The 67,388-nt window shown below is 40.9% G+C and overlaps 1 protein-coding gene across 1 annotated transcript; it reads right to left on the bottom strand.

Annotated features, from left to right (window-relative positions):
• Positions 1 to 37,001: 37,001 nt before the first annotated feature.
• Positions 37,002 to 60,355, bottom strand: LOC124777137. Its single transcript, XM_047252431.1, has 3 exons — positions 60,239 to 60,355; positions 45,443 to 46,325; positions 37,002 to 38,739 (listed from the first exon to the last, which is right to left on the bottom strand). The coding sequence occupies exons 2-3, from the start codon at positions 46,304 to 46,306 to the stop codon at positions 38,344 to 38,346; spliced, it is 1,260 nt and encodes a 419-aa protein (XP_047108387.1). The 5' UTR covers positions 46,307 to 46,325; positions 60,239 to 60,355; the 3' UTR covers positions 37,002 to 38,343.
• Positions 60,356 to 67,388: the final 7,033 nt, after the last annotated feature.

The raw sequence follows: 67,388 nt of genomic DNA, 5'->3' as shown, positions 1-67,388 counted from the left end.
GGCTCAGACGATTCTGCGGAAATCTGGGGTGCAAATTTCTCGACCTCCGCTATCGGGTGGAGAAATGTAGGGCCCCCTGAATAGGTCAGGCGTGCACTACACGCAGGAAGCGGCTACAAGGCCACCGGAGTACGTGTGGAGTGCACATGTGGGTTTTTTGGTTAGAGAATTCCCCCCTTGGCCCGACAAGACGCCTTCTGAGACGCGGCAAGGTAGGAGTAGGCAAAATGCAGACCCGAACTATTTGAAACAGTTAACGCAGAACAGGGAATCAGCGATCATAAAGCGGTAACCGCATCGATGATTTCAGCCGTAAATAGAAATATTAAAAAAGGTAGGAAGATTTTTATGTTTAGCAAAAGTGACAAAAAGCAGATTTCAGAGTACCTCATGTCTCAACACAAAAGTTTTGTCTCAAGTACAGATACTGTTGAGGATCAGTGGACAAAGTTCAAAACCATTGTACAATATGCGTTAGATGAGTATGTTCCAAGCAAGATCGTAAGAGATGGAAAGAGCCACCGTGGTACAACAACCGAGTTAGAAAACTGCTGCGGAAGCAAAGGGAACTTCACAGAAAACATAAACATAGCCAAAGCCTTGCAGACAAACAAAAATTACGCGAAGCGAAATGTAGTGTGAGGATGGCTGTGCGAGAGGCGTTCAATGAATTCGAAAGTAAAGTTCTATGTACTGGCTTGGCAGAAAATCCTAAGACATTTTGGTCTTACGTCAAAGCGGTAGGTGGATCAAAACAAAATGCCCAGATGCTCTGTGACCAAAATGGTACTGAAACAGAGGATGACAGACTAAAGGCCGAAATACTAAATGTAATTTTCCAAAGCTGTTTCACAGATAAAGACTGCACTGCAGTTCCTTCTCTAGATTGTCGCACAGATGACAAAATGGTAGATATCGAAATAGACGACAGAGGGATAGAGAAACAATTAAAATCGCTCAAAAGAGGAAAGGCCGCTGCACATGATGGGATACCAGTTTGGTTTTACACAGAGTACACGAAGGAACTTGCCCCCCTTCTTGCAGCGGTGTGCAGTAGGTCTCTAGAAGAGCGTAGCGTTCCAAAGGATTGGAAAAAGGCACAGGTCATCCCCCTTTTCAAGAAGGGACGTCGAACATATGTGCAGAACTATAGACCTATATCTCTAACGTCTATCAGTTGTAGAATTTTGGAACACACATTATGTTCGAGTATAATGACTTTTCTGGGGACTAGAAATCTACTCTTGAGGAATCAGCATGGGTTTCGAAAAAGACGATCGTGTGAAACCCAGCTCGCGCTATTCGTCCACGAGACTCAGAGGGCCATAGACACGGGTTCCCAGGTAGACGCCGTGTTTCTTGACTTCCGCAAGGCGTTCGATGCAGTTCCCCACAGTCGTTTAATGAACAAAGTAAGAGCATATGGACTATCAGACCAATTTTGTGATTGGGTTGAAGAGTTCCTAGATAACAGAACGCAGCATGTCATTCTCAATGGAGAGAAGTCTTCCGAGGTAAGAGTGATTTCAGATGTGCCGCAGGGGAGTGTCATAGGACCGTTGCTATTCACAATATACATAAATTACCTTATGGATGACATCGGAAGTTCACTGAGGCTTTTTGCGGATGATGCTGTGGTATATCGAGAGGTTGTAACAATGGAAAATTGTACTGAATTGCAGGAGAATCTGCAGCGAATTGAAGCATGGTGCAGAGAATGGCAATTGAATCTCAATGTAGACAAGTGTAATGTGCTGCGAATACAGAGAAAGAAAGATCCCTTATCATTTAGCTACAATATAGCAGGTCAGCAACTGGAAGTAGTTAATTCCATAAATTATCTGGGAGTACGCATTAGGAGTGATTTAAAATGGAATGGTCATATAAAGTTGATCGTCGGTAAAGCAGATGCCAGACTGAGATTCATTGATAGAATCCTAAGGAAATGCAATCCGAAAACAAAGGAAGTAGGTTACATGGCTCTGAGCACTATGCGACTTAACTTCTGAGGTCATCAGTCGCCTAGAACTTAGAACTAATTAAACCTAACTAACCTAAGGACTTCACACACATCCATGCCCGAGGCAGGATTCGAACCTGCGACCGTAGCGGTCGCTCGGTTCCAGACTGTAGCGCCCAGAACCGCACGGCCACTCCGGCCGGCAAGTAGGTTACAGTACGCTTGTTCGTCCACTGCTTGAATTCATGCTCAGCAGTGTGGGATCCGTACCAGATAGGATTGATAGAAGAGATAGAGAAGATCCAACGGAGAGCAGCGCGCTTCGTTACAGGATCATTTAGTAATCGCGAAAGCGTTACGGAGATGATAGATAAACTTCAGTGGAAGACTCTGGAGGAGGGACGCTCAGTAGCTCGGTACGGGCTTTTGTGAAGTTTCGAGAACATACCTTCACCGAAGAGTCAAGCAGTATATTGCTCCCTCCTACGTATATCTCGCTAAGAGACCATGAGGATAAAATCAGAGAGATTAGAGCCCACACAGAGGCATACCGACACTCCTTCTTTCCACGAACAATACGAGACTGGAATAGAAGGGAGAACCGATAGAGCTACTCAATGTACCCTCCGTCACACACAGTCAGGTGGCTTGCGGAGTATGCATTTAGATGTAGATGTAGATGATGTAATCTAACTGAAATCTTCCACATCTCCCGGCCTTTTCAAAGTTTACCTTCTCCTCTTGTGTTTCTTGAACAGAGTATTCGCTATTACTTGCTGAAATTTACTACAGATCTCAACTAGTCTTTGTCATTCCATATCTCTAGCCCATATTCTCCTACAACCTTCTCTTCCACTCCTTCCCGTACGATCCTACGACTACATTCCAGTCCCCTATGACTATTAGGTTTTCATCGCCCTTTACGTATTGTTACCCCCTCAATATCTTCATATACCAGCTCTTCATCTTCATCTTGAGACGTTAGCATGTATACCTGAACCACAGTTTTCGGTGTCGGTTTGCTGTCGATTCTGAGAAGAGTAACGCTATCACTGGGCTGTTCACAGTAATACACTCTCTGCCCTACCTTCTTATTAATAACGAATCCTACTCCCGTTATACCATTTTCAGCTGCTGACCCTATACTTATCTGATCAGAAATCCTTGTCACCTGTCCATTTCACTTCACTGACCCTTAGGCTACTATATCTAGACTGAATCTTTGCATTTACCTTTTTCAGATTTTCTAGTTTCCCTACCACGTTCAAGCTTCTGACATTCCGCGCCCCGACTAATAGACCGTAATTCTTTCGCTGATAACTCAGTCTTTTTCTCGTAGTCACCTCCCACTTGGCAGTCCCCTCCTGGAGATCCTAATGGAGGACTATTCCGGAATCTTTGGCCAATGGGGAGATCATGACGTTAAGTGTCTTTACTGCAGTGCTTTTCATTGCCTTGTGCCTCCTCATGCCGTTGATCATTGCTGATTCTTCCGCCTTCAGTGGCACTTTCCCACACCTAGGACAAGAGAGTGCCCTGAACCTCGGTCCGTTCCTTCGCCCTCTTTGACAAGGCCTTTGGCAGAATGGGGCTGACTTCTTATGTCGGAAGCCTTCGGCCCAATGCTGATTATTAATAGCAGCTCTAGCAGTGGAGGCTTTCAATCATGTCACCGAGGATGTTTTGATTACTAATCGTAAACGCTATCCCTACACCTCGCGCAGTAGTTACTGTACGATACTTCGAATTGCCATCAGGCCCGGTACTGATTTAGGTTTATGGTAACCACCTTATATCTATTACGGCAAATGTCAGGATCAGTCCTTTGAATGGTCACAGACAACTTCCTACCCCATCCTTCCCACTCAGAGATTCTGCTTCGCATCTAATCTAGTTTTCGACGAGTTGTACTGTAATCCTCCTTCCTTTCTTTTAACCTCAATATGACTACTGAGGGGAAGTGCTCCACAGAGGATAATTGGTCGTCACGCTTGCCAGTTATCGGATACATTGTCATTGACAATAGTAGTAAACTGCAGAAACGTCCTTCGTCAATGTCTGTTTGTCTTCCTGAATGTAGTGGTTAATTTATCTCAAAGCTATCAAACTTGAAACGATACAACTTGACTTTCTCGGTGGCATTCATTACACATAGGATGCAAGTGTTTCGGACTGCCTCCATTGCTTTCACCCTTTTAGTAAACACAGATAGAACACAACGTCACAAATGTTAGACTTTACTCCGTTTCTGCAAACGACCCAACTCACAACGTCACAAATGAAAATATTCAAGTTGTCAAGGCACAAGCTACACTACAAAATAAAATAAGACCATAGTTACATACACTTAAAGCAACTAGCCATACAAAACCGCCACGGAACGTGTTAAAACATATTATTATATAATACGCAATGTTATATAATGTCCATTCGCAACTGACTGGAACAGAGTTTCATTATTTTTTCCTGTCATAGGCGGAAGTCGATGTTTGCAGAAATTCATCCAGCAATGTTTCTCACACTAATAATGTTATTTTAGTTACGAACCAGTCGTCACGTAAGATCACACTTGTTGTTGTTGTTGTCTTCAGTCCCGAGACTGGTTTGATGCAGCTCTCCATGCTACTCTATCCTGTGCAAGCTACTTCATCTCCCAGTACCTACTGCAACCTGCATCCTTTTGAATCTGCTTAGTGTATTCATCTCTTGGTCTCCCTCTACGATTTTTACCATCCACGCTGTCCGCAGCTCGTGGTCTCGCGGTAGCGTTCTCGCTTCCCGAGCAGCGAGTCCCGGATTCGATTCCCGCCGGGATGAGGGATTTTTTCTGCCTCTTGATGACTGGGTGTTGTGTGTTGTCCTTAGATTAGTTAGGTTTAAGTAGTTCTAAGTTCAAGGGGACTGATGACCATAGCTGTTAAGTCCCATAGTGCTCACAAGGGAACCTCCCCATCGCACCCCCCTCAGATTTAGTTATAAGTTGGCACAGTGGATAGGCCTTGAAAAACTGAACACATATCAATTGCGAAAACAGGAAGAAGTTGTGTGGAACTGTGAAAAAATAAGCAAAATATACAAACTGAGTAGTTCAATGGAAGATAGGCAACATTAAGGACGATTGGAACGATGGAGTGCCGTGGTCTCGTGGTAACGTGAGCAGCTGCGGAACGAAAGGTCCTAGGTTCAAATCTTCCATCGAGTGAAAAGTTTAATTTGTTATTTTCAGTTTATGTGACAAACTCTTATGTTTTCATCACTTTTTTGGAAGTGATTATCACATCCACAAGAAAACCTAAATCGGGCAAGGTAGAAGAATCTTTTTACCCATTCGCCAAGTGTACAAGTTAGGTGGGTCGACAACATATTCCTGTCATGTGACGCACATGCCGTCATCAGTGTCGTATAGAATATATCAGATGTGTTTTCCTGTGGAGGAATCGGTTGACCTATGACCTTGCGATCAAATGTTTTCTGTTCCCATTGGAGAGGCACTTCCTTTCGTCTACTAATCGCACGGTTTTGCGATGCGGTCGCAAAACACAGACACTAAACTTATTACAGTGAACAGAGATGTCAATGAACGTACGGACAGATAATAACTACACAAAAATAAAGAAAGTAAAATTTTCAGGCGAGGGAAGACTTGAACCAAGGAACCCTCGTTCTGCAGCTGCTCACGCTACCACGGGACCACGGCGCTCCTAAGCACATAGTGTCCATTATGATGCTTATGTGGCCCATGGACTACTCAGTTTGTATATTTTGCTTATTTTTTCACAGTTCCACACAACTTCTTCCTGTTTTCTCAATTGATCTGTGTTCAGTTTATCAAGGCCTATCCACTGTGCCAACTTATAACTAAATCTGAGGGGGGTGCGATGGGGAGGTTCCCTTGTCAGAGCCATTTGAACCATTTTTTACCATCCACGCTGCCCTCCAATACTAAATTGGTGATCCCTTGATGGCTTAGAACATGTCCTACCAACCGATCCCTTCTTCTAGTCAAGTTGTGCCACAAACTTCTCTTCTCCCCCAATCCTATTCAATAACTCCTCCTTAGTTATGTGATCTACCCATCTAATCTTCAGCATTCTTCTGTAGCACCACATTTCGAAAGCTCCTATTCTCTTCTTGTCCAAACTATTTACCGTCCATGTTTCACTTCCATACATGGCTACACTCCATACAAATACTTTCAGAAATGACTTCCTGACACTTAAATCTATACTCGATGTTAACAAATTTCTCTTCTTCAGAAACGCTTTCCTTGCCATTCCCAGTCTACATTTTATATCCTCTCTACTTCGACCATCATCAGTTATTTTGCTCCCCAAATAGCAAAACTCCTTTACTACTTTAAGTGTTTCATTTCGTAATCTAATTCCCTCAGCATCACCCGACTTAATTCGACTACATTCCATTATCCTCGTTTTGCTTTTGTTGATATTCATCTGATATCCTCCTTTCAAGACACTATCGATTCCGTTCAACTGCTCTTCCAAGTCCTTTGCTGTCTCTGACAGAATTACAATGTCATCGGCAAATCTCAAAGTTTTTATTTCTTCTCCAAGGATTTTAATAGCTACTCCTAATTTTTCTTTCGTTTCCTTTACTGCTTGCTCAATATACAGATTGAATAACAATCGGGAAGAGACTACAACCCTGTCTCACTCCGTTTCCAACCACTGCTTCCCTTTCATGTCCCTCGACTCTTATAACTGCCATCTGGTTTCTGTACAAAATGTAAATAGCCTTTCGCTCCCTGTATTTTACCCCTGCCACCTTCAGAATTTGAAAGAGAGTATTCCTTAACCTCATATATTTATTTACTATGTATTTCATCGTTTAGAGGTTAGTTACTTTCACATAGGGCGCTTCTAACACTGTTCTCTACCCTAGGGCAACAACACACCAAAAATACTTCGCCACAGTGAAAGAATAAAAATCTAAAACGGACGATAATGTAAAGTGTATCTTGGAAATCATGTGAACAGCCGTTTGATGATGAACTTGCCAGTTCGAAACCGGTAACGGTGCTATTTACCTAAATAAATAACAGTATTAATACTGTCTGTTTGCTTTCTTCTTCTTTGTAAGAATTAGCCTACATTAAGTAAACGACTAGACATTTTAGAACAACTAGAGATATATGTTACGAGACGCAGTAAACCTGACAAACTCCTCAATGAACAGAATGAATTTGCAACAGACGCATTCTTCAACATTTACGACGATATGTTCACCCGAGCGAATCGTGTTTACTACATACGTGCTTCAGCTGAGGATGGAGCCTTCCGGCGGTCGAGTATTGCACTGTCTAGTGCGGGCCGCAGCAGATGTCAATAACCTCTAAGGCGGAGGAGCGAGCCACCCACCTGCAGCAGAGCACTACACTCGTCGTTCTGCCCGTGTCGTCCCTGTCGTACCAATGGACAACGGCATAAACAGGCAATAGCCGGAAATACAGCACAATCGGGCGTCAGAAATACACTCTACAAGTGCTACTACTATTTTCATCTATAGCAATGTTTTCGCCTTGTTCTGAAATGTTATTTTACTGATTTAACGATTTGTTCTGTAATCTTAAATTTTATGTACATTTGACCTAATATTAATAGTAGATTTGTATATTTTAGGCTTTTGAAAAATTAAGATTATCTTATTGAGGACGCGCGCATCTAGCGCAAAGAGGGTGAACAAAATCTAACAAAATTTTTATATCTATATAAGACCTGTGTTTTACATTTTATAGCTAGTTTGACAACGCATGAACCTGTGTTCAGTTTATGCTGCCTTTAGGTGTGAACTATATGTATTTCGCATAGATTCAGTTAGATTACTAATAAGCGTCGTTAAATATTGCACTTATTTTTAGGTTTTAATATAATTTTTTTTTGAAGATAGTCATTGTATGGCCGAAACCGGTTATGACTGTGTCGTAAACATGTGATTGCGTCTATAAATAAACAAAAAAAAAAATTTACGTCAGTGAGTGTGTTAGGAGCGAAGTAAGAAAATATTCTTGTTCCTTAATGGTGCCGCGCGGGATTAGCCGAGCGGTCCAAGGCGCTCCAGTCATGGAATGTGCGGCTGATCCCGACGGAGGTTCGAGTCCTCCCTCGGGCATGTGTGTGTGTGTGTGTGTTTGTTCTTAGGATAATTTAGGTTAAGTAGTGTATAAGCTTAGGGACTGATGACCTTAGCAGTTGTCCCATAAGATTTCACACACATTTTTTTGCCTAAGGGCAGTATACTTTCGTGTGAATCTCTCGCATCAAGATCGTTGAGGAGTCTCAGCTGACATGAAACTGACCGACCAAAATTTAATTTGCTAAAATAAGATTGCAACATGAATTTCAGAATGACTTCAGTTTCAGGAACGTTAAGAGTACTGTAGCTGAAGTCACGGCTACAGGTAATTTAGCTAACCCTACCATGCACGAAGACAATTTAATAAGTATTAACACCAAAAGAATTTCAGACAAGTACATGCAAGGTAAGTATCGTAATTCAGAGGAAGAAAGGTCGAGCATTTTTATGATTAAATAAGAAGCAACAATTCTATTGCTTTAAAAGCAAATAAAGGTACCTCTGCCGTTATCGTTTTTGAACAGCAATTTGAACAAAAAACAACGGAGTTCTGTAGTATTAATGATACTGGAGGCTATAAAAGATCATTTCAAGAAGTTTTGTACTCATTTACAAAACATGATATCTGTAGATGCGTTATGTTTCTTGTTCGAGCCAATTGATAGATGAGCACTTAAAGTAATGAATCCGCAAATACTGACAGGAGGAGCACAGATAAAGTTTCACTAAGAAAACAGACCAAAGTGCCTTGTTAGTAATATCGGAGGGGTGAACCGGGAACTTAATAAATCGCTCGATAGTACGTTGAAGAAGGTATCTGTTTTCAAAAAGAGTTACACAATATTAAAAACATTACTGTTTTCGCTCATAGTATTAAAGATAGCAAATTTTCGTCAGAAGCTATTTTTCCGTTAATCGATGTGGTCCATTAACTTAGAAACGTGCCAATAGACGAGATAGTCTATATTATTGGATATAATCTACTTAAGCGTAACACCATGAGCATTAGGGTAGATTACACAGGTAATGGAAACGGTAGAGTTGTCATATTCAGGTACTTCAGTTTTAATACCAAGATTTAGCAACAAAAGGAGGTCTCTGTCGTGCATAATGGCTGTAAATGTTATGAATGATTTGGAAAATAACGATCTCCAGCTAACACCAAGAGATTAAGGAGAAAATGAGCTCCTACTGTGTAATAGTTAAGTCGACGTTAATCATATTGCAAGGTGGTAGTGTAGACAAATTAACGGAGGCTACTGAGAAGTTGAATGCACTTCACCCTAAAATCGAATTTACGTCAGAAAGAGAGAAAGAACAATACATTAATTTCTTAGATTTCTTAGGCGCAAATAAGGTAATAGTGTAGTTTCGTGGCCCACCCTCGGGCGACCTCTTCAGATGCTATCGATAATGAGGACTCTTATGTATATCCGCCGGAATATAAGTGGAGTATTTATGGTGTACGGTACACAGATTAGACAGTTGGACCAGTACAGTGACGAACTTGATACATGAAAACCGGTAGCAAAGACTAATGGATGTATAGCAAATGACGTTACTGACATGTATAAGAAATTAATTAAGAAGCGGACAAATAATGTAAAAGATGAACGCGAAAACCAAAAAGCAACCAGCCATCATCTATCTTATGTCTAGTGTATGTCCAGCTTACCTGCGCCAGTTGATTGTTTACTAATTTTCACTTGTCTCACAATCTACAGGGTGGTAATAACTAAACTTTTGCTACTTCGCCACTTAAGAGGACACCCAAGGTAAACGAGTCATCGAACGGCAGTATAACCTTGTGGTATTACTTTTATTACTTTCTATTTTTTATTTTTTATGTTTTTTAAGGAAATTTTCAGCATTTGAGTGTTAAGTTCGGAAACATTTCTAAGCATATGCAGAAGAGAAATAATGAATAAACCTTTCAAAGAAACACATTTTAATTTCCTCATGAGAGGGTAACATTTGTTAACTGCGCACTACGTTTATGTTCTAGATCAGAAAAGTTGATCGGTATGACGACCATCTGCATCCACGGCAGCCTGGAATCGCACTAGAGACCTGCGTCACTTCCACCTAAAACATCCCAGGTGTTATGTTGGACCACTGAATGTTCAGCTGCCGTGACACAGCTCGTGCAATGCTTGAACATCGCGTACTGCATCCAGCATCCTCACCCGTGGCAACAATAACTCCTTCGACAATTTTTGGCACTGCTGGTCGTCGGCCTCTCCCAGAAGCAATTCCCAAATCGCCATTTACTTCGAACTTCCGAATCGTGTTCTTCAATCCCGGTGCGGAAAGAGGACCTCTCAGTATTCTTTTAATGCGCCGATACTCACGAAGAGGAGTAGCATTATCGCCTTTGGTCTGATAAAACAAGTGTAAGTGAAAAGCCCTGGTGGGCTTGGCCGGACGCATGTTAGCTGTCTACAACTGTAATGCACAATGATGTGTGTGTTTGAACCCTGTGTCGCCGTACCAGTACCGGAGTCTAACGGCAAGTCAAGACACTAACACTGTTAACAACGCAAATTCTGCAACGCACGATCTGACCATCATTTCTATGAAGTTGGGTACCCATGTGGTAAATAGCTTTGCGTCTACACTGAGTCAAATAGTTAAAGTTTAATTATAACTGTCCTGTATTTCATATAAACCAGTTCATAATCTTTTCATAGATCTTACAAAAGCATATGATTCAGTATTGCAATCAGAACTGTACAGAATTGTTTTCGAACTTGGAATATCGAAGAAGTATGTTAGACTTATAGAAGCGAGTTTGGAAAACACAAAAGGTAGAGTACGTGCGGGGAAACTGAAGTCAGAAGAATTTGTAATAAAGAACGGACTTAAGCAGGGAGATGCCCTGTCTCCGCTACTTTTTAATTTAGTTCTAGATTATATTGTATGAATGGCGGTAGATAATTCAGAGGGTGTGGAGTTAAATGGAAATATTAAGATATCAGGGTATGCAAATGATCTAAACATCATTAGCGATAGGAAAGAATCTGTAACAGCAAATGCGCATGTGTTAATCAAGGCTACTGAAGATGTAGGTCTAAGGATAAGTGAAGACAAATCTAAATACCTGGTTACTACTAGGATGCCAACAGCACTAGATCAGAAAATGTTAAGAGTTGGAGACACGCAGTTTAAAAAAGTGAACACATTTAAGTATCTAGGCGTGGACATCACTTCGAGGAATGAAATTGAATCCGAACTGAAGAAGAGATTACGGGCGGGAAAGGCGTGCTACTTCTCACTGGATAGATTACTTTTATCACGGATATTGTCTAGGAATTTAAAAAGTAGAATATACAAAACTATTACTCTACCAGTTATACTGTATGGATGTGAGACTTGGTCTCTCACTGTGCAAAATGAAAAGCCGTTTCGAGTATCTGAAAACAAAATTTTGAGGAAAATTTTAGGAGCAAAAAGGGATGACATTAGCGGAGAACAGCGAAAACTGCATAACGAAGATGTTCACGAACTCTATTCAAGCGCTGACATAATCAGTATTATTAAATCACATAGGCTGCGATGGGCGGGTCACGTAGCTCGAATGGATGAGGGAGGGTAGGGCAGCGCGGAGAGTACTGGTAGGGCGCCGGCCGGAGTGACCGAGCGGTTCTAGGCGCTACATTCTGGAGCCGGGCTACCGCTACGGTCGCAGGTTCGAATCCTGCCTCGGCCATTTTAGCCATTTTTGAACTGGTAGGGCGCTTAGAGGGAAAACGTCCTGTGGGGAGACCGAGGCGTAGATGGGAGGACAATGTGAAGGCTGATTAGAGGAGCATAGGTATTGAAGGTGAATGGAAGGAAATAGCCCAAGACAGGGACAGATAGCGAAAATACGTTGCTGCGGTAATGGACCCTCGAGTCCGGTATGACAAGTGATGATCTGTATTTCATATTGTGAATAATTTTCAATCTTATATTTGCAATTTAAGAGTTGCCTGCTTAATACCGCCACGTAATTTATTGTAGTCTTTAACTTTCAACAATACAAAATACATATGTTATGTTGTTCTGTTGATGTGTTACTATGTAACTCATTGAAGGTCGTATACTTCTGTATGTAAGTTAGATTAATTTGTTTTTTAGTTTTCCACAATTTCAGTCTCCCACTTTACTTTCTTCATCTGATGATTGTTTGCTAAAAATTTAAAAACAGATAGAGATATTATTTATGTGGCTTGAGTCAAATATAAAATAAACGAATTTCGTGCCCCTTAGACAATGTGGCTAGTTTGTGTAAACTAACAGAGCTTGGCTACCCTCGCGAAAAAATTATTTGCTATTCTGCCTGCTATTACGACTAGTCCATCACACGTCGCCGCGGGGGATTAGCCGAGCGGTCGAAGGCGCTGCAGTCTTGGACTTTGCGGCTGGTCCCGGCGGAGGTTCGAGTCCTCCCTCGGGCATGGCTGTGTATGTTTGTCCTTAAGATAATTTAGGTTAAGTAGTGTGTAAGCTTAGGGACTGATGACCTTAGCAGTTAAGTCCCTTAAGATTACACACATTTGAACATTTGCACATCACACGTCCACGACAAATTTGTGCTCAACACTGTCATGCCACCGCTTTGCCCGTATTCTAATTGTCGTGAGTCGAAAAGTTTTCAGCGCAGCTGCATTCCTTTGATATTAGTAGTGACCGCCACACAACCGAGTATTCAGAGTTAAGCGCTCGGAGCAGGACCACCGACTTTTCATTTGCCAGGATAATTGACAGTGGTAGCCCTATTGCTGGGACTTCAGCACCCCACTGCCTGCACACACGTATTACATAGCCGTCATGACACAGTACATTCTCCAGTGCTAAAAAGAAAAAAAAATGTTTCAGCACGACACAATTACCCACGGAAATCGCTTTGGAAGGGATATCTGAGCTTTCGCAGTGAAATACTCTGTTACCGATTTCTCGTTTGTGTTATCTTGTGAAATCCGTTCAACGTTTTGTTTGTCTACACTAGCAATGTTAGTCATTCTAGTTATTCTACACTGAAAATGTTACGCTTGTGCATCTTTTGTCAGACAGTTGAAGGTTTTGTTTTAGAGTCGTTCCTGTTTAGTTTCGGCGTTAGTCGGTGCATATACTAAGTGCAGAAAAATCTGATATATTAGTTACTCCACTGTAAACTATAATTAAATAGTTGTCAGAAGGCGGAGAATATAGACTGTAGAGTACAGTGAAATAATATGCAAGTGAGCACAAACCATTACCACACAGAAGTTCGAGCTGAAATTAGCTCACCACTGCGTGCGATAACGTGCATATTGGAGAGATGTTACCTGATATAATTGGTGAGAAATTCTGAGCTGCCAGTTATCTGTGCGAGAACAGAAGCTATGTTTTTAATATCAGTGTGTTTTCTTATTAAAAAAACATTGTGGTGTCAGATTGTTAAAGGAGTCGAGCGCGGATCGTTTGGAACCACGTCTTTGTGAGACAGATAATTATACAGGGTGATTCAAAAAGAATACCACAACTTTAGGAATTTAAAACTCTGCTACAACAAAAGGCAGAGCTAAGCACTATCTGTCGGCGAATTAAGGGAGCTATAAAGTTTCATTTAGTTGTACATTTGTTCGCTTGAGGCGCTGTTGACTAGGCTTCAGCGTCAGTTGATGCTAAGATGGCGACCGCTCAACAGAAAGCTTTTTGTGTTATTGAGTACGGCAGAAGTGAATCGACGACAGTTGTTCAGCGTGCATTTCGAACGAAGTATGGTGTTAAACCTCCTGATAGGTGGTGTATTAAACGTTGGTATAAACAGTTTACAGAGAATGGGTGCTTGTGCAAAGGGAAAAGTTCTGGACGGCCGAGAACGAGTGATGGAAATGTAGCACGCATCCAGCAAGCATTTGTTCGCAGCCCAGGAAAATCGACTCGCAGAGCTAGCAGAGAGCTGCAAATTCCACAATCAACTGTATGGAGAGTCCTATGAAAAAGGTTAGTTATGAAACCTGAACGTCAACTACCTGAGGCGATGGATCGGCCGCCAGGCAGCCCCTGACAGAGCACTTCACCACTGGCCTCCAAGAAGCCCTGATCTTACCCCCTGCGATTTTTTCTTATGGGGGTATGTTAAGGATATGGTGTTTCGGCCACCTCTCCCAGCCACCATTGATGATTTGAAACGAGAAATAACAGCAGCTATCCAAACTGTTACGCCTGATACGCTACAGAGAGTGTGGAACGAGTTGGAGTATCGGGTTGATATTGCTCTAGTGTCTGGAGGGGGCCATATTGAACATCTCTGAACTTGTTTTTGAGTGAAAAAAAACCTTTTTAAATACTCTTTGTAATGATGTATAACAGAAGGTTATATTATGTTTCTTTCATTAAATACACATTTTTAAAGTTGTGGTATTCTTTTTGAATCACCCTGAATTTCGTGTCTAATATTAACCCCGACGCTACTGCGAGGCTTTTAATATTGCGATAATTTGTTCAGAGGGCTACCAAGAGGCTGTAACGCCGCCAATAACTTGTATAGTGATTCATATAAATCGACGAGAACTGTATGCGCCATCTTGTGTTCCGAGCTGCAAACACAAAAGAGAATCTTCACAGATATAACATGCCGTCGGCTGCGCATCATCGCAAGGTACGATCCAGAAACATGTACCTTATACGACTCTATCCTGTGTACTGCTAACGGTAGGTGATTGTGATAATTCAGTCAGTCCATGTCTCATCATTAAATGTTTAATGTGTTGCAAGTAACTGTGGTAGTTAACGTCATTTTTATGAGTTCTATATCCTCAAAATTTTGTTCAAGAAGAATTTTCCATCCAGTTACATAATGGTAATGGCTGATGTGATGCCATTTCTTGGTGTGCATTTTGAATAGCAGTCTTTTTTGGCACTATTTGTAATCACATTTTCGTTGATTTCGAAAGAAATTATATTTTTAATATTTGCTGTGTTTCAGAAACAAAATGCTACCTCTTAAAGTATTTAGCCGATTTATCAATATTTTTATTTATAATAAATAATTTTTAAACCCATACTGTTTATGGGCGTCCCCATATTTTTTACAGTACTCGACTTGTATTCTTTCCGCTGTATAGTTAAAGTTATTGTGTAATAACCGTTTGTATCTACTACTGATGCACAAATACATATATTCGTAATCATGTATCGTAAGTATCTCTTGAACTATACAGCTCAAGTGTACTCATTTACGATAAGAACAAATATTTATTTTAACTCTTACTGTGTATGGCTACAAAACTCTTTTTATGATAGTCGATTACGCTTTTTTTCCGACGTATTCCTTTTTGTCAATCCCTTTTGCAGTCAAGTACTGAAAAGTAAATATTTCAGAAACTGCTTATCGCATTCTGAACTTGAGCTCTAGAGTTTTTGTTGTTGTTGTGGTCTTCAGTCCTGAGACTGGTTTGATGCAGCTCTCCATGCTACTCTATCCTGTGCAAGCTTCTTCATCTCCCAGTACCTACTGCAACCTACATCCTTCTGAATCTGCTTAGTGTATTCATCTCTTGGCCTCCCTCTACGATTTTTACCCTCCACGCTGCCCTCCAATACTAAATTGATGGTCCTTTGATGCCTCAGAACGTGTCCGATCCCTTCTCCTGGTCATGTTGTGCCACAAACTTCTCTTCTCCCCAATCCTATTCAATACTTGCTCATTAGTTATGTGATCTACCCATCTAATCTTCAGCATTCTTCTGTAGCACCTCATTTCGAAAGCTTCTATTCTCTTCTTGTCCAAACTATTTATTGTCCACGTTTCACTTCCATACATGGCTACACTCCATACAAATACTTTCAGAAATGACTTCCTGACACTTAAATCAATACTGGATGTTAACAAATTTCTCTGCTTCAGAAACGATTTCCTTGCCATTCCCAGTCTACATTTTATATCCTCTCTACTTCGACCATCATCAGTTATTTTGCTCCCCAAATAGCAAAACTCCTTTACTACTTTAAGTGTCTCATTTCCTAATCTAATTCCCTCAGCATCACCCGACTTAATTCGACTACATTCCATTATCCTCGTTTTGATTTTATTGATGTTCATCTTATATCCTGCTTTCAAGGCACTGTCCATTCCATTCAACTGCTCTTCCAAGTCCTTTGCCGTCTCTGACAGAGTTACAATGTCATCGGCGAACCTCAAAGTTTTTATTTCTTCTCCATGGATTTTAATACCTACTCCGAACTATTCTTTTGTTTCCTTTACTGCTTGCTCAATATACAGATTGAATAACATCGGGGAGAGGCTACAACCCTGTCCTTCCCAACCACTGCTTCCCTTTCATGTCCCTCGATTCTTAAAACTGCCATGTGGTTTCTGTACAAGTTGTAAATAGCCTTTCGCTCCCTGTATTTTACCGCTGCCACCTTTAGAATTTGAAAGAGAGTATTCCAGCCAACATTGTCAAAAGCTTTCTCTAAGTCTACAAATGCTAGAAACGTAGGTTTGCCTTTCCTTAATCTTTCTTCTAAGATAAGTCGTAAGGTCAGTATTGCCTCACGTGTTCCAGTATTTCTACAGAATCCAAACTGATCTTCCGCGAGGTCGGCTTCTACTAGTTTTTCCATTCGTCTGTAAAGAATTCGTGTTAGTATTTTGCAGCTGTGGCTTAATAAACTGATTGTTCGGTAATTTTTACATCTGTCAACACCTGCTTTCTTTGGGATTGGAATTGTTATATTCTTTTTGAAGTCTGAGGGTATTTCGCCTGTTTCATACATCTTGCTCACCAGATGGTAGAGTTTTGTCAGGACTGGCTCTCCCAAAGCAGTCAGTAGTTCCAATGGAATGTTGTCTACTCCGGGGGCCTTGTTTCGACTCAGGTCTTTCAGTGCTCTGTCAAAGTCTTCACGCAGTATCACAACTCTCATTTCATCTTCATCTACATCCTCTTCCATTTCCATAATATTGTCCTCAAGTACTTCGCCTTGTATAGACCCTCTATATACTCCATCCAGCTTTCTGCTTTCCCTTCTTTGCTTAGAACTGGGTTTCCATCTGAGCTCTTGATGTTCATCCAATTGTTCTCTTATCTCCAAAGGTCTCTTTAATTTTCCTGTAGGCAGTATCTATTTGACCCCTAGTGAGACAAGCCTCTACATCCTTACATTTGTCCTCTAGCCATCCCTGCTTAGCCATTTTGCACTTCCTGTCGATATCATTTTTGAGATGTTTGTATTCCTTTTTGCCTGCTTCAGTTACTGCATTTTTATATTTTCTCCTTTCATCAATTAAATTCAATATTTCTTCTGTTACCCAAGGATTTCTACTAGCCCTCGTCTTTTTACCTACTTGATTCTCTACTGCCTTCACTACTTCATCCCTCAAAGCTACCCATTCTTCTTCTACTGTATTTATTTCCCCCATTCCTGTCAATTGTTCCCTTATGCTCTCCCTGAAACTTTGTACAACCTCTGGTTCTTTCAGTTTATCCAGGTCCCATCTCCTTAAATTCCCAACTTTTTGTACTTTCTTCAGTTTTAATCTACAGTTCATAACCAATAGATTGTGGTCAGAGTCCACATCTGCCCCTGGAAATGTCTTAAAATTTAAAACCTGGTTCCTAAATCTCTGTCTTACCATTATATAATCTATCTGATACCATTTAGTATCTCCAGGGTTCTTCAATGTATATAACCTTCTTTCATGATTCTTAAACCAAGTGTTAGCTACGATTAAGTTGTGCTCTGTGCAAAATATACCAGGCGACTTCCTCTTTCATTTCTTAGCCCCAATCCATATTCACCTACTACGTTTCCTTCTCTCTCTTTTCCTACAATCGAATTCTAGTCACCAATGACTATTAAATTTTCGTCCCCCTTCACTACCTGAATTATTTATTTTATTTCATCATACATTTCTTCAATTTCTTGGTCATTTGCAGAGCTAGTTGGCATATAAACTTGTACTACTGTAGTAGGTGTGGGCTTCATATCTATCTTGGCCACAATAATGCGTTCGCTATGCTGTTTGTAGTAGCTTACCCGCATTCCTATTTTCCTATTCATTATTAAACCTACTCCTGCATTACCCCTATTTGATTTTGTGTTTATAACCCTGTAGTCACCTGACCAGAAGTCTTGTTCCTCCTGCCACCGAACTTCACTAATTCCCACTATATCTAACTTTAACCTATCCATTTCCCTCTTCAAATTTTCTAACCTACCTGCCCGATTAAGGGATCTGACATTGCACGCTCCGATCCGTAGAACGCCAGTTTTCTTTCTCCTGATAACGACATCCTCTTGAGTAGTCCCCGCCCGGAGTTCCGAATGGGGGACTATTTTACCTCCGGAATATTTTACCCAAAAGGACGCCATCATCGTTTAATCATACAGTAAAGCTGCATGCCCTCAGGAAAAATTATGGCCGTAGTTTCCCCTTGCTTTCAGCCGTTCGCAGTACCAGCACAGCAAGGCCGTTTTGGTTATTGTTACAAGGCCAGATCAGTCAATCATCCAGACTGTTGCCCTTGCAACTACTGAAAAGGCTGCTGCCCCTCTTCAGGAACCACACGTTTGTCTGGCCTCTCAACAGATACCCCTCCTTTTGTGGTTGTACCTGCGGTGCGGCTATCTGTATCGCTGAGGCACGCAAGCCTCCCCACCAACGGCAAGGTCCATGGTTCATGGGGGGGGGGGGGGAAGCTCTAGAGCTAAAACTTATTTTCAGTTACTACCTTAGATTTATGACAACTCGCTTTGTGTTTGGTTAATGTGCCTTGTGAAGCCGTTCCAACTGCAGAAAATGTTTCTACGATACTTGACTTGTTTTCTTTCCGAGAAACACCCCTCCTGATCCCTCAAGTTTCTTCACAACACTAAGAAACTACATGCCAATATTTCTCGCAGTCGATTACGTATCCCACAATCGTTAAATATAGTTGATATGCTAGCTCAGTGGTTTATGTCGAAGCAAACTGAAAGGCCAAGACAGAAACGGAAGCAAAACAAACAAACGGACAAGGAACCGCTAAACCTAAGGACTCAACAACCGGAAAATCACACGAACGAAAACACCGAAGACGAACGCCAACACCCGCACACAAATGATACCACTGGGGAACCATACCACCACACAAACCAAATTGCGGAAGGGCCGCACCAGCCCCCTCTTACTGAGGAAACGCCGGACCCCAGTCAACCCCTCATCAGCGTAATTATAAAAGGCAATGAACACGACGGTTACTTCACAAAAGTAAAATCGAGAAGGAAAAGTCATACGAGCGACACCTCGTCGGATGAGAAAGAACCGCCAATCACCCATGCCCAGAAATACGCAGTGAGACTGACAAACCTTGAGAAAGAGGAAACTACTAAGTCTCTGTACACAAAACTAAAGCAAGTCAATCTCGCCGCGGAAATCTTTGACATCAAACTTAACAGAATCGTGAGCGCTGTCCTAGTAAGCCGAAATCCAAATCTGGAAGCACTCACAATCAAAAAGCTCAAAACACACTGTAGGCCAGAAATGAGAATACAGTCAATCAAGCTCTCCGAAATAAACCAAGAATCAACAAGACCAAAGTCTTTCTCGCCAAGCCTAAGTGTCGTAATCACTAAAGTCGACTTCGACGTGACAGAAGGCGACGTAGAAGAGGCGCTCAGAGAAATAAATCTAAAATTCGAAAGAGTGGTCAGAATCCGTTCCAGGGCGACAGAAAACCCAATCGCAAAAATGCGAGTGATCACCCGCGACCAAGCAACGGTGGATACGCTTCTAGCAAACAACCTTAAAATGCACTGCAAGGTCCACGAGGTAGAGACATCAAATCTCCCCCCTCCCCAACCAGCGCAATGCGCCAAGTGCCACAGTTATGAACACCTAACCAGCAACTGCAAAAAACCACCTATCTGCAGTAAATGCGCCGGTCAGCATTTTAGCAGCAGCTTCACTGCAAAAGACTCCACACCCAAATGTCAAGGTTGCGGAGGAGAACACCTTGCAAACGACGTTAGATGTCCGCTGAGACCAAAGGAACCTGCATCATTTGAAACCACCGCCCCAGTCCGCTGTATCAACACCCCAGCTAAAAAAGAGGCAAATTCCGACGACGAGAAATACGTACAGATTAACGACTTCCTTAGAGCTGTCACCACTGCCCTCGTCAACATACTACCTGAGCGAAAGGGCAAAGTTGAAACAGCCATAAACGACATAGCCAAGAAATTCTTCAACAGAAAAATTGCAGTCACACAAAGCTGGAGCTCTTTGCAAATACATATAAGTGACATGCCAACAGAACATCGTTCCTCAATCGCGCCACCAAAGTTAACGCCCCAAAGACACGCCCAGTCGCAACCTCGTGAAACGACTCTGAAGATACCCCCTGCGCAATCAGACGAAAGTGTAGCACCGGCAGTCGCCCGAACAGGCGGAAAACAGTAGAAAAGCAACACAGTCCCCCCCCCCCCCCCAAAAAAAAGACCCCACAGTTTCACCAGGGACAAAATGGCTACCAAGGATAGAGAAGACACTACCGAAGACTCCGTCATTGCCTTCGTTAAGTCAAATAGGATAAGAACGAAAAAGAACCTCATCGAACACCTAATTGAAAGTGGTAACATCAGTCTGCTGGGAATAGCAGAAACGAAGGCAACTGACATCCCAATAGACATCAAAAACTTCACCTGCCACAGGTTTGACAACCCGCAAACTGGAAGACACAGGAATGGAGGAGTAGCTGTTCTACACAACAAAGATTTCCCAGCCACTCGGATAGATATCCCAGAAACATTTGAAAACATACAGGCTGTTATACTCAGAACCCAAACGAAAACCAGGAAAACGGTCTATATAACAACAATGTACACCCCACCAAAAGCAAACATCAGAGAAGATTTCATCAGATACCTCGCAAGCCTAGGCACAAACATTATCATGGGCGATTTTAACACACGTTCAACCACGTTCGGGGATACATATACCAACATAAATCAAAAGAGTGGACAATAGGCAACCAACCTTTATCAATCACAGAGGATCCTCCATCCCTGACCATATTCTTTTCACTACCTCAATTGAAAAACAAAAAACCACCCATTGGGTTGGAAACAGTATAACAAGCGACCATCTTCCTATTCTAACAAGAACAACCTTATTCAATGCCACAAAGATTCACACGGACACAAAAATAATTTACGACATCAAAAACATGGATGTCAAAAAATACCAGCAAAGCCTAGAAACAAACTTACCAGGAACTGAACCCATTATCACAGCAGATGAACTAAACGAACATAACAAAATCGTAATAGCAGCAATAACACAAGTGGAAAGAGACACTGCATCTACAAAGAGGATTAAACCAGGCCTCAGCAGAATCCCAGAACATATACTAGCCACCATCAAATTAAAGAGAAGAACATACAGACAAATGAAACGAACTCAAGGAGACGAACATAGAATAGAATGGAACAGGCTTAACAGTCTAATCAAGAGGCAGCTGGCGGAAATCAGAGCCCAAAAATGGGAAAGAACGTGCCAGTTCTTAGACCATAAACAATCAACAAGGTTCTGGAACACCTTCAAACGAATTACTGGTGCTAAATCAAGAAACGACCCACCACTTGAAAACGAAGGAAATATAATCACAGACAGTCAGGAAAAAGCGGAAATTTTCAGAAAAGTCCTTATGGACATACATCAAATACTAGAACACCCACTCTTCAACTTCTCTCACAAAAATGGAGTCGACAAACAAATAGAAAACACAATAGCGGCCCCAGAGGTACTCGATAAAGAACAGACCTCATTCCTTCAAGAAATAACAGACGAAGAAATAGAACTAGCGTTAAATAAAGGCAAAAACTCCGCCCCCAGCCTGGACGGGATAACCAGACACCACCTAAGACTGGCACCAAAGAAAGCCCTAGCCACATCACTCCACTGTCTTTTCAATGCTGCAATAAATCTTAGACAAATTCCGACACAATGGAAAACAGCAAAAATAATTATGATCCCTAAACCGGGGAAACCAGTCAACAAACTGACATCCTACAGGCCAATCACCTTATTACCCGTAATAGGAAAATGCTTCGAAAGCATCCTACAAAACCGCCTACAACACCATACGGAGAAACAAAATATAATACCGAACATTCAAGCTGGCTTTAGGAAACAACACTCTACGATCGATCCAATCCTGAGGATAGTCAACCATGTAACAAAAGCCATCAATAGCTTAGACTGTGCATCAGCCCTCTATCTCGACATCGAAAGGGCATTCGATAGAGTGTGGCATAATGGCCTATTCCACAAGCTAATAGACTTTGGCGTACCCAGACAACTAGTCCAGCTTATCAAGACCATCCTAAACAATAGACCATCAGCAGTTTCAGTAGAAGGCAAATTTTCAAATACTTTCTCACCAGAAGCTGGTGTACCACAGGGGGCCATACTATCACCACTGCTATACAGCATATACACAGCAGACATACCTCGCCCTAAGCATTGGAATGAAGGCCTTGCACTATATGCTGATGACACAGTATATAGGTGTCACGAGAGAACAACGGAAGAACTGCAACTCACAAACACCACATACCTAAAAAGGCTAGAAGAATGGCTCAGCCAATGGCTAATTAAACCAAATGCCCTTAAAAGCCAGCTGGTGGTTTTCAGACACCGAAATTACACTCAAAACCGGCAACAAACACCAGAAGATGTCAGACTACAGTTATGGGGACAAGAAATAAAAGCAACAAAAAACGCAAACTATTTAGGCCTCATTATGGACTCCACCCTCTCATGGAAACCACACATTGACAAGGTGATTACAAAAGCCAGGAGGAGAGAAGGACTGCTTAAGCTGATCAAAGGCAGATTCAACAGAGCGCCAAACGACACACTAGCATATACATTGCATGGGGGCTTAATTAAATATGATTGAAAATACTTTTAGTTTTTAGTAGCTGTAAGTCCGATTACGCTGTGTCTCGTAATCGGTTGGCCCTGACTAGTATTTGTACGCAATCTGACTGCATAGAACAACAACAAACAATGAAAGAAAATTTCGTTAAGACAATTAATTAATTAAGTCCCCAGCAACTATGAAACCTACGAAACCAAAGCATAAGTATAACTGTTCTGTATGTGGAAGTATGACTCAACGCACATCTGGCACGGTTCTTCTTTAACAAGACAAGAATTTTTAAATACCAATTTTACTGACGTGATAAAAGAAAATTACAAATACTACAATTGCGTAAGGAAAGCAGAATTAAACTCTAATACAAGAACACACGCCAGATGCTTGTTGACTGAACCTGTAATGACGCATTATTTAGGATACTAAAATAAAAAGAAACGGAGTTAGTTACCTCATTTATATTGATGAAAATCACTCTAATCCTTACATTATATGTCACACCGTTTCTCTACTATCACATTTCAACCAGAACTCTCCAATATCACATCTCAACAAACACTCTCTGCTACAACATCTCAGCACAAACTACCCCGAGTCCTCGACAGGCACTGACTACCACGAGCTCTCTCCAAGCACTGACTACTACGAGCTCTCAACAAGCACTGTGGAGGCGGCTTAATAATACTCTTTGGCGCAATCTCTGGCGCAGTGGCTCAGTGTAGCCACCTTTCAACATATAAGTCACTCATCAGACCAGTACTAGAATACGCAGCACCAGTATGGATAGCAAACGCATACCAAATCGATAGGATACTAAGTACAGAGAGGGGCATCCTAAGACTAGCCACAAGATCTGGCACCTTTACAAGAAACAGTGAAGTCTATGACATAGCAAAAATCACAACGCTAAAAAGTCGACTTATCAAACTGGCAAGCAAGACTGGCCTGAACAGACTGCACTCCAGCACATTGACAACTGAGCTGTTACAAGAAAACATCATCACTTTCGACTTCCACAAATATCAATATAAATATCCGACACACACGATAATTCAGTGCATTAGACACACACAAGAAGATTTTGACGTACTTAACTTACAGACAGGACCAGAAGATAATATTGGACGCTTACTAGAAGAAGACTAAAAAGACAATCTAAACTGAAACCAATAATCCCAGGTCAGGTTATAGAGGCTTTTCCCTTAACTGTAAGGCAAATGCCGGGATTATAAAACCACCTCCTCAGAGAGACGGAAAGAAAGAGCATATATAAAGCGTATATAACATAAGGAAGTATGAATCAAATGAATCGATCATCATCTTCTCCCAAATTACAAATAAATGGAGCCCCAACAGCACAAATATCCCACGGCCGAAAAGAGCAAAGCTCTAACACCATTCTCCCAAATTACAAATAAATGGAGCCCCAACAGCACAAATATCCCACGGCCGAAAAGAGCAAAGCTCTAACACCAGCCCGCTAAAAAAATAAAAATAAAAAAAAATGCTTGCGCGCAAACTACGTGCAATTGCATGCTTTGGCGGCAACGTATTGCATTTCCACTGCAGCCCTTGTCGGTCAAATGCTGATAGGTCAAGCTTCGTGTGTTAGACCCCGCAATGTACTAAAATACAAACATATTTCCAGAATGGTTTGACTCAAAAACTACAAAGCTGCAATTCTATGTTCCAGTGGTAGCGCATTAGACTTCCACTGCAGCCTTTGTAAGCTAAATTTTGATTGTACATGTTCCATTGATTAGAATTATTAGGGCGTACCGGAGAATAAACATCACTCCAGAGCCATGCCAGGCTCCCCTCTGTTCGATGGGAAACTAGAAATCAAGTTGAGACAAATTGTTTCTTTCCGTACGGAGTACGCATTTTGTCCTGTGATCCCCCATTATTAGTGTCCAAATTATGTTGATACATAGTGTCCGTTTTTTAGGAACGTCTTAGGGTTGCACTGTACAGTATTTATTTTGTTAAAATATCAGGATATATTCTATATTTTTACTTATGAACGGTTATCTTACTGTCTTTTCAGCAATGCATACTATAGATAATTAAAACTACATCTCCGTTATTGCATAAAAGCTCTTATAAAACTATTGCTGAATATAATTTTATAAACGCGTGTCGATATTTTTTAGTGTATTCATGAATAGAGCGACAAAATTTTTATTTTTAAATATTTCCGTCGATATTTTATTTCACTTCTTTTACAGCTTGCGATATACCCATACAAGGAAGCAGCAGTGTATCAAGATTATAATATTTTAGTGATTCGAAATGTACTGTAGAAAACGGCGTCTTGATTCCCCGGTAGCCGGCCAGAGTGGCCGAGCGGTTCTAGGCGCTTCAGTGCGGAACCGCGCAGCTGCTGCGGTCGCAGGTTCGGCTCCTGCCTCGGGCATGGATGTGCGTGATGTCCTTAGGTTAGTTAGGTTTAAGTAGTTCTAAGTTCTAGGGGACTGATGACCTCAGATGGTAAGTCTCACAGTGGTCAGAATCATTTTTTGATTCCCCAGTACTTAAAAAATCTTGATTAGAGCCACTAAGTTTCATCTAGAATATATTATGCGAAAAGAAGCGAAGACTGGTTACTACTTCAATGATAAATATCCCAGTTGGGAGTACTGAAATCGCTTCTGCTCTCTAGAATGAAAAGAAACGTATGTCTGACCGCACATAGTTACTTATAGAAAATGCAATTATGTGACTATTCTTTCATTAATTGTTCCACTCATCGGGTATGTACAGACAGAACGTTTCATTTTTCATTCGTTTAAATACATACTTTAATTTAAATGTTGTTTCCTTATTGTTATCAAACAATACATTACCAATGCTGTTTTGGCATTATCAGATCATCAGATCGCTGAACGCTTATTGCCATTATGTGACTGCATTTCACTTTACGAAGCTACTTAATGTACAGGATGTACCAAAAAGAATCATCCGATTTGGAACATGTATATTTCTGAAACTAATGTATATATACAATGAACTTCGATTTTTGATGAACAGGAAACTCAACAGAAATTTTTTTCATACCTTTTCATAGGTGTTCAATATGCCCCCTTGAGATTCAAAGCATATGTCAGTGCATTATTCAAATTGTTCCCACACTGCAGGGAGCATGTCTTGAGTTATGGCTTCGACAGCTGCTGTTATGCGATGTTTCAGTTCATTCATTGTTGTTGCTAAAGGAGGCACATAAAGAGAGTCTTTTATAAACCCCCACAAGAAATAATCACATACAGTCAAGTCCAGTGACCTTGGAGGCCAGTAGTGTAAGACTCAATTATTTGGCTCAGTGCGACCGATCCAACGTTCAGTAATGTTTTTATTTAAGAATTCCCTCATCTCCAGACGCCAGCGTGGCGGTGCCCCATCCTGTTGGTAAATGAAGTCGCTCGAACCAGTCTCCAACTGTGGAAAAAGAAAGTTCTCAAGCACATCGAGATATCTGCTTCCTGTAATAGTATTCTTGGCAAAGAAAAATGGACCATACACCTTTACCCTGACTGCACAAAATTAATAAATTGGAGAGTCCCTCTCATGTTGTACAACTTCATGTGGTTGTTCCGTGCCTCATATTGTCACATTATGACGATTCACCTTTTCATTTAAATGAAATGTTCCCTCGTCACTAATTACTAAGCTTGGAAGAAAACTGTCATCCCAAGAACGAAATTACAGAACTCTTCACGTTGTTGTTTGTCACCTTCACGAACACCTTGCAGTAGCTGACTTTTGCATGGTTTCATGTGTAAACGTCGACGAAACACACGCTAGACGCACATCGGGCTCATGCTGAGCTGTCGAGCTGCACGGCAAAGCGATTTCTGCGGTTCTGCGGACTCCTTGAGAAACTATGTCGGATACATTCTAAGTCTGTGTCGGGGATTTGACTTTACACAAACATGTTTCTCGGAATTGCTCATGCGATCGTTAAATGCTCTGCTGGTGGAGGATCCACACCATACCTGGCATGAAAGTCACGTTGAACGGTTATTACTGACCAGAACTGCGCAAAAAGTAGAAAACAAAACGCTTTTTGTTGGCCCGACACCATTTTTACTAGAGCTGAAGTGTGCGCACATTGCTGGTACCTAGCGGGAACCGTGTAAAACTCGAGAGTTTGCTCTTTCCAACAGTGCATTGTTCACGTACAAATCTCAAATAACATAATAGTTATGATTGTTTAAAATTATGTGAGTCTTTTTGGTACACCCTGTATATCGACAGTGCAAGCTATGAAAACATGGCGGACGGCGGAGGATTGGCCAGTCTTTTCTATATAGACCCTCCAGTGTCACTGCCTGAACATCAGAATACGTATTATGAAGAAGAAACGGGGAAGTAAGAAGCGAGCTGTAGTGCCGTTGTAACATGCCTTAACTTCTTTCTTCAATGAGTCATTGGTTAAACGTAGTGTTCATTCCGTTTATCTTGGTTTGTTTCAGCAATTTTCCCCACCTTATTATTTTTCCTTCCAGAAAGAGATAATATTGGCTGACGGATCTCAACATTCAGTACCTTGTGTCAGATGGTTGAATTTACTTGCTGAAGAGACTTCAACAGTTCGATCGAGTTATTTGAGAATTTTCATTTGCTCTTGAAATAACTGTGATGAGAGACCACACTGTCAGCAGATCATTACGTTACAGTCGATCTGCACATGATTTTACAGTTGCTCGCAGATGAGGTACCGCGTCGATTGTGTAGGGATCATTACTAACATTTTATTACAGTTAACATACAGGTGTAATAAACACCTGTCTAGACATTTTATTTCAGTACCTTTAGGTATTCCTCAGTTATGTTTTTCAGTGTTATATTCAATATGACAGCAATGTTTTGAAAGGATGATGTGATGTAGGCACTTGTATCATATCTATGAATGGAGATTACTATGTACAATAGTGACATTTGCTATATAAGTTGATTTTGCGCTGCCATGAAATGGAAGGAAATTTACTATAGAATAATAATCAATGTCAGAGTTCTGCATTACTCAGACAGCATAATATATACAGTATGTTTCCAACGTTTCTGTCAGTTTGCACTACCATCTCAGATGCTAATGTTCATAGCCAGGGTCTAGTTTCTTTCCGCTAAATGTCCTGGTAGGCAGAGTAATATTATTGTAGGAGTCGCGAATTCTGTCACTCGGAACAGTATTTATGTGAAAATATGTACATTGTTATTGTTTTTGTCTTATTTCTCTGTTGCTGTGTGAATGAATCCTGTAACGTAGGACAGTGCAATTTGAACTTCTTTTCTTCAACAGATTTTTTACGTTGAGAAAATATGAGATTGAGGGAATATAAAGGAAAAATATGTACAAAAGACGACGCTGACAATATGGAAAGCATCGCTTTCATTAGGAAAACATAGATAATCCCAAACGACAAGAATCTATTACAGTAAAGGAAGGTGAACAGTATATCTGGTCGAGTTTGTATTTTTGGTTATGTTCTTTTCTATGTCGGAGTCAGGTGATTGTTCATTTATAGGCTCACACACAGAAGAAACTCTGCAGTATGTTCGTTGGCTTCTGAGGCCTAGACTGCGTCAACAAAATCCTTCTGAGTTACTGACTAATTCATTTTGCCCTGATTAAGGAACGTGTAGTGATAGGTCAACGACCCAAAATAATTTTATTGAAACAGCAGTAGTATCCCTTCATGTGGAACATTCAAATCTCGATACTCTATGCGTACTGTAAAGCAGATACTTATTTACGTAAACTTTAACGCTCGGATTTATTGGTGCTACAACCTCTCAAAACATTTAAAGTTACTGCACTGTATTTCTTAGGTGTACAGGTGGAGACGTCTTTTTATTGAATATCCAGTTGCGTATTTGGTTTACAACGTTTCAGCCTGTTGTAGGCAGAACTTCTGCGGCTGAATGCATTACATATCAAACACGTGACAATGCTAGCCGAACTCACATGAAGCCAAAGTACACATTCTGTTGTTCATTTATGCCTGTATATTCCTGTTTTAAACAATTTGTAAATCACACGAGAAACTATGATACTTCTTGGATTAAATATGTCACAGGACTTCATGATAAGGAAGGAGTTAGATTTGTGATAATACCGATAGATTTTTGTTAGCATATTGGAAAAGTTCCTACGCAGTATTGCCATTATTCATCAGTATTATACCCGTTTGGTGGGCTATGATTGGTAGTTAAAATCGACATTCTTCGTTCCTGGAGTACTATACATCCTGACGTACTTTCTCTTGCTTCTTACAATGTGAGCCTGTAATTGGAGTCATTTCATAACACTAGGAAAATTTATAGACGACTGTTTTAGGCACAGATAAGCCTATCATGTGCTGACTATGAGGGTAGAAGTTGGCTTTCAATATTATTTACATTCTGCATGTCGAGATGATAGCTATGAACATTAGACTGCTTTCCAAAAACGAATAAAATATTCTTTGTTTAGCTAACAGAAGGAAGTCATTAGACCACTTATATTTTATGCTGCAATGTAACTGTGCCGTAAAATTTTAATGGCCGGGAACTTATTACTGTTAGAGTGCTATCATGAGGTCAACGTCGAAATTAATCTTCTTTATCCATGGTTACACACATACACACACACACAGGGAGAGAAGTGGGGAGGGAGAGAGAGGGAATGAGAGACTCATTATTGTAAGGAATTACGTCGGAAATCCAGTGGTCATAGTGATACGGAGGATGATAACTAAACACACGACAGTGACTCGAGTAATGAAAACTATGGTTCTTGTCGGAAAGAATAGCAGCAGAACAAAAGACTTATAAATCTTGTTTTATACCGGAGTGAATGCAAGCGAAAAACAGCGAATGAACATTTGCAGACTATTCGCTAGTGTTCGCTACTGTTCACTTGCTTCTGTGAATAAGTTTTTAGACTAGAGGGAACGTAGAGAAAAGAAGGTAACGAACATACGCTGCGTTATTCTTTCTGGGCGCTAATATTCGGCACAAAGAGCACTGTTTTTGATGAAGTAAGCAGATGAGCATAGAAAAAGAATGATTTTAGGTGTCATAAATTCTACGTAAGCGTCAAAGGCGTGGGAGTAGTGCACTTAACACTGAACTGCAGTTCCAGCTTTCTCTAACACTATTCCACAGCTTTGCACGTAGGTCAGTTGTCGCTTTTCGCTGGCTTCTCATTACAACTGAGCAGAAAATTTAAAAGCAGAACACATTACCGACAGCTAGCATAATCTGAAGAAAGGCTAATATTTTTATTCTGGCTGTTAGTAATTGGAGACGTTTATATCAGTGACGGTTTCGCATGTGAGTAGCTGCTATATCTCAGACAATTTCTGATATCTGCACTACGGAAACGACAGATCTGAAGCACTACTTTTATTAATGTATGAGTAAGAAAGATAACGTCAATAAAATTATGAAATATGAAATATACTAGGGATATCCAGAAAGAAACAGACGTCCTGAAGTAAAAATTAACGACGTACAAAAAACCTAAGTTTTTTATGTACATTTTAAAGTTACACTCTTAAGCTATTTTTCTACATAGTCGGCATTCAAACTGAGGCACTTATCATACCGTGGCATAAGATTTTCACTACTGTCTCTGCAAATATCTGCTGCTTGTTATTGCAAGCACAGATTTATACCGGTATGCAGTTCGGCATCAGTATAAAAGCGTTGTTTAACGAGCTATGTCTTCATTGCTCGGAAGAGGTGGTAGATGCTCTGAGACTGTATGGCGGATGATCAGACACCTCCCATCCGTTACCCTGTAGCAGCTCTCGGGTATGATCGGCCGCAAGTGGTCGCGCGTTGTCGTGAAAAACGAAACTTTGGCGCTAAGTTTTCCCCGATGATTGTTCAGTATCGACTGCCTTAACTTCGTCAGTTTTTTACAATTCTCATCATGTTCAAGGAAATCAGCAAGAATCACTTCCTTAGATCCCAAAACAGAGCAGCAAAGGCCTCTCTTGCTGACAGCGTTTGCAAACATTTCCTTCTTTTCTTGAAAGAATTCGTGTGTCACCATTTCGTTGACCGCCTTTTCTTTTCACAACTGACATTCTTCACCCAAGTGTCGTCCCCAGTTATGATACGACCGATAACTTTGTTACCAACTTTCTCATAATTTTCAAGGAAGGTCGGTACTGCGGTCAGTCTATTTTTTTATGGGCTTCCATTAGGATTTTGGGGACCCACCTAGTACAAAATATGTGGTAACCAAGCTTCTCCGCCACACTTTCATGCAGAAAACTCAGTGTGGTTTGGGGAAAATGTCGCGAAAGTTCCGTACTCATGAAACGACGATTTTCACGAATTTTGTCGTTTATTGTCATCAACAGTTCGTCAGTAACAAGGCTAGGCTTACCACTGCGACCTTCATAGTGAATATTGGTACGACCATATTTAAAATCAATGAACAATGCCTCACTCAGCTTTCACTCATTATTCCGTTCCTGCACACATCACAAACGTCACGATGAATTTCCATTAGTTCACAGTTTTTTGCCAACAAAACCCTAATCACAGAACGCATCTCACAAGTGGCGTGGTCTTCTATTGCAGCGCACATTTTAACACGTCACAGAAAACAATGTAGCTGAGACGCAGACCACACGCTATCATCGCTGCATGCATAAAGCGTATAGGAACGTTATGGCATCAAGATGGCGTCTCTAGCCACGCTCACAGCCGCGATAGGCTAAAATGTCTGTTACTTTCTGGATAACCCCTCGTACATACGACCAGTGACTGTTAAGCAAAGCAGTCTCCGTGTTCTGGCCCTGAAGGGCTAATCGGCGCTGACTGACCGCCTTGTCATCATATGTCAATGTCGTCATTGAATGCTGTATGTGCGGGGGGGGGGGGGGGGGAGAAGGCGTTGGGGTCGGCAGGTCGGCAGTCAGCACAACACTCGCCCAGCCGTTGCCGGCTTTCTTGAGCTAGAGGCCGCTACTTCTCATTAAACCACTCCTCAGCTGACCTCACGAGCTGAGTGCACCTCGTACCAGTCCTCCCAACGAGGACAAAACTTCCGGCGGTTGTGGGAATCGAACCCGAGGCCTCCGCATAGGAGTCAGACATGTTGACCACAGACCTACGAGGGCGGAGACCTGTCACATTTATTTTATTTATTATTTATTTCATGGGGGTGAATAAGATGTCACGAAGTTAAAAAAAAACTATTTTTCAAAAATATGCTTATTTTGTAGCCCACATCTTCCTGAATAGGATGATGTATAAAACATATATATCTGAGACACTATAAGGCACGTTATTTGGACCTAAGTGTACCAAGATACAGCGACAGACCCCTCTGCACACCATTCTTCTGTCATTTGTAAGTGAAGAATATCATCACAAGATTCTCCACCAACTGTTGTAATGGAAGCCACCAAACCTACATTCAGGGACCTTGCAAATGAACTCATTGAAACAATGTCTTCATGGCGGTACCCAAAAACTCAAATGAGAGTTTTAAGTAATGCCTAAGGGAAAGGCTGCCAAAAACCATTTTTGTGGAAAGAAATGCACTTGCCATTGCTATTTATGATGCAGTTTCATATTTTAATGTTGATGTGCAAAGCAGAACATATGTTTTAGAGAAAATGGGAACTAAGCTAGGAGTGAACTGCATCAAAGATTTGTGTGCAAGAGACAGAGAGTGTATAGTGAAAGCAGATAAATAGCTTTTGGAGGTGATAAAATCAAGAAGAGTGCGTCATAGGAATGTGAAAAGGAAGAAAACTGATCTATAATATGAGAAAGAATCTGCGTATGGTGCTGGACAGTTCCCAAAGAATGCCAAATACAAGCAGAAACTTTAACGGCCACTTCCCGCAAAACACAAATTTTTATGCTTAGGTCCATGTAACATGCAAAATAAATATCCTGTTACTTTCAAACTTGGTATGCTTATTAAACACAGACTCCTTAATACAAAACTCTAGGATTTTCCAAAACTATTAAAACCTGTGGTAAACATTGAGATAGTTAACTATAAAATTTGAAGTTTTTCTGAACATGAAGTTTAAGATGTAACAGCTCATTCATTTTTTCATAAATTAAGTACTAGAGTTTCATAAACGTGTAAGTGTGGTTTGTATGCTGTGCAAAATTTGTCGAAGAATCTCTCTTACTTATGAAGGAAAGTGTATCTATAGCAACAAATGCAGCCAATAGTAAGTGAAAAAATGATAAAATTTCCACTGCTGTGAGTGTGAATCCTGAATCCTTCCTATTTATGCTGTTTTATTAGTTTATTTGTAAAAGTACAGACAGTGGAAAATCAAAATGTCCTGTGCTGCCTCTCCTGCTCTAAGTTGGCCCGTTTGACGACCTACCCCCTTAACCCGATTAAGGCCATCAGACCATCTGTTACATCGGACCGGGGTTTAACACATACAAAACCTTTTTGCATCACAGGTACCTAAGAAATAAAAATGTTAATATGACAAACAGTATTAAAATTATTTAAGTGTTTATAGCGCAGTGTGAATAAGTATATCATGAACTAATGAAGTTAATTCTGGCAGTATAGCCGGGCGTTATGGTCGAGGGGTTCTAGGCGCTTCAGTCCGGAACCGCGCTGCTGCTAAGGTCGCATGTTCGAATCCTGCCTCGGGCATGGATGCGTGTGATGTCCTTAGGTTAGTCTAGGGGACTGATGACCTCAGATGTTAAGTCCCATAGTGCGGAGGATGCTAAGTTCACCCAACCTGGACGTGATGTGACGTCATTATGACGTATATACGCTTTAGTCGATTAACACACCTATCGACTTTTACGAACGTTCGAGATTCTAAACTGTCGTCAGCTAGTGTTTTGTTTTGACACGTGCGATTCTGATAACAGCTCAGTGTGGCAGCGTATATGTATTTCGCCAAAATGAAAGAGCTGGATATTAATAGAAATAGACCGTGGCCTTGAAAACACCACGGACAACACGTTTCGTAAAAAAGTGAAGTCTTCTTATGTCCTGATCAGATTAGATTGTGTGATTGTTGTATTGAACGCTTACGCCGAAAATAATATTTATTTACTATCAATATTTTAGTATGGTTTCATACAATTGGTCTTGTCAGTACATATTAGACTGTAGCAGCATACTCTTGCTGACTTTTTTTTTTTCTTAATTTATATAGCTGAAAGAGAACGCGTGCAAGTTTGTTAGCTAAGTAATTTATATGTCCATCCCAAGATAGTCTTTTATCAACCATAATTCCAAGTAATTTTACACTCTGACCGCAGAGACAGGTACCTTAGTGTCCAGTAATGACTGGTGTGTAGAATGATTGAATTTCGAACTTAAAAAAAAAATGAGGCATCGTTGAAGAAAAATCGTCGACCGGAGATGAAATACGAGGGGAAGTGGATTTCTCAGTGTAATCTTAACCAGAGATTAGTGTCTTGACGCATCTAAAGATTTTGGCTGCTGAGTGCTTCTTCTCACCGAGTACGAATAACCGACGCACTTCAGCTGGGTCAGAAGTACATCAATTTTTGCTTGAGATTCACAACAACCACGCAGTTGCCCGTCGTCATCGATGCTGAACTCTTTCAGCTTTTCTCTTATTAGTCTCTCGAATGCTGAACACATAATTAGAGACGAGCAAACGAAAAACAACACACAGGTCACAAACACAGTACAATACACGATTTAAACGCATGGAACGCAAAACACATTTAAACGAATGGCGCAGAGCACAGCGCTACCCTGTCACAACCTCTCGAAAGTTCACAAAAGTCGAATAGTCGATATACGGTTTCTATCGTTTTCGATGTAGCGTGTATACATCATAATGACGTCACATCCTATCCAAGTCCGGTGAACTTAGCATCCTCCCCATAGTGCTCAGAGCAGTTTGAACCAATTTTGAACTGGCAGTACTTGTACTCCTACTGCCACTAACAGTGGTAATACTAATAAAGATAACAAAATAATTACAATAATAACAATAATAATAGTGGCAGATATAAAAAGAATTTATAGGTATACAAAATATATATTTTCCGATATAGCACGTTCTGGGGAAAGGATATTTAAGAGTGCACCAGCTAAGAATACCGTGGTAGGAGGAAATGCTGGTTGGAAAGAAGGATGTACAACAGTAAAGAGTTTGTACGGGAACAATGGTAATCGTTATTGTTGCTTTAGCAGGTGTATCATTAACTGTCTTCTGTAGCTGGAGATGTTGTTCAGTTCTCTAAGATACTGCAGTAGTTTATTCCGAAGTCGGGTTCTTGCTACTGAGAAGGACTTCGAGACAGTAGATGAACATGCGGTTAGAAAGGATTTTTCTCTGATTAAAACTGTTGTTTCTGCCATGTTGTTCACACAAGAGCGTTAAGGTCTAGGAGAGATATGAGGGACAGCGTTCGTCCATAAGACGGAAGGTATGGAAATCGTCGCCCTTGTTTGCATGCAGCAGGGATAGCTGTTCATGCTGTGATGAAATGTGATCAAAGAGTCGAACACAAGTAGTCATAACCAATTCCAGGCGGCGTGGGCTTTCCTGAGAAAATCTTTGCAGGATATCATGGCTTTAATCATTAATTTAAAGTATAAATGTCTGTACAAGTTTCTTTTTCAGCTCAAGAGGGAAGAGCCTTTAATATTTTTGTAGCGCATGAAGAGATGCCTATGCTTTCTTGCGCATTGCATTTACGTGCCCAGTCCAATTTAGACTTTCACCTCTTATTACTTCTACAGTCGGCAGCTCGTGGTCTCGCAGAAGCGTTCTCGCTTCCTGATCACGGGGTCCCGCGTTCGATTCACGACGGGGTCAGGGATTTTCACCTGCCCCAAGATGACTGGGTGTTGTTGTGCCGTCTTCATCATCATCATTCATCCCCTTTACGGTCTGAGGAAGACAACAGCAAAACCACCTCCATTAGAACCTTGCCTGGCACCTTGGTGCGGGTCTCCCGCATCGTTCCCCTACGCTCTGTCAAGAAGCATGGGACTTCATTTCCATTACTTCTAGCTTTGCTGAATGAGAGTACTTGATATTTGTTCCATTTATGGTTAAAGATTGTAGGGATTCCCGATAATTCTGGCTAATGAGCTTAGAATGGCCAGCCAGTACATTTTAGGTTTAGTATGGGTCGAACTTAAATACTACGGGCTACTTGATAAAATGTGCTCTATAGTTTGTTAGAGAGCACGTACGGTATTCTTACGTGAACAATTTCAGTTCGTCATCAGAAATCTCTAATATAACAATGGCATAAGAGCCATTCAATTACAACTACCATCAACATAAAGAAGAGAATGATTAATCCTTTTAAATAGCATACTTGTTACAAAATTAGCGCTTGTTTACTTTCAAGAAAATTTATTACATTTTTTCTCATTGATAAAGAGAGCTACAAAGGTAGTGTTCATTCACTCCGTTCTCACCATATTCAAGTAATGATGAATTTACAGTCATTTTGAACTCCCCTGTTGCATCTTTGAGTGCCTCGGAAGTTTTGTACTAACCATATTTATTTTCCTTGGGCATTCGTGTTGTGGATCATTTGGATTCCAGAAGCTCCCATGATATCTATGATTTTCTATCAGGAATGTCATGCTCTCTTCATACCACTCCCCGATCGGGCAACTGATGTAAACCACAAAAGTAGACAAGATACTAGACGAAAATATTCTATACTGCTAGCTCCGAAACAAAGAACAGATGAACTTCCATTGATGTTTCGCTAAAAGACAAGCAACCAGTGGAGCACGGCCGAATTCCAATGAATGCGAACCGAACACGATCGAATGCAGTTCGCTCGCGTTAGCTTACCATTTAAAGTTGAAAGAAGTCTGGTTCAGTGATGCTTGTTCGCTTTTATTTGCCCCCGTGTAAGTCAGGCGTAAACTGTTTTCCTGCCATTAAGAGGAAATGGCGGCATTGGACACTCGGTTTTGCGGCGACACCACAGGTAGGCAAAATCAACCACTCTCACCATGTACACAGCTTATACGAAACTGGTTAAAACGATTCAGGGATTTTAATTTAAAACAGAAGTTCTGTTCCGTATTGTTCCAACTTCGTTACTTGGTGGCAGTGAATGTTGTGCCTGCTAAGCAATAGGGGAGAGTGTTGTGCGTTGGAACATTTTCAGCCTTTCGCCTCCAGTCACCCCTGTAATAGAAGTTTGATATATTTTCTTATTCCATTATGAAATGATAGCATTCAGTTAATATGTCCTGCATTTTTTCTGAAATTAAAAATAATTACTCCGGAAAAATAACGTTTGTTTAAATATAAAACACTATTCCAAGGTACAACATGGTGATGTAACCAAGGACCAAATATTCTATTCAAATTTAAAAGTGTTTCGGGAAGGTACTGTCAGTACTGTTTTCAATAGCCTTTGTGTTACATTATTACTCTACTTCACATCAGTACTCTGTAAGTGAAATCAAATTAAGAAGTATTAGTAGGAACCAGTTATAATTTAATAATATGTTGAAATAGAAGCTATTGACAGTGAACACAGATTTCCATTTTCAAGAGAGTGAAGATTGATAAGACACGAAAGGAACTCCGTTCACTTCCAAATACCACTTTTCCATGGTACAAGATCTTATTACGTTTCAAAGTACAAGATGGTGCACGACCGACTATGTACGGCTTCACTATCCACATGTTACATGACTGGTTTTGAGAATATACAGCATTTTACTCAGTGTAAAACTCTGTTACTGAATTAACAATAGCCATTAAATGTGTATTATGCCTACAAATATGTAGAATTCTTAATATTTATAAACGCTGCATACAGAGCACAATCTCATGTTCTCACGATAACAAAAACAGTGGAAAATGCCGGAAGCATTTATGACGGTTTCTAGTGCACAGTCCTTCGGTTTCTAAACTCAGTCACTAGATTAAACCGCCGACCAGGACTGTGTTCCTAGATACACTACCCTCCAGGTACAACACTCTCCCTAACTTTCGCCTTGAATGATTGACATACAACGTAGGATTTACTCTGTTACTCAGTACACGATTACTGTTGTACCAGTGCTCACCAGCATAAGAAATGTCGCTATATCTTTTCGACAACTGTTGAAGGATTCATAAAGGACAGAAATGTTTGTAATTATTTCATCAGAACTCGCTCAATATCAATATATTCAAAAATAATCCATGGAATAAAAAAATACCAAGCATATTTTAAAGGGCTTTTGGAGTACGAGAGTTGCTCTACTACTTAAATACAAATCCTCAAGAAATAAATGCAAATTAATCACGTAACACAGTTGGCACGCCCCTGGAAGTTCATCATACCCACTTACTCATAGTCTACAGTGAGATAGAAGAACGTCTAAGGCAGAAATTTACAAAGTTAGATTATTTGAATCTTAATAGCTATACGTGCTACAAATTGTCATAAAATTCCTTTACTGTCAAAAATTGGCATCAGGTATTTCACGTAGGATAACGAATAAGGATTCTTGAAGATCTTTGCGAGAGCTTCGTCGGCGTGCTCTGGGTCGTTGAATGCCTTCACGTATTCCACACCGTACTTTTCGGAAGTAAGAGCAAAGCCGCTCATGCAGCTGAAGAGAAATCCCATAACTAGACAGTGGTCCATGTCCCGTTTTATCTCCTCTAAAGTGAAGACCTCAGCTTCCTGCTGCATACCCAGGCACCGTAGGATGCCCGACAGCGTGTTGTGGTACTCGCACAGAAGGTCATCCATGTGGTGGCGGTGGACCTCTTCACTGGCGTTCGCGTACAAGAAGTACTGCAGGTCCGAGGCCGGGCTGGTCACGTAAGACACCTGAAAACATTCCCATTAACGCTCGTTTAAAGTACATATGCTAAAATGTAACTACACTGATGGAAAAAAGTCACAGAACCAAAAAATACAATGGTTGTAGGTAACATATTTAAGCGATTACCATTACAGTATCACAGGTTAATGTAAACACGAGGTAAGCCATTCCAAAGGTGAATTGACGGTTCTGTAATAAACAGTGTAACCGCCAGAATGCTGAATGCAAGCACGAAAATTGCGTACATTTTGTCGCGCAGGTCCTGGATGTCAATTTGAGGAATGGAGTTCCTTGCCTGTAGCATTTGGTGGTCAATACAGCGGCGCTTAAGAATGGTTGTGGATGACGCTGGAGTTGTCCCCCAATGACGTACCATATATGCTCGTTTGGAGACAGATCTGGTGATCGAGCAGGAAAAGGCAACTCTGTAGAGAATGTTGGGTTACAACAGCGGTATGTGGGCGAGCGTTATCCTATTGTAAAACAGTCCTTGGAAAGCTGTTCATGAACGGCAGCACAGCCTGTCGAATCAGCAAACTGATGTACAAATTTGCAGTCATGGTGCGTTATTTATGCACATTTATATGTTCTACGTATGATTTATATGATTAACCTTAGTGATGTGGAATGAGTCATTTTGCACTCTTATTACACATTCCTATATACTTGTAAATATGGCTACGTACTAACCATTTACAAATTGTTTCTTCCTATAATACGGAAAGTAAATTAGTAATTATTTCTAACACACTGTCTTTCACGTACTAAATAAACAGAAATTCTTCGACGGAATACAAAATGTCAAGGATAAACTTTTTCACTTTGTTTTCTAATTTAATTTTGCTGTCTCTTAGACGCTTTATATCGTGGGTAAGTGAGCAAAAATTATGTTAATGGAATTATGCACCCCTTTTGGTGCTAGCGAAAATATTAATATGGAATAATGAATACCATTTTTTCCTCCGACATTGTAACTCTGAATACCATTGTTCTTATTGAAGTGTAATGGGTTACTTACGACAATCGTAATGAGGGAACAAAAATACAGTGATGCAGCATTAAAAATGTGTAACCCTAAGAGCAGATGTCTAGAAGATAATTATGAGCGAGTGTCACACATTATGCTTGAGTTATGAAAACTTTCCTTCTTAAAGATGAGCTATCCCATGACATTATTCCATAGGACATTGTTGAATGGATATATGCAAGATACGTCAACTCATCGATTTGTCTCTCCCAAAGATTTGCAATTTTTCTTAGTGCAAACGTGGAGGAACTGAGCTGTTTATGACGTTAAATTTGTTTTCAGTTTGCCGGCCGGTGTGGCCGTGTGGTTCTAGGCGCTTCAGTCTGGAACCGCGTGACCGCTACGGTCGCAGGTTCGAATCATGCCTCGGGCATGGATGTATGTGATGTCCTTAGGTTAGTTAGGTTTAAGTAGTTCAAAGTTCTAGGGGACTGATGACCATAGATGTTAAGTCCCATAGTGCTCAGAGCCATTTGAACCATTTTGTTTTCAGTTTAAACTGTCATCAATTAACTTTGAAGTTTCAAACCTACTTACTATTTGATCAACATTTTTTGAATTTACAGTTGGTGCAGTATCTATGAAAGAAGGGAAAGCAGAAAGGTGGAAGGAGTATATAGAGGGTTTATACAAGGGCGATGTACTTGAGGACAATATTATGGAAATGGAAGACGATGTAGATGAAGACGAAATGGGAGATAAGATACTGCGTGAAGAGTCTGACAGAGCACTGAAAGACATGAGTCGAAACAAGGCCCCGGGAGTAGACAACATTCTATTAGAACTACTGACAGCCTTGGGAGAGCCAGTCCTGACAAAACTCTACCATCTGGTGAGCAAGATGTATGAGACAGGCGAAATACCCTCAGACTTCCAATCCCAAAGAAAGCAGGTGTTGACAGATGTGAAAATTACCGAACTATCAGTTTAATAAGTCACAGCTGCAAAATACTAACGCGAATTCTTTACAGACGAATGGAAAAACTGGTAGAAGCGGACCTCGGGGAAGATCAGTTTGGATTCCGTAGAAATGTTGGAACACGTGAGGCAATACTAACCTTACGACTTATCTTAGAAGAAAGATTAAGCTGCATCAAACCAGTCTCAGGACTGAAGACCACAACAACAACAACAACAGCAGTATCTATAAAAGTGAATATGCCATCTTTTAGAAATTTATCGTAAGACCTTCTACAGAATACCATTCAATAATGCTCTTAATAAAAGTATCTACCATTTCTTCTTTTTCCCTAAGTGTCTTTAGATTGATTAACATCCAAATGTCTTCTGCAAAAAGAACGAATTCAGCTTGTTATGTATTAGGTGGGAGTAATATGTAGTTTTATGAATGACATTAATCAAATAACACACAAACAGAATACCTCATTCGTCTTCAGAGTGATGTCTACTGGCCACAACTCAGTCTTGACAACGTTTTATATAGTTGCTGGACATAGTCAGAGAAGGTATATTTTTCAATTATTGGTCAATGTCAATCAAAATTTGATGCAGACGACTGTGCACTGTGTCTGTCTGCAGCGATATGTTTTGAAATGAATGTAATTAGCCAAAACTCATTATTCTTAGTTAATTAACAGTGGAGGGATATCTCCTGCGCCCACAATGAAAGCGATTACAGAGCTACCTTGAATCTAAGAACCACTCAGGTGTTCATTGATCACGTTCTCCCAGATCTTTCCTACGTAGGTGGTGCTGCTTCAGGCAACAGTGTTGTGATTACTTAGGCATATATGGTCTTTCGTCTATATGAGTAGGGGGAAGGCATTTAAAATGGTAAAATTACCTTTCTCCATGACAAGGGGAACTGTCCTGTTAGCAAGATGAAATTAAAAAGGACGAGGAATAATCCTGTACTTCGTTCTAGTATTCTGACCTTGTGACTTTGAAAGTCTGCTGGAGAGCATGGATTTGGATCTCGGCCACTAGACGGAGCTGATACAGCTGTGAGCGCTATCAACGCTTTCCCGCAGCGCCACACACCGTTCCGCTAGCTGATATTGTAGCTCGCGGACGCTCTGTAAGTTACCGCGTTTCATCTTGATGCAATTTGAGGGTATGTAGAGGGATCAAAGTAATGCAATACGTTGTATTTCGTTTCTGTCAGATCTCGCTTTTAAGGGATAAAACACTCCCTGAAAGGTAATTTAGCATTGTAGGTTTAGAGAAGGTATCTTCGAAAAGTCGTTCATATAAAGACTGAAATGTAATTATCGTTCTTTATAACTGTGTAACTGTAATTTTCCGAAATATCCCACCACCATTAATTAATTTTCAAAAATAAAATTTTTTTTGCAACATAAATCAAAGAAGCTTTCACGGCACGTCCACCCACCTGTAATAAAACTGGTTTCTGGATTACCACTTTCTGAAAATAAGCTGTACACATTGTCCTAACGGAAATGTCTAAATCTTCTCTTTATTCTAATTACTTGTTTTATTTATTGTAGTTTTACATTTCAAATTGTTATTTTATGTTTTAAATTTAAATTTTTGTTTCTTACTTTATCATTTCACAAATATGTATTTTGTTAGTTGAATATAATGAGAAACTCATTATTATGATGCAAAATCATTAAAGTAATGTTAAATTGTAAATAAATGCTTAAAACATAACGCTTCCTTCATACCACAAACAAATAAAATGAACGAAACTTCTTCATAGAATACACACGATGGACTACACAATATAAAACAAAATTCAGCAGAACTCCCAAGTAATTTTGGGCAATCCTCAAAGTACCCTGATTGGTAGCAGGCATATTTCAGTACGTTGGAAAACCTTGGCGGCGAAAATTTATTATGTACCAGTAACAATAGCTAGAATATAATGTTTCTCAAGTCGAGATTGATCTCATAATCATTCAGCGGAACCAGATCCGAAAATTTTCTCACAAAGTTGTTCCAATATCGAAAGCAGTATACATCCCGTAGCTATATGTGTTCTGACGAGCCGTTGGGGATCACCAGATGAACAGCTTCCCCGTCCTCAGGTATGACGCTCAAATCGGTTTCCTCTCACTGAACACATCCCTTCTCATAATTTGAAAATAATCTAATGATGAATTCGGGCTGATTCGAGAATCTTTCTTTGAAGCCCCAAATGATCTTGTGATTGCACCGAAGTCTAATAAACTAACGTCTGACCACGTAAAAAGATATTTGACAGAAGTGTTCTCCCCCAGAGCGGGAAAAAAATCTGTATTATTGTTAACTTCTAGTGGCAGTCAGTTTTGAGCATCTCACCCGAGGACAAGGAACTTGTTCATTTAATGATCACAAAGCGTTCGACGGCGCTTGTACAACCGTGCGACATATAACGCTTCAGATGTTGGAAGAACTTTCTGGGAAGATTTTCAGATATAGTTTTGTTTAATGAATATGCTGTCAGTCTCCAGTTGATAACCAATATACTCTAGCTGAAGTCACTAGCATATAACCATTTCTCGTAGCACGGGTTCACCGACATATTTAAATATGCCTAATACAAATCAAGATATTTAGAGTATCACCCAAGACTGTTTGAAATCCTATTGAATTTTGTACCATATTGTCTTCTCCGTCGTGTATATTATGTATGGAAATTTCGTTTATTTTATATGCCAGGTATAAAAAACTTCATGTTTTAAGCATTTATCCACAGATTATGATTAGTTTAATGATTTTCTAACATAATAACGAGTTAATAATTATTTCAATTAACAAAATATACATCTGTGAAACGGCAAACTAACAAACAAAAAAACATAAATCAGAACGTAACATAACAGTTTAAAACACAAAACAAGAATAAAAAAAGCAATTAGCATAATAATGAGGTTTCAGTTAGGTATGTCGCAAATACTTCGACAGTACATTGTGCACAGATTATTTTCAAAAATCGTTATTTCAGAAACCAGCTTCATTACACATGGGTGGATGTCACAAGAAAGCTTCTTTGTTTTATATTATAACAAAATGTTTTTATTTTTCAAGATTAATTATGATGGGGTATTTTGTAAATTTCGGATATTAAAGTAGTTGGTTCCACAGTTATCAAGTGAATTTTTTTTTATATTTCGTGGTTTTTAAGATATTCACTCGTAACACAATATTCCAAATTACCTTTCGGGATGTCTTTTATGCCTTAAAAGCGAAATCTGGTAGAAACGAAAAAACATATAGCATTATGTCGACCCCTCTACATACCCGCTAAGTTTCATCGAGATCATTATTTTTACACCGGGGAATATTTCCGTATCAGCGGTGCATGCGCTTCGCGATCATCTCTTTATCGTAATATCCCTTTTGTTCTTGGTCTCCGCTTTCGCTTTGTCTTGGGTGTTCTTTCCCCTTCCAGTTTCAAGGCATATTTGCACCGCCAGTGTCAAACACAATTCGTGGTTTCAAGTGGCCACACTCAGGTCGTCCGCTAAAAATCAAAAAGCGACGGACATCAGCTACAACAGTTGACGCACAGAGGGCTTTCCCGCGATTATTTACGTCTACACACGCTGCAAACACTGTAAAGTGCATGGCAGAGGTTACTCAGCATGGTATCAAAGGCTATACTGTATGTTTCAAGTCCAAAAAACTTAAGGCATTTACTTGCTAAAACGTTGTGATCGGGTCACCAACAGAGCGAAACATGTTAAAAATTGATACATCATTCAGGCATATTACAGTGCATCATAAGGTAAACATTCTGAGGGCTCGACATCAAAGAAAAATGGTATCAAAGGCTAGACTGTATGGTTCAAGTCCAAAAAATTTAAGGCATTTACTTGCTAAAGCGTTGTGATCGGGTCACCAACAGAGTGAAACATGTTAAAAATTGATACATCATCCAGGCATATTACAGTGCGTCATAAAGTAAACATTCTGAGGGCTCAACCTCAAAGAAACAATTATTTTCAGTAGAACATGATTATTATTTATGTCAATGCGTGAGTATACACAGCGAGGCAGCTAGGACAGACCATCAGAGACAGATTGAGAACGAATAAATAAACTGATCTAAGTTAAAGCGGGCAAAACGGCAAATTTTCTGACGAATGTAAGTAATTTTAGTTGCCGTGGGGACTTTGAATTTCTTTTAATTGTACGCTTTTTCTGTGGCTTTGGAAAAGCCTAACAAGATGACGCCAGTGACATAGTGCAGGGAAGTTGACATTAAGAAGAGAACAGCGCACAACCTATCGTCTTGTTGTCAAGAGAAGGGGTTTCATAAACGTCGGTCCTACTGCCTCAATGCATGAACACAAGTACCTCAGGCACGGTTCGTGAGTTTAGTACTGTGACTGTCAAATCAAGTTCTCATAACGTTGACTTTTTGCGCTGTTAGATGGCTTAAAGTGATTCGAGAGATTCATTACTGCAGATTGAATTTCATCTGGACTTTGCTTAGGACCGCGTTGTATAGCATTTTTTATCTTCGAGGGACGTCACTTTTCCCTTGTAATCAATTTATTAAATGTACCCCACAGGAAAAAGTCCAGAACTGTTAACGCTGGGGGCGTACAGGCCATTCGTATTTGCCGACCGACGTCTCCAACTATCCGTCTTCAAACTATCCGTCTAAATAACGTATTTTATTAGAGACATTGTAACTCATACAGTTACCGGAAAAAGAGTTAAGCTTCATGAAGAAAGAACGTGTAACAAAAGTTTTGAGGTATTCTAACCTGAAAGTCAACAAATCTGACATCTGACAGTGCTCCCTCCACGTACTTAAACATCACGTTGTTCTTCCAACAGTCACCATGGACCAGTACGGGTAGCTTGGTCTCCTCCTTCATTCGCTCAAATAATTGGAATATACTGTCAGCATATCGGTCTATAAATCCCCGGCATTTTCCAGCATACTTTTCATACCCTGGACACTTGTTCACTTCATCTGCCAGTGCAGACATGATCTTAGATCCTATTGATCTGAAATAGTCCTGAGTACGCTTGTCTGTGAACGTACTGCTAGCGAACACGCTCTTGTAATGGGGCTGTTTGTCGAGTAGAAACGCCGAGGCGGCATGTAATCTGGCGTATGCTCGGAGGACCATCTTGCAGTGCTGGTAGTCCAGAGGCCGTCCCCCCTCAGCCATCCTGAAGCCGGCTGTTGACAGGTCCTCCAGCACAAGGAAGTCTGCCGGCTGCTGACCCCCGTCGTAGCAGCTAGCTGTCAGCGGCTGAAAGTCCTCGCCCTCCAACGACGCCAAGATTTTGTGGGTCTGCGGCAGCACCTCATGCAGCATCTGCGTCTCTGTTCTGAACACCTGACAATTTTCCATCAATTCCTTCATCGGACCAAAATCAAGAACAGTTTTGACTAGTAGTGATTCCTTTTTCTCCTCTTGTTCGTTGTCTTCCCCCTTCAGAAGGACAGTTACTCTGAACAGCAAACTTGTATAGCCAACTCCTTCCGGACAAGCGTACTGTACTTTAATTGAATCTACAGAAACTTGTTTTCCAACTTTATTTATCATTACAGATTCTATGAATTTTTGATTGATCCAGGAAGGAGGCGGTGGTCGAGCTTCTTTGGGTGATTCCATACTGTTGTGTACCCTTCACCTGAAAAATAACAAAAGATTCCAGAATAGTAGTCAACAAACTGAGAGCTAACTTCAGTACATTCAATATCAGTCAGTTTAAACAGAGTGAATCACGTGACTTTTTCATCTCAAACTATGTTTAATGAGATATACAAGCTTTTTTATCATTAGTAGGTTCAGTTGTCCAAGGCTAACTGGATCCAAATGCCGTTCCTCTTATTCAGTATAGATGTTTTGGTTTCTTAAAGTTCGTAAACTGGAGTTACAATCCTCATCAGTGAGATCTAACAAAGGAAGTCTGACCTAAGCAATTTACCTCACTCATGCACTGATTCTGGCGAGACGCGGTTGAAACATAACTTCGTGGTTAGCTTATCCAGATATAACAATCTCAGAAGTCAGGAATAGTAGAAAGGCATCGCCCTGTTTATCGATGAAATTGTATCATGACAGTAATTAATAGCTCCACGTAAGCTACGGTCACTACTTTGGTTCATGGCGCCATGTATAGAACTACCAGATACTTCACTTACAGTCATGTCTCTTAAATTTCTACACAGATCAATCACATCAGATCTTCACAGACCAAGCTAAGTTATTTAATTTGCGTATGTCACATGCTATGGGTGTTGAACAGACAGGCCGTAATGTCAAAGCTATTATTTCACAAGTAGAAGAACAACTATAGTTATTACGAATCATTACGTCACTCACCGTGAACCACGTCTCTGAAGACGCACAAGTCAACGCGTGAGTGGTGTTCATCACATGGAGCATGCTTCCTCTGTTATATCTCACTAATCATGTATTCGATAGGAGATTTTAAGCCCCGTTCAAAAGTCAGCACTTCAAACGTAGCACAGGAAATTAACACTACTCCCAGGCCCCTGAACACAACTTCTGCAAGGAAGCAAGTATGCTCACAGTACGTCAAGGAAGCAGATGCATTTCTTAGGTTCTTTCTTTTTTGTTTGACGTTTGGCCTGTGGGCGATACAGTCATCTTTTAGTGTATTAGGTTTTCCATAGGAGTTAACAGGACAAGGCTATGCATCTTTAAAAACTTTACTATACTTATGAAATAGTACACCACGTTGATGGAGGACTGCCACATCAGTGTTTAGTGGTTAATAAAGTCTGATCAACTAGTGTAAGAATTTCATCAGCTGGTTCGCATAGATCCTAATTGCGGAGATAATATGATTTATGTCTGATATAGCTGCTCTGAGTAAGAATTAGATGGAAAAGACTGGTGACTCATTCACTATTAAATGTTATGCAGACAATGTTACTTCGACACTTGATATCCATCTTTCCACTGACGGCTTCAACTCCTATGTCCTTTATGTACAATGGCCCACTTGTGTGACCATCACCGCTAAGTCTTCGATTATTTAATTATGATTGATGTCAGCGTGTCCCTTAATCTAAATAATTTTTACCGTCTTCCCAAGATTTTTTTTGCGTGATACCTTTAATAGTGCTTATTTTCATTGGATTAATGACAGATAAGGTCTGCTTCTCTTGGAACAAGTTCTTGAGATTGAAATACGTTTGGCTGTGTGATTTTGTAAGTACTGTGGAGTAGCAACTACAGTTTAAACTTCTGTAGAAGAAACTAGAAGTCTCACTGGGAAGCGAAATCATTTCCTTGTGACCAGAATTTGGAGACGGTGATGAACTTCCCACTCTGCCATTACCTATAGTTTTGGTGCCTAGATGCAGTTCTCGAAACGCTCTAGCAATGCTGAGCCCTGACAAGCATTTTGTTGGAGAGTACAAAACGTCGACTGTGTCAGTTACTCCGCAACACTAGTAAACCGAACTCAGATCTGTTTGCGTTCTTCGTAGCACTGGAACGAATTCCGAGATGTGTATGAATCTGGCGTATAATTTTGGTTTTTCTCATTCGAGTGTCTGTGTTATTGGGAGCTTAATTGTGGTTAAAATTAAATTTTCGTTACTTGAACCACGTAGATAGAAAACTGTTTGCCGAAGGGGTACCCAGTTTTGTAGGAATGACATTCAGACGGTGCACTGCAGGATTTTCGTTGGTAATAGTGTTGTGGTATGACTTGCCATTAGGCGCCGATGGTACTGGTACTGCGACGTAGGATTGGAACACCAGCGTCAGTGTGCATTAAATTTGCAGACATTCAACATGAGTCTGGACAAGGTGAACTCGACTTTATTCGTGAAGTTGTTTTACCAAAACAACAGCAACAATGCTATCGCTATTCGCGAGGATCAACCGCTAAAGGAATTCGGAGAGGTCCTCTTCCCGCAACGGGATAGAAGAACATGATTAGGAGGTTCAAATTAACTGGCGATAAATTGGTAAAGGAGTTAACGGCCAAAAATGTTGAACGCAATGCCCGATCTGAGCAGAGCATGAGCTGTGTTACAACAGAACATTCCGTGGTGCATTGTTGTTCCGGGCAGAAGCAGAGCAATCTCTAGTGCGGTTCCAGGCTGTCATGGATACAGATAGTCATCACGTTAAGCAACGTTGCTAACTTGGAAAGTCAATACTGTACGCAACTAACCAATGTTGATAACTCATGTGTAAATTAAAATATGTTTCTGTCAATAGTGTACTCATTTCTCTTCCGCATGTCCTTACAAATGTATGCATCATGTTTCGCTGTCCTAAGATCAGTAGTTTGTCATCGGAGCCCTCTCAGATACGGAAAGTTTAGTTACAACTGTCTCTTACATTTTTAGAGGAATACGTCTGACATTAATTTCACAGGACATTTCTAAAGCCTTCATATGCACGGCATTTGTTGAACTGCAACACAGTGCTCTTATACAAGTCCTGTGACCAGGAATCTGCATTTTTATAGTTTCGAAATAGCTTGACTGTTGCCTCTGCAGAGGTACATGCAGTCACAATCAATTCCATCTAGACGTTTAAGACTCCTGTAGATTAGAAGCAAAATATTAGGACACACTTGTAACAGCGCGTTACGTTGAAACAAGGGCTTATCTGTACTATGACATGCACGATGAGAAATATCAGTCCGCCTATCGTAAACACCATAAAAAGATCACTGCAGTAACTAAGGTAACAGATGACGTAAAATATGTAATGACAACAATGACGACGCTATATTTGCACTACTAGACTGCAGTAAAACACATATTTCGCGCCGTCCATTCTGACATACTGTTTCGATAAAATCGACAGATAAGAATTTCAAAAATAATGTGCTTAAGTGGTTCGAAAGTTGTTAAAGGAGCAGAGAGCAAAGAAACGAAAAGCCTTCCTGGAAGCACGCTATCTCAGGAGGGCTACAGGGCTCAGACCTGGACTCACTCCTGTTCCTCTTGTCTGTCAACGGTATTTTGTAGTTTCTGTGCTCCTGTGAACATACTCTATCTACATGCCGACTATCTCCAATTTAAGTGCCTTACCTGGAGATGTCTTACTACCATCATTCGGAGGAATGACAATCTGTCGTCAGTGGTAAGATGGGCGCAATATCCAGAACTAAAATTCAATATAATGGGGTTACAAGTAACACTAGTATCCCAGTAAAATAATTTTATCTGACTTCTGCGAACAATTATCTCCTACTAATCTCGACTTTACCCAATGGGTCATGTCAATTCAACGTAGACTAGTAAAGCAACATTTTCAACCTGACCATCTCAGATTTCTTTCAAATTTTGTGCATTTAATGACCCCGATGAGAGATTGAAAAATACCAATTTGCAAGTGTGTGTTACAACTGTGAAGGAAGTTATAGGTCTGTAAAGTGTGGAATTAGTGTGAAATTTACATGCGTCTGTCACAACATAACTGACTGAAATTCTGGTTCTCATTTAGTTACAGCAATGAAAATGGTACCATCGGAAAGCTAACGAATAGGCCTTTACATTGATATGCTACATGGCAAGTTCCTGAGAATTTTCATACTTAAGTTCATTGACCTTGACCTTTGCCCTTGAATATCTCAAAATACCCCATCTTCAATTTTTTTGAATAAATATGTGTAATTGCTCCAATATGTTAGTATAAATATGGTAAATATCAAGATGGCACACTAAAGGCATCATGCACAAAAAATTATTTTGTCAGCATGAATACACTATCGAAATGAAAAAGTATATGAAACACAAATTATGATAAATACAATCCATAAGTCTTATTGTACAAAAATATGGTTTACATTATTATAGCAGTATTATGAATTATTTACATTACATTATTTACATTACAGTTGTAATGAAAAGGCAATGAAAAGTTGTTAGATCTCTCCTCACTACTCTCCAACTAAATTGTTAATATTTCCCTGATCTGTTGCAGGGAGACTGCATGTCCTTCCAGTTGCTGTCACTGGATCCACTCTTGTCATAATGTCACATTTTCTGATGACTCAAGTGTCTGGTTTGGCAGGAAACACAAATGACGGAGATGGTCTATGTGGATGCAAGAAGTTGACCTTTACTTCACCTGTTCCTTCACGTGTTTGTAAGACATATGCAACCCACCAATGACTGTCGTACATACAGGCAACAAATCCATGTATATTTGTTAACATCATTTCATTCACCATAGCAATCACTCACTCTTCTCTACTCAGAAAGGAGCAGAAAAGGCCTCTGTCTTTACTAAACCTTTGTTAACAGGTATTACACAATGAAGCTTATGGGTACCTGGAATTGTCCTTGTATTTTTGAAACGTTGTTTCATCTTGGCCATATCTTCGTCATGATGGGAAACCGATGTATAATGGAAGACACATGAAGGAATATTTTCCTTGCACCACTCAAACAACTGTCGTGATGTCAAAATATGATTTTCGTAAGGTCGCTTGAGGCTGGAAAGTCTTGCTAATCTCTTTACAGTCCCTGCTACCCCATCACAAGGTCCTTACCATGCGCTGTCGCAAAAAAAATGCCATTCTGCCGTATCATCAAAATCTTCCTGATTTTAGGACAGATTCATAAAGATCTTTCTGTTTTTGTATTGGGCAGAACATCCATGGTTCAAATGGCTCTGAGCACTATGGGACTTAACATCTATGGTCATCAGTCCTCTAGAACTTAGAACTATTTAAACCTAACTAACCTAAGGACATCACAAACATCCATGCCCGAGGCGGGATTCGAACCTGCGACCGTAGCGGTCACGTGGTTCCAGACTTGAAGCGCCTTGAACCGCACGGCTACACCGGTCGGCGCAGAACATCCATCCGAAAAGTAATTAATGTGCTTTGGATTTGAAAACTGACATTTTAAGAAATTGATGAAATTTGTCTCGAAAGAATAAACACACACTGTATCATGCTGAAGGCACTCAGATATTTCTCCGTATGATATGTCATACACTCCTGGAAATGGAAAAAAGAACACATTGACACCGGTGTGTCAGACCCACCATACTTGCTCCGGACACTGCGAGAGGGCTGTACAAGCAATGATCACACGCACGGCACAGCCGACACACCAGGAACCGCGGTGTTGGCCGTCGAATGGCGCTAGCTGCGCAGCATTTGTGCACCGCCGCCGTCAGTGTCAGCCAGTTTGCCGTGGCATACGGAGCTCCATCGCAGTCTTTAACACTGGTAGCATGCCGCGACAGCGTGGACGTGAATCGTATGTGCAGTTGACGGACTTTGAGCGAGGGTGTATAGTGGGCATGCGGGTGGCCGGGTGGACGTACCGCCGAATTGCTCAACACGTGGGGCGTGAGGTCTCCACAGTACATCGATGTTGTCGCCAGTGGTCGGCGGAAGGTGCACGTGCCCATCTACCTGGGACCGGACCGCAGCGACGCACGGATGCACGCCAAGACCGTAGGATCCTACGCAGTGCCGTAGGGGACCGCACCGCCACTTCCCAGCAAATTAGGGACACTGTTGCTCCTGGGGTATCGGTGAGGACCATTCGCAACCGTCTCCATGAAGCTGGGCTACGGTCCCGCACACCGTTAGGCCGTCTTCCGCTCACGCCCCAACATCGTGCAGCCCGCCTCCAGTGGTGTCGCGACAGGCGTGAATGGAGGGACGAATGGAGACGTGTCGTCTTCAGCGATGAGAGTCGCTTCTGCCTTGGTGCCAATGATGGTCGTATGCGTGTTTGGTGCCGTGCAGGTGAGCGCCACAATCAGGACTGCATACGACCGAGGCACACAGGGCCAACTCCCGGCATCATGGTGTGGGGAGCGATCTCCTACACTGGCCGTACACCACTGGTGATCGTCGAGGGGACACTGAATAGTGCACGGTACATCCAAACCGTCATCGAACCCATCGTTCTACCATTCCTAGACCGGCAAGGGAACTTGCTGTTCCAACAGGACAATGCACGTCCGCATGTATCCCGTGCCACCCAACGTGCTCTAGAAGGTGTACGTCAACTACCCTGGCCAGCAAGACCTCCGGATCTGTCCCCCATTGAGCATGTTTGGGACTGGATGAAGCACGTCTCACGCGGTCTGCACGTCCAGCACGACCGCTGGTCCAACTGAGGCCCCAGGTGGAAATGGCATGGCAAGCCGTTCCACAGGACTACATCCAGCATCTCTACGATCGTCTCCATGGGAGAATAGCAGCCTGCATTGCTGCGAAAGGTGGATATACGCTGTACTAGTGCCGACATTGTGCATGCTCTGTTGCCTGTGTCTATGTGCCTGTGGTTCTGTCGGTGTGATCATGTGATGTATCTGACCCCAGGAATGTGTCAATAAAGTTTCCCCTTCCTGGGACAATGAATTCACGGTGTTCTTATTTCAATTTCCAGGAGTGTATTTCATTAGTGCTTGAGTCTCTGTAGTAAGATACAAATGGGTGAATTGTAGCCTGTGAATTATTCCAGTGAAATCCTTGTACCTCATCCTGAATGGCGAAGAAGTAATTTTCTGCAAAGTCACAAAGAACAAGAAACTCATTTACTTTGAGACCTTCTTCAATGATTTTACAGAAATGTGACTGCTGCTGCGAGATAAATGAGCGCGGCATGAGCTGTTGTAACCCCGATGCAAACACCTCAATGAAATCATCTGTTGACTTTGTTATAGCCTCTGGAACTACCCTGTCTGTAGTTAAACAACACTTATATGCAATTTCATCAATGCAGTCCTTACCAAACAGACCATACAGATAATCAGATAGTCTTGTCACACCTGGACAATAGGGATATGAACCTAAGAAACACGCTGGTAGTGCAAGATTACATGTAACAAATGCTTCACAGTGCTTGTATGACGGTAATGTGTATTCTTCACTCATTGTTAGTGCTTCAAGTTTACAACCTTCAATAATTAACTTGAAATTCTGTTGCAAGACACACACACACATACAAAGCATGGGTTCCACTGGCATTGGCAAGAACACAGTGCTCTGATCGAAACTCACAAAATTTGGAGTATAGAATATTTATATCTATGTATTTATCTTTGAAATGTGCATACAGTTCCTTAAGGTTGGCCGGATGCTGTGGCCGAGCGATTCTAGGCGCTTCACTCCAGAACCACGCGGCTGCTACGGTCGCAGGTTCGAATCCTGCCTCCGGCGTGGATGTGTGTGATGTCCTTAGGTTAGTTGGGTTTACTTAGTTCTAAATCTAGGGGACTGATGACCTCAGATGTTAAGTCCCATAGCGCTTACAGCCATTTAAATCTCAAGGTTGTGCAACACTAGCTGCTTTTGTTTATGTACTGTAATTCCGTTTTCTTTCACAGACACAGAGTCTTTTCTTCCTGGCATTATACGGCTCACGTCATGATCACAGTAAAAATCACGCACACACTGAACAGCTTTCTGACAATGTCTTACCTGGCTTTGGATTTGGTGTCACTAATATACGATATTCTGCTACTGTTTTGCTCTCCGTACCATGTAATCTGAAGCAGAAAATCTTTCATAGTTTTCCTTAACTCCAGCTCTTTAGCAGTACAGTTAGAAGTTGTGTTTTGTCGCACATACGGTCTGAATTGTGAAATTTATCTTTCAACTGGGTGATAATTTCACTTTCTCCATTTTCACTCTCTTCTTTTTCCGGTTGAGCCACATAAGTTTATTTCAACACAGAGGCTACTTTTTTCAGTTTTTTCTTCGGGTACTTTTTCTCACGCTGAAGCCTCTTTTTCTTCACAGGAAATTCACCTGAATACTGAAGGCTACTTACTATTTAAAGCATTGAGTGCCAGATCTGATGTTACTTCATCTTCACTTAAATCTTTTCTGGAAGTACCTGGCACAACTGAGGGAACATCTGCAGTGATTGTTAGGTTTACCGATATTTCTTTCTACATTTACTGCAAATTTTTCCACCTAACAATACATTAGGATATTTGTTTATCATCCAATCCTGAACATCCGTTAAGTTCTTCTGCACTTTTGCATGACCTTCTTCCCTAAACGTGTTGCAACAATATAATTTTGACTTGAAATCCATTTCTTACTAAATATTACTTTAGACACACTTACACTGCGCTTTGTTAAACAAGCCACAGCTATTAAAACACACAAAACAAAATTTGCATAATATATAGAGATCAGTGGACTAATGGTGACTAGTTGATATAAGAGTCTCTGTGATTGGCTATTCACTAAAACAGGCTAATGTTGATTGGTTGAAATAAGTCTCTCATTGGTTGTTCACAAAAACAGGTTAATGTTGACTTGTTGAAATAAAAGTCTCTCTGACTGGCTGTTCGCTAAAACTGACTAATGTTGATTAGTTGAAATAAAAGTGACTCTCATTACCCGTTCACAGCTAGGAATATTAAAGAACTGGTCTGAAGAAAAGTAACTGCTATTGATTGGTGTTATAGAAAAAACTGGATACATATCTGTTTACTGCATGTTGATGGTGTAGTTGACAAAATAACTTTTTGTGCATGATGCATTTGGTGTGCCCTCTTGATATGTACCATATTTATAGTAACATACTGGATCAATTAAACATTTTTTTTTCAAAAAAATTGAAGATGGGGTGTTTTGAGATATTTAAGGTCAAAGTCAAGGTCAATGACCTTTAGTATGAATGGCCGTGTGGCGTATCAATGTAAAGGTCTGTTCGTTAGCTTTCCAATGGTACCATTTTCATTGCTGTAACTGAAATAGAACCAGAATTACAGTCACGTATGTTGTGACATATACATGTAAATTTCGCACTAATTCCAAACTTTGCAGACCTGTAACTTTCTTCACAGTTGTAATACACATCTGTAAATTGTTATTTTTTCATCTCTTATCTGGGTCATTGAATGCACCAAATTTGAAAGAAATCCGAGAGGGTCAGGTTGAGAGGTGCATTGAATTGACATGGAATGACCCCAATTTCACATCAGAAAACGGTCGATGAGCACGTCCAACTGGACAGAAAATACTGTCGCTAGATGGAGAAAAATTTCAGCTTGTCTCTAAGGCCTCCAGAAATTTCGGAATATATTTCCACAGGAAGTGAAAGTACACTTGCGTTTTCACTCATTCTACCGAACGTCACTATTCACCTTATCAACGATCAGGTACCTTCCATCTCATCATAGTCTTAACACAAGGGGGCTTATGTACAAATAAGCCCCCTTGTGGTAAGACTATGATGTAACACAAGGTATCATTTATGCAGTACCCTACTTCAGCCCGTCCAAGTAACAAAACCATTCTCAAACTACTCCTCTGCTGTTGCTGTCCGCCTTTGGTTCGAGCTATCTTGAACTCTACGCGCAGTGGAAAGTCTTGCGTCACACAACAAAAAGCTGGAGGATGCACAAAAGCGCGTTTTCTCTCTGTCAAACAGTAAAACGACTGCCTTCTCTTTCCACTTCTCAGTCGTCCCTGCCACTTTCTTTCTCCTTCTCTTCTTCTTTCTCACCCCATCGCTGACGTTTATTGGCTTCAGAAACGTCACTTTAAACTTTTCGTGACCTTGTGTAAATGCTTATTTTCTGCTGGAACTACTATTGTTATCCACCATTTAGGTAATGTTACCTCTACGTCTTTATACACTACAAAGTGTAAGTCTTCTTACGATATTCGTTTCGTCCTGTCAACATAATATAAAATATTTAGAATGCTTACTTGGAAGTAAAAGAGGACAGGTACGTGCTCTCTTTTCTTTTAAAATTATAAATAGTAGCGAAGCTAGTACTATCTATCGATTTACTAAACTGAACGAGCGCGACACCATTGATGAAGTTTCAATCTCGAAAGAAGTTTATTAATACCAATTAGCTGCAATAAAAGAAACTCATCCAATCCAGAAGTCACCCACAGTTAGAGTAAGTAGTTTCTGCACTGCGTGTAGTGGTCATTGATACTTAAAAGATCGTTTCAGTAATTCTATCACTGTCCATTTATGAGTTGCTAAGCAACGTATCAACAAGCTGACTATGCAATGATTATTATTTGTCGTATCCCGACAGTAAATCGCTTCTCGTTTGTTTTAAGCTTCAAGACGATTACTATGCCACTCATATAAGTCTTTGATACTTATTGTCAACCTAATGTCCGTAAATGGCGATTAATGTTACTGAATCCTACACGCGACGATAACGCCCGATATCCAGCGGCGTGTCTTAAACTCCGCGCCATTATTTGGAAATTCGCGCGCGATTTGTTTGCACCAAAGTCGGGCCGTGGTTCACAGGAAACGTTAATGATAGCACCGGACATTTGCACAAGCCCCGCCCATTTACCCCCTCCACACCTACCCCCCGCCACACCAACCAAGAGCGCATCAATATGATCTTTCGTAATCCTCGTCGCTGTCGTGTTTTTGTTCGCCGTTTTTTGTTTTACCGCAGTTGTTCATACTAGTAGTGTTGTGCTGTTAGTACTTCTTAGCAGTTTGTGTAATGCTGTCAAAATGGAACATAGATATGCACTCTCAATAAAGTTATCATACACAAGGTACCTAATCTTGACTGTTGTGGCCAACTGCTGCCAAAAATAATATCTAACAGACATTAAAGTACGATAAGGTGTGTTGGAATGACACTGACGAAATTATGTACATATGTTTAACAATAGGCAGCTCTAACGCTCTCAAGCACTGAAGAAGAACTCAAAGTAATCTCGTGTCTGCTATAAGCAAGCAGTCATGAGTTCACAAGTAAAAATTCACCCATTACACAGGCAAATATTAATGAAGAATGTCACTGTATAAATATCTGACTGCTTGCATTACGCATTTCTACATTATCCCACTCTTATATTTTTTAGTCTTAATGAGGTAATCAGAAACAAACCAAGACATCGACTTTGCCTTGTTTATGCACAACATTGTCTTTAGACAATCGAGATAATGGACAGCATCCTTGGCGATACTACCAATTAATATTTCCCAACAGAATTTCTTACACTACGCGAGGTGACGGAAATTTCCGCTCACTGGAGTTAACAAATATCAGATTTTTGGATATAGTGCAGATGAAAGCTCATGAAATAAAAGTGGATACCATTTTTCTTTTTCTTTCCTATTGATGATTTTTCAACTCGCATATTCAATGAACATATTTCTAATTCTTTTCACAATGGTACGGGAAAAACTGTATTTTGTGCTAACTACTGATTTTCACCCTTGTTATGACTGGCATATCTGCGATACGAATAACTTTGATGTTGGAACATGCGGCAGACCATGGGCGGAGCTTAGGATATGGATTGGTGTGGAGGGGGGTGATTGGGCGGGACTTGTGCACCGTCCGGGGCTGTCGCTAATGTTACGTGTGGTTCACTAGAATAGTTTTTAAATAAACTCCGGTTGTAAATTAATAATTCTATGTCCAGTCACGAAAGTTACAGAAGATCCGCACTCGACTTAAATGGTGTACATAATTAAATTCTTTACTCTGCAAATAACCAATAAAATTTAGAAATAAGTTACATGTATAAAAAAAATCTCAAGTTGATGTGACGTCATGGGTTACTACTTGTTTCGACTCCCCTTACACTCACGTGGCCCAAAGTAGATCCGACTATGTTGGACATACTCATGCAATGCTACACTGTCTTTATTCTGAGCGAGTTCCTATTGCTGCCTCTAGGTTAATGGAGCTTTTGAAGAAAGCGCCGCACTTTTAACTGACGGAGTAAAGCAATGAAAAACTATTACTCACCGGAACTGCTTGAAGCACTCAAAGGCGTTATTCTGAGCGTGATAATGAAACCACACATAGAAATCAAAGGAGTGTACTTCGTGACTACCAATACCTTTAATAATTAATTTTTCTGGCTGTACACAGTGACACTGAGTAAACATTAGTGTCATGTCACAATAGAAAAACTAAGAAGAAAAGATAAGGTAGCTCTCGCTGAAACATAACGGTGTGATAACAGCCGCCTAGTACCCTGACTAAAATCGTATGCTTAGTTTCCTCAAACTCCTACTTTTACTTTGTAATAGATTATTTGCACTTAGCCATTGAGGGCCTTTTTTGTGCTCGTACAAGCAGTGTTGCAGACTTAATTATTCAACAAGTCACAAATATCAGTAAGCCTTTTTAAATCATTTGTGTGACTTTATTACTAATTTGTTGGATAATTGTAGAACCTTCGTTCTCCTAACCCGTTACCTGATCCTGGGAATAGCTGTGTAATGGTGGCAGGAAGAAATTGTCTTGGATGTGCACTGCACCAGAAGCCGTGTCACTAACTCACAAACTTGGCCTACAGTAACAACAGTGGCAACTCGGTCTCTACAGCAGTAGCAGCGAGGCCTTTACAAAACTGGCGAAGAGGGTTTACAAAAGAGGCAAATTGTGCAACAATTCTGCTGTCCTCATTATGACTCGTGTAGCGATCTTGATAACGATACGGAGAAAGAGCCGGGTGCCTAAGCGGGCAGTAAGTTACTTTACTGTCGCTCCAGACACAAAAAGAGCACGACAAGGGTAATCTAACGGTAATTTGATTTACCCTACTCCTTACGCTGTATAGTGGCAGGATTCGAACCTGCGACCGTAGCGGTCGCGCGGTTCCAGACTGTAGCGCCTAGAGCCGCTCGGCCACAAAACCTGGTATTTCTACTGTCACGGTTATAAAAATCTCTACATTTAGGGGTTTTTAAGCACTTCAGTTATCCAACAAAAGCTCTGTTACTTTTCTTATGCTTTGCTCAACACATACGGACAAAGAAAATTGTCATTCAAAATGTGCAACATACCTTCAAACTTATGGGAGGAAAATGTTTAGTCTTGAGAGCTTTCTTCAAGGACTATAATTCTATAATGTTTTACTATTCATATTCTAAATTAGACTACACTTTCTCCTGTTTAGGAAATATTCCAGCCACCATGAGAATGCACATGCAGTTCTTAGTTAACTATTACTTAGGTCTGCTTTGATTCCAGTTCCGATCTTTTGACAATTGGCAAAATTTCAAGACTCACATTACATGTTTGTTCGGAAACGTGAAGGTTGCAAATGGTACGAAATTTGAGACCCAAAATAGAGAAACAGAAAGTGATGACCTCTGAGGTACAAGCCTGAAAAAGTGATGATGTACTCTGTACGCGGGGAAAAACAGAAGAATCACTGTCAGCTCTTGCTTTACAGTTTGTCTACAATGAATTTTGACTGAAAGAGATAGGGATAAAGTTTTTTATGTGGAAAGAACTTGAGCAACAGTTCTGTGACATCCGGAATAAGCGAAGTTCGAATTTATCGCGAGTCCATTCAACGTTTCATTTCAAACTGTGTGTTAGCAGTCGGCACTCGATTCTTGCGTAAGGTATCAGTTGGATTTGCTTCTAAACTCGTTGTAAGGAGGGGTAGATCCGGATATGCTGCTTGTGACAGCCACTATTAATTCGCTACACTTCTTTACTTGAGAAGCACCTACCAATGCAGAGTCGCATATCAGTATTATAGTGTGCAAACGATTATGATGAGTGCAATAAGAAACAGATACCAAACAAACATCATACTTCGCTTGCTAGGTACCAGCAAGATGCTATGATCAGAGTTGCTTCTCATACCTCAGGCTGTGCAGGTTTTCCTCCAGAGATGAGACGACGCAAACAATGGGTGTTGCCAGGCGCGCAGCAGCCAACACTAGCAGCGTTTGTGGTAAGCAGGAGGGAAGTCAACTGACCTCGAGGCAAAGGAAGCCGCGTTTGAAGGCCGCCACTTCATCCGCGCCATCTAGAGCTACAAGGAAGCCGCGTTTGAAGGCCGCCACTTCATCCGCGCCATCTAGAGCTACGGACATCCACAAGCGTTCATGCGTCAGCCTGCGCATCATGTTTCTGCTCCTTTCTCTACTCGCAATACATATTTCTCATGTGAAGCTAAAATTCATGTATTCCATGTATGAAGTGCTCGATCAGCATTAATCTGTATAATCTGTGTAAACATGCATTAGCGCAAACCATTTCAGATGAGAATAGCTCGAGGTTGTACCGAGACCTTCTCATCTGAAATAGGTAGAAATAGGGCATTACTAATCAACATGCTACTTAGACTGTATTACTCATCCAAATACAGCATATCACTTCCCTCTATATGTTACAAATTATTCTTAACCACGCTGCTCATTCTACTACATTTTCTTTTTCTTTTTATTTTTTTAATTTTTCTTTGACATTTGCGTTTTATAAATTACATGTTCATCAACTAGGTAGAAACAAATTATATGGAGCCATTTTAACAATTGTTAAGCATTCAATTCGCTATAACCTCAGAGAAATCTTTATATATTATGTTCTTTATATTATTTAAAAAAAGCATTAACAACTTATTCAAATAAGGCTGTAACAATGAGAAGTCTTTGTTATTAGATTCAGAAGCATCCGACCTACCTTACATTTCAAGGCGGTGGGTTACTATGTACTGTTAATGAAATAAATGAATGAAATATAAAATGACTCGCCTCCACCTTCAGACATTCTCTGTTTTTATTTTTCGCACAACCCGCCATAGCTCACATTTCTTAGGTAAACATTTTTAATTTTACTGCAAAGGAGTAAATGTTCGCTGACGTTAAGGAAGCACATAGCATATTAAGCTGCTAAAATGAGAGCCAATACATTAAATTCAGTGGTGGGTATGAGGCGACTTCAAAATCGCGGACACAAATACTCTAACGATATAAAATTTTAGGGACAACACAAAAAGGTATAGTCAATACAAACTAATAGATGCATTGTATTGTATTGCATGGAACCGTGGACCTAGAAACGATGGTGAGGCTTCGTCCCCACCGTAGCCCTCAGTGGTTCACAACCCCATAGCAGCTACACCAGGCCACTCACCCCACCGCCGCCCCACACTAAACCCAGGGTTACTGTGCCGTTCGGCCCCCAGTGGACCCCCCAGGGAACGTCTCACACCAGACAAGTGGTCTGACGAATCCCGATACCTTCTTCATCATGCCGATGGGAGGCCACAAATCGGCCCTCTCCCAGGGAACAGCTCCGTGGCATCTATACTTCGGGAAGGAGATAAGTTGAGGGCGGCTCCATTATGCTCTGAGAAACATTCATGGGTCCAGTGGAGCTCGTGCAAGGCAACATGACCGCGTACAAACATTCTTAACGGTCATGTTTCCTGACTCCAGTGGCCTTTTTGGACAAGATAATGCACCAGGTCACAAAGCCAGGAGAGTCGTGGAGTGGTTCGGGGAACACAGTGCGAGTTCCAGTTGATGTGCTGATGACCCCCCCCCCCCCCTACACTCGCTAGAGTGGACCCGATCGAACTTATCTGGGACGTGGTTGATAGTGGCATCAGAGCTCCCCCTCCCTGGAATTAGCAAGAATTAAGTGACGTTTGTGCGCAGATGTGGCGCCAATTCCGTCCAACGACCTACCAAGTCCTCATTGCTTCCATGCCACGACACGTCACCACTTAGCCACTTTCATCTGTGCCAAAGATGGACATGCCAGTTATTAGGTAGGTGGTCATAACGTTGGGGCCGATCAGTGTGTTGGTATATACTGATAATACCAAGATTTGATATTCAAGAAACAGTTAACGTGTGAACGATCTGGATACACTTGCATTACTGTACTGCGATTTAATCACAGATGGAAATTCGTAGTAATTATTTTCTGTGAGAACGTAGATAATTACTTTAAGTTTGCAAGAAGAGAACTATCATTGCTGTACGAGAGAGATTCTGAAATGTTTACCAACGTATGATGGATCTCGTCTTTTCTATGCCCAGTGGACAGAGTGGTTGAGGATTTGTGTGTTGGAAATAGAAAGGAAACCCCGCTTTGAAGAGCACGCAATAGTCCACCGGCCGCCGTATCATCCTCAATCATTCATCATCGGATGTGGTATGGAGGGGCATGGAGCCACCACGCCGCTCTCCTGACTGTTGTCGACCTTTCGACCGATGAGCCGCTGCCGCGCAGATTGGCAGCGTGGTTTGAGGCGCCATGCACGGATTGCGTTGCCCCTCCCGCAGGAGGTTCGAGTCCTCCCTCGGGCATACGTGTGTGTGTTGCTTTTAGCATTAGTTAGTTTAAGCACTATGTAAGTCAAGGGACTGATGACCTCAACAGTTTGTGCCTTAGCAATTCACATACATTTGAACATTTCTTTGAGCCGCTACCTCTCAATAAGGTATCTCCCTAATCCACATTACGTCTAAGTCTACTAAGGTCCAGTCTTCCCAGCAGTAACGGGAACCGAACTAGTGAAGCTGTCAGTTGTGTTGTTTGGCTATAAATTTTTGTCAAAGTACTTGGAACGGCAACTGGAAAGATATTTACGTAAATTTTGTGGTGGCACTACTTGTGGAAACATCAAAGCAGTACTATACGAGAAGCTGGTGCGAAGCATACACACACATCAAAGAAAGTTTTGTATCAATTCGGTTCCGAGAGCTCCGGAACCTGTACAGAAAATTGGAATAGAGATCAACATAAACATCATTTACGCCCTTTTTATTGCTCATGAAAACCACACTTTGCATGCTGTACGACCATACAGTGAGACCATCACAGGTGCTGGTCCAGATTGCTGTATACACCAGTACCTCTAATACCCAGTAGCACGTCCCCTTATATTGACGCGTGCCTTTATTCGTCGTGGCACACTACCAATACGTTCATCAAGGCACTGTAGGCCCAAATTGTCACACTCCTCAATGGCGATTCGGCGTAGATCCCTCAGAGAGGTTGGTGGGTCACGTCGCCGGACGATGTGGCCGAAAGGTTCTAGGCGCTTCAGTCTGGAACCGCGCGACCGCTACGGTCGCAAATTCGAATCCTGCCTCGGGCATGGATGTGTGTGATGTCCTTAGGTTAGTTAGGTTTAAGTAGTTCTAAGTTCTAGGGTACTGATGACCTCAGATGTTAAGTCCCATAGTGCACAGAACCATTTGAGCCATTTGGGTCACGTCGTCCATAAATAACCCTTTTCAATCTACCCCAGAGGTGTTCGATAGGGTTCATGTCTGGAGTACATGCTGGCCTCTCCAGACGAGCGATGTCGTTATACTGGAGGAAGTCATTCACAAGAAGTGCACGATGGGGGCGCACACGAAGACGAATGTCTCGCCAATATGCTGCCGATACGGTTGCACCATCAGTCGGAGGATGGCATTCGCGTATAGTACAGCCGTTACGGCGCCTTCCATGACCAACGGCTGTGCACGTCGGCCCCACATAATGCCACCCCCAAAACAACAGGGAACTTTCACCTTGTTGCACTCTCTGGACAGTGTGTCTAAGGCGTTCAGCCTGACCGGGTTGCCTCCAAACATGTCTCCGACGATTGGTTGAAGGCATATGCGACACTTATCGGTGAAGAGAATGTGATTCTGAGCCCGAGCGGTCCATTCGGCATGTTGTTGGGCCCATATGTACCGCGCTGCATGGTGTCGTGGTTGCAAACGCGGATCTTGCCATGGACGTCGGGAGTGAAGGTTCGCGTCACGAAGCCTATTGCGCACAGTATGAGTCGTAACACTTCGTCCTGTGGCTACACGAAAAGCGTTATTCAACTTGGTGGTTTTGCTGTCAGGGTTCCTCCTAGCCATAATCCGTAACTAGCAGTCATCCAATGCAGTAGTAGCACTTGGGCAGCCTGAGTGAGGCATGTCATCGACAGTTGCTGTCTCTCTGTATCTCCTCCATGTCCGAACAACATCGCTTTGGCTCACTCCTAGATGCCTGGACACTTCCCTTGCTGAGAGCCGTTCCTGGCACAAAGTAACAATGCGTTATTGACTGTGTAGGGATGGTTGAACTACAGACAGCTCGAGCCGTGCACCTATTTCTTGTGGAATGATTGGAACGGATCGGCTGTCGGACCCCCTCCATCTAATAGGCGCTGCTCATGCATGGTTGTTTACATCTTTGGGCGGGTTTAATGAGATCCCTGAACAGTCAAAGGGACTGTGTCTGTGATACAACATCCACTGTCAGTGTCTATCTTCAGTAGTTCTGTGAACCGGGGGTGATGTAAAACTTCTTTTGATGTGTGTATTTAAAAGATGTAAGTTCACAAACCATTGTGAAACTCTCAATAACTTAAGGATGTAAATTCCTTTCTATTAACCCCGCATCGAGATAAATAGGCATAATTTTGATTGTTATTTTTTATTTCATCTAATTATAACGAATCTAATATTAAACTCCTATGCTGTTACTTAGTTTGATGTTTTTCCCCACCCGTGGTTCCGAAAAAGAAGGTTTATAGATTTGATTTTATTTCATTGTTTACAGCAGATAATCTGCATTACAACACGTATTTCAATTTTTAGGAAATTGCATCAGTTTATACATTGGAGTATATTTTGGATAATATTTAGAAAACTCTTCCTGTGGCTCGATAATTCATCTGTTGCTGAACAACAGTTGGTAGGTGAGATTCGTTATATATAGCAGAGACTTGAAACATCCCAAGTGGATGCCTGAATTAAAGCAAAGCGACAGCGAAAGATCTGCACTATTGAAAATATCGATAAAAAGCACAATGTAGTATTGATAGAGCAGGGTTTAAAAGAGTATGAAATATTGACGCTACGTGGAAGGAAGCACATACAGAATCAGATACGTAAACTTAACTGTAAAAAAGTTTCCTGTACAATTAGTGCACAATATATCAGCAATTATGGGACCGTTTTAGCAAACAGCTCAAATGATTTAGTTGGTCAGCTAGTTACTTTAGGTGTGGCGCATGTTTATTTGGATGTTGCAGGGCATGTAATGTAAAAGATATTTTGTGTGGGATTTGAGCATGAACTGCTGGTACAATCATAATATTTCCAAGTCTGGCATTCACTGACTTCTACTATTCCCGTAGCACAATTTTTGGCATTCAAAGAAGATGCTGTGGCACACGTAGATGGGTATTCTGCGAACGTTTCAGAATCGTATTTCAAGAATGGAGACATGTGCTAGAAAAACGTTGGACGGGGTCAACTGACTAACAACGAAACTGTTCTGACAGACATATTCTCCTCAACTTCGTATAGAATCTTTAATTTGACAGGGGATTTAACCACGGATATAAAAAATTGGAGAGAGCCATTTGGTGAATCTGAAGTTACAGGACAATGTCTAAAATCGATAATCGTTATTAAACCTTGGCATCGTCAAATGTAAGAAGTAACTCCTGAAAACCTCTGTAAGGCCAAATACAAGAACAGTCGCTTGTCAGTCATGGACGGCTTTATCCCATTTTTGTTGCTGATATATGTTCGAAAAGAGAAAGAACGTTTGCAGAAACCCTAAATGAAGCTCACACATCGTACATAGGCAATAAAAGTGACACAAATCAAAAAACGGCAATTTCTAGTTTGTCACTGAAAATTATGTGTGAAGGACCACAACGTAAACGAAAAATATACTGGTATTTAGTGCGAACAGTACTTATCTGAAATTCAGAGGAAATTTATGCTGTTTCAATTCAGGTTTCGTAGAGCAAATTCTTTAATTCACGTTCTCTCATGTATCGCATTTTCTATTTGTGTCACTGTTCTTGACGGAGTGCGATGCGATAAAAAGTGTCTTTATTTTGGATTACATCTGAAGCATCAATGGCTAATAATTTACTAACTGTTTGGTTTATTATCTTGATATAGAGCTTAATACCTAACAGTTCTGCTAGTTTCCCAACAACCTACTGTGTAATAGTGGTTTGTAACTTTTGTTAAATATACCAAAATTATTATTAAATACAAAAAGTTTCATCATAACTGAACATGTATACAATTACACTAATTATGTAGAAGTCCAGTTATTTGTTATAAAAGAATGTTGTTGTGGCCTTCAGTCCAGAGACTGGTTTGATGCAGCTCTCCATACTACTCTATCCTGTGCAAGCTTCTTCATCTCGCAGTACCTACTGCAAAATACATCATTCTGAATTTGCTTAGTGTATTAATCTCTTGGTCTCCCTCCCCGATTTTTACCCTCCACACTGCCCTCCAATACTAAATTGGCGATCTCTTGATGCCTCAGAACATATCCTACCAACAGATCCCTTCTTATAGTCAAGTTGTGCCACAAAATTCTCTTCTCCCCAATTCTATTCAGTACTTCCTCATTGGTTATGTGATCTATCTATCTAATCTTCAGCATTCTTCTGTAGCACCACATTCCGAAACCTTCTACTCTCTTCTTGTCCAAACTCTTTTTTCGTCCATATTTCACTTCCATACATGGCTACACTCCATACTTTCAGTAACGGCTTCTTGACACTTAAATCTATACCCGATGTTAACAGCCATTGCCAGTCTACATTTTATATCCTCTCTACTTCGAACATTATCAGTTATTTTGCTCCCCAAATAGCAAAGCTCATTTACTACTTTAAGTGTCTCATTTCCAAATCTAATTCCCTCAGCATCATTCGATTCAATTCCAGTTTATCCCATTATCCTCGTTTTGCTTTTGTTGATGTTCATCTTATATCCTCCTTTCAAGACACTGTCCATTCCGGTCAACTGCTCTTCCTGGTCGATTGCTGTCTCTGACAGAAGTATAATGTCATCAGCAAACCTCCAAGTTTTTATTTCTCCTCCATGGATTTTAATTCCTACTCCAAATTTTTCTTTTGTTTCCTTTACTGCTTTCTCTATGTACAGATTGAATAACATCGGTTATAGGCTATAACCCTGTCTCACTCCGTTTCCAACCACTGCTTCCCTTTCACGCCCCTCGACTCTTA

The sequence above is a fragment of the Schistocerca piceifrons genome, chromosome 2 (genome assembly GCF_021461385.2).
Source record: "Schistocerca piceifrons isolate TAMUIC-IGC-003096 chromosome 2, iqSchPice1.1, whole genome shotgun sequence".
In the NCBI taxonomy this organism is placed as follows: domain Eukaryota; kingdom Metazoa; phylum Arthropoda; class Insecta; order Orthoptera; family Acrididae; genus Schistocerca; species Schistocerca piceifrons.
Note: the sequence above shows the minus strand (reverse complement) of the source record. Positions and strands in the feature narration are given on the sequence as shown.

What these genes read in the sequence shown, in the direction of transcription:
- LOC124777137 (XM_047252431.1), bottom strand. Translation starts at nt 46,306, where the DNA reads ATGGAATCACCCAAAGAAGCTCGACCACCGCCTCCTTCCTGGATCAAT. An exon ending in TCAGATTTGTTGACTTTCAG is followed by an intron (nt 38,740 to 45,442) that starts GTTAGAATACCT and finishes GAATGTTTTCAG; the next exon opens with GTGTCTTACGTGACCAGCCC.